The sequence below is a fragment of the Spermophilus citellus genome (genome assembly GCF_964194105.1).
Source record: "Spermophilus citellus genome assembly, chromosome: 18".
In the NCBI taxonomy this organism is placed as follows: domain Eukaryota; kingdom Metazoa; phylum Chordata; class Mammalia; order Rodentia; family Sciuridae; genus Spermophilus; species Spermophilus citellus.
Window position 1 is genome coordinate 67474790 of NC_138200.1, and position 60948 is coordinate 67535737.

The following is a 60948-nucleotide window of genomic DNA, read 5'->3' on the forward strand; positions in this document are numbered from 1 at the left end:
GGGTCGCCCAGCGCACCACCCACCTCCCGCCGACTGCTGGAGAGGCTGAGACTTCGTAGGGAGGTCAGCCCTGCTCTGGGCCTGGCTGGACTCCACCCCGCCTTGCTCAGGTGTCTCATGGGGTTTTAGGAAACACCGTCTGGACCCAGTTTTGAGGTGCGGGCTAGAGGCCACTGGTTCCCCTTCCCAGGCCTCTGGCCTCGCTTCCCTCTCAGGATTCCATGCCCTGCGCCCTGTGCATCTGCCCCCGTCTCCCCAGGGCCAGGTACCAGACCACCAGGGGCAGCCCTGGGCCCTGGAGCTAGGTAGTCCGTCCAGTTAGCCTACCCACGGGGCTGGTAAGCCCACCCCTCGCCACACCTGCTGCCCTACATCTCCAGCTACGGCCATCCTGTCCCCAGTGCAGCCCCTATGTGGCCCGCTGGAAACCTGTGTCACCGGCAGCCTCTGTCCTGCTCCCTCTCAGTGCACGCTGCATCTCTGGCAGCACCCAGGAGCCCAAGGGATGGACGCAGGACCCCCACTGATCCATCGCTTACACTGTCCAGTGAAATTCACTGCTACCTCCGGACACAGACAAGCAGAGGCAGACGGGCAAGCGAGGACCTGAGGGACAGGGACAGGGTGGCCGTAGCTGGAGATGTAGGGGGACGCTGTGTTCAGTGGGAGGAAAGCCAGGTCCTGGCGCCTTGTGCCCGGGCCGTGAGCTCCTCAGTGCTGCGCCCGTTTCGGTTCCCCAGGGATCCACAGCTCCGGCACCACACCTGGCACATGCACCTCTACGCAGGTGTTGCGATGTTGGCTGAGCCAAGAATGCGTGTGCGCGGCGACTCCATAGCCGGGCTGCCACGGGGGCCGCCTGGCTCTCCACACCCGAGCGAGAGGGCCATTGCCTGCAGAGGGAGGGCACCTGGGGGCCGAGTGGTCTCTGCGAGGTTTGCATGAACTATAGGAATCTGCAAGGTAACAAAGATGGCTCCCCAAGAAGGAGACTCTGCCTCAACCCTTCTGCCGAATCTCAGGAGCTCAGGACGCATTAGAAGAACCACTGGTGACCCGTGATTGCAAAGCAGAATTTTAAATCCTAAGGACAAGGTGGCCCATGCCGCCCTCTCACCTACCAAGAGCAGGGGACCCATGAAACAGAAGAAAGTGGATTATTGTGGCTTCTAGTAACACACCCATGGCTGACGGGGAAGGGGCTGGTGAGGAGGGCCGAAGCCCCCAGACAGAGCCCCGCCAGCGCCTCTGGGTGGTCACTCGCTGAGATCGTTTTGGGTTAATGATTAAAAGCCCACGTGTACAGTTAAGGACAGTCTGGTATGGAGCCCCTCAAGGACAAGGTCAGGTGGCCCGTTCTCTTCTCCTTCTTTGGAAGCCTGCGGGGACAGGCCGGCTGCCTCTCTTCCGGGGCTGGCCGCAGGTCTGTAAGCAGCTGACTATGCTCTCCTCTCTCCCCCCACGTGCACCTCACACCAAGGAACTCCGAAAACAAGTTGATGCCGACTCCAGGCCGGGAAGGAAATCCCCGAACGCCAGCCGCGTTTGAAGCCGGTCCCTGTTTGTTTGTTTTCATGCTCTGACGGCTCTTCCCTGAGCAGGGGTGAGCCCGTCTCTGGGGCTCTCCATGGGCCTTCGGTCCAGCTGAGCGGATGCCTCGGCACTGGCACCCAGTGAGCCAGGCTGGAGACCCGCCCCCGCCCCGTCACCTCCATCTCAGAAGGTGGCACCTTCGAGCCCACGCAGCCCGGGACTCCTGTTAAGGGCCCACTTCTCCCTGGAGGCCCTCTGGGTGCAGGGATTCCTCCTGTGAGGACCTGCTCCGTGGTCTTGCCCCGGCAGGAACAGGAGCTGGAAAAGCACCCGCTGTCATCTTAGAAGCATCTCCATCACCCCATCCCACACTCGGCCACCCAGGACACCTGTCCCAGGTGTACCTGATCCTGATCCACCTCCCTCTCCAACGCATCCCCTTGCTGGGGTTCTGTCTTGGCCGAATCTGCTCCCAGCTTTGGAGAGACCCGGAAGGCTGTCGGAGGCGGGGACCCCAAGGAGACGCGGAATTCCACGGACGGCTGTGGCCGCCACATGCTCTGGGAACCACGCTGCACCCTGCGGCCTCGGCCCTGAGGGCTGCGGTCGCCTTTCCATCAGCCAGAGGAAGCTGCTGGGGGCAGGAAGGGGCGCTGCCCGGCAGACCTGGCACTGGCTGCCCCACCCGCCTTCACTCCAGCCACGAGCCGACCTTCTGCCACGGTCCTGTTTCTGCCACTCACCCTCAAAGAGTCCCGTGAAATCGGTGACCGTTTTGTTATTATTATTGTGGTGAAGTACAACATTTGCCATTTTAACTACTTTCAAAGTTTGCCCTTGGGTGGCATTTAGCACATCCCAAGTGGCACAAGCACCATCCGTTCTAGGATTTTCATCCCCACGAAGGGAACCCCAGCTACTCGTCCTCGTCCCCGCCCTCGTCCCCGTCCCCATCCCCATCCTTGGGGATGAAGCACACACCCTCGGTGGCCTCCCAGAGTGGGGCATGGCTGGGGTCCACCACCCTGCACCTGTCCCTCCCACAGAGCCCCGACCCACACAGCTGTCGGGTGGTAGCAGGTGCCCACCCTGCTCAGGGGTCAGTGCCACTCGGGGCTGATGTGCCAGGAAGTCATCAGAGGCACCAGAGGAGCTGGGCACCCCCCTCTCGCCCGGGGGGCCACACCGTGGCACGTCACCTGCTCACCCTATCGTGGAAAGTTACTCGGGAGACCCTCGGATGCAAAGGTAAAGGGTGATTGACGTGTGTGACAGTAGATGTCCTCAGAAGATCCAGCGTGACAGTCTCGGTTCCTTGGTACTTGACTGGACAGATACCTGGGAAGGTCAGGAGCTCACTTCTGCTGAAGGCTGGGAGAGGGGTGGGCTGTGGGGCGTGGGTGCCTCAGGCTCTGCCCCGGGGGCAGCTGGGGAAGGCGGTTGGGATTAAATATCGTCATTAGGGTGGCCACTGTTCAAGGCCAGGCAGTTCTGTGAGCAGACAACCTGCCACCCCAGTTTTACATTCTGGCCCCTTTACAAAAGCCCCCTGTGAGGCCCTCGGAGACCCCTGGCCTGGGGGCCGTGGGCAGGACTGCAGGTTTCCTTCCACTTTCCCGACTTTCCAGGGTCCACTGTGGAAACTAAGGGGTTGGCCAGGCCTGCCCCTCCCAGCCCTGGTGGAGGGGTCACCATCAGAGACAGTCAGATTGTGCCCTTGCCCAAGGTGGTTCCATCTCAGGACCCTTCCTGTCCCCAGATGGGAACAGGCAGCCAACAACCCGGTGCCATCACCTGACTATCCCAGGTGCTGCCCCTCCACAGGAAATCACCCCGGCCATGCTGACACTGGCCTCTGGACAGAAAGCCAAATGCCAGGGGCCAGAGACCCAGCTCCAGAGGGGTCTGTGTTCCTGTGCTCTTGGGGCCAGTGAAGGCGCCGGAGGCACAGGGCCCCGAGCAGCAGCCCTGCTCACTGACCCCCAGTGGAGCCCCCTGCACCTGCGGGTGCAGCAGCATCACTGGGTGAGGCGGACCTCCAGGCAGAGCCCCACTTGAGGCTCAGCAGAGAGGAGGGGCAGGAAGGGCCTGGCCCAGACCTCCTGCAAGGAAGGAGCGCCCGAGGCCCCCGCCCAGGGGACCCACAGCACACAAGCCTGCGGCAGAGGGGACCCAGGCAGGAACGGAGGCAGAGAGGAGCGATCGGCCCAGCCTCCGGGACTGGATGGCTCCGTTCTTCTGGACGTGGGACCCGGGCCGTGGGGGTAGACGAGGTGGCACTCTGCCTGGACCCCCAGCCCTTCCTGTTATTTTATTTTGAGGTGGAATCTCATGAAGTTGCCCAGGCTGGCCTTGAACTTCTAACCTCCTGCCTCAGCCTCTGGAGCAGCTCCCCACAGGCGTGGCCCACACCAGGCTCCCTTTTCCACCATCTAAGTCTGAGGCTCGGGGGGTGCCCTGCCTGCGCCACCATGTTTGGGGGAAGATGAAGGCCCCGAGGGTGGGACTCCATCCTTTCTGGGGGGCTTGCTTCAGCCTGGTTTGATGTCCTCCAGAGGCCCAGCCCAGGGCCACCACCCCACCTCAGTAAGACCCTCTCACATGGGCCCCTCCACACCACGCCTTGGGCCCAGCCATGGGGCCCGTCTCACCTTGCCTGGCCACTCCCCCTGCTCACAGGCCCTTCCCGTGAGTCCCCTGGAGAGGCCTGGCCTACAGTCCTCTGATGCCCAGCTCGAGGCACCTGCTCCAACGCTGACACCACAGTCCACTCAGCATGTCCCAGGGGACCCCCAGAAAGACTGTGGCTCCGTTTCCCTCAGGTCTGTGAGGCAGGCTGGGTCCTGTGGACGCACCACCAGTGCCCCCCCCCCCGCATGACAGAGGGCACCCGCCGTTCTGCAACCCCCAGGCCACCCAGCCACGGAGCAGGCATCGGCTGAGCCCCTGGACAGCGGTGGCTCTGGACTCCCATCTCTGCCTCTCAGGTGAGGAAACTGAGGCTCAGAGTGGTCTATAACTTGCCTGGACACAGGGCACAGGGCACAGGGCACAGGGCACAGGGCAGGGCCTTGCGGGCAGGGCCAGTGCCCACCGTCCAGCCCACCCGCCTTCCTGCAGGTTTCCTGGGGTATCTAAATGAAATTCTCTTCTGGCCTCAAAACTCAGTGCAAAACCTGAGTGGAGACCAGGATGATTCCCCCCCACCCCCGGCCCCAGGGGACTGATCAGGGACACCGTAGCCCCTGGATCTTGAAGCAGCCATCAGAGACAAACCCAGCTTCCCAGCACCGGCACCTCAGGGCCATAAAGTGTGGGACGGTGCCACCTGCTGGCCAGAAGGTGAGACAGGGTGTCCAGCAAGGCCAGCAGACCCACCTCGTGGCCTCCTGGGCTGCTGGGCCTCTAGGTTCCCATGAAGGCTGGCGCAAACAGAGGACACGAGACGTGGGGAAAGGGGGTGGGCTGGCCTCCTGGGCCTGCTTAGCTGCCATGGGCATCCAGCTGATCAGGGCTCTGAGGTTTCCAAGGGGAGACAGCCAACTGGCCCACAGAACAGAGGCTGCGGGGCCGCCCAGCAGCTGGGGGGACGGCACTGCGGAGAAGACCCTGGCAGGGGGCTCCCAGGAGGGGACCCCTGGCTGAGGGACCCTACCATGAGGAGGTTGGGGGCCCCCGGGAAAAAATGGGAGGCTCAGGAGGGGCGGACGTTCAGAACCTGTGCAGGACCAGGCATGGACCAGGGAGCTTGTCACCGAGCAAAAGGAGCAGGGCCCATCCCTGTCCACAGCAGGCCCGCGGGCGCTGGAACGTGAGCCGTGTGCACGTGGGGATACGGGCTGACAGCAGGCAGGGGCCTGCCCAGCGCCCGCCCCAGGACACCGAGGAAAGGTGCAGATGAACATGACAAGGTGACACATGGCTGGCTAAGTCAGGTTGACATTTCCTGGTAATCCCCCCCAGAGCTTCTAACAGACGCTGCGGCCCCCGAGACAGGCCACTTGAAACTTTCATTCTTCCCTGGCTTTTCATTCGGTAAGTCTGGATCCAGCCCCTGGGCCGTGCCAGGCCCTGCAACAGCCCTCCGCTCTGTCTGACGGTGCTTCACTCTCACGCCCGCGAGGCAGGAGTCAGAGTCTGCATGTGGAGGTATGGGAGTTTGTCCCAGAGAAGTTAACCCACTTACCGCAGGTCACACAGCTTCTCGGTAGCAGAGCCACAATTCAGGCAAAGGTTCGACCCCAAAGCCCGGGAAGTAAGTGCTAGCTTCCCTGATGGCCCTTCACCTGAAAGGTGCTCACAGGCCCTGTCACAGGCAGGCCTCGGGCAGGTTCAGGGGATCCCCCGTGGGTAGGCAGGGCGAGCAGGGTGAAGGAGCTCACAGGAGGGCACCAACGCCTGCCCCCCGCTGGGCTCCGCTGCCTGTTTCCCCGCCCTGCCTGGCCGAGGTGGGGAACATGCTTCCCCTGCACTCGTCACCAAGCTGGTCCTGAGGATGAATGGCTCTTCCCAGCCACCACAGCGCCCTGGAAGTCAGGCCTCGGCTGGGATTCCTGTGGCTTCCTGATCTGAGACCTCCCTGGGATTTCACCAACTGCCACAAAAAGCCCTTTAGACCAAAAGTCCCGATCCACACGTTGCCTGCAGCTGTCACCCTGTGGCTCTTTGTGGGAAGGTCTGTCTGTCTTCCGGGCCTTTCTCAGGCAGTTACTTTAACGCCCTCGGCTTGGGCGCGCCAGCAATCGCCTGGTGACAAGACTCAGCCTGCCTGACGGGGCAGGACCTCCAGGGGAGGGCTGTGTCCTCTGGGCAAGGCGTCAGGAGGCCTGCAGGTGCGTGTCCACTACCGGGGTGCTCTGGCCCCCCCCGGAACACTGCCCTTTCCCTATCTGACACCTTGTGTGCATGTCCTGTGACTCATGACGTTCCACCCGCTGGCTTCGGGACCCGCGGGTGCCCCTGCCTAGAGCAGTCTCTGCTGCGGAGGCTGCCAAGCGCTGGGTCTGTCAGGCTCTTGAACGTCACCTCCTGGTGCTCAGGAACCCTTCCTGGGGACAGATGGCCACACAGGACGGGAAGCTGATCCCCTGCTTCCTCCCTGCCCTGCGGTCTGTCCTCCACACGGATGTCACAGCAAGCCTTGATACAAGGACGTCACAACGGCTCGGAGCAGGAGTGCAGCCAGGTCCCTACCTCACACCACCACAAAACGCGCAGGAGACCAGCCCACAAGGCGGGACTGGAACCTCCATGGCCTGCTGCTTAGCGATGAGTCTCCACCACCCTGAGATGTCAGCGGGCTCTCAGGAGGCACCAAAAGCAGCAGAGATGTCAGACTTGGGCAAACTTCAGAAGCTTCGAAGACACGACCCAAAGTGAACAGAGACGGGGACATTCACAAGTCAGGAGTCGAGGATCCACGGGGCTGTGGCTCTGTGGGACAGCGCTTGCCCAGCATGTCCGAGACCCCGGCTTCTGTCCCTAGCCCCACAAAAAAGAAAACCAGAACCAGTGCCCAAAATAAACGCTGGAGGAGGACATGAAAAGGACTTCTGCCAAGAGCCGACGGACACGTCAAGACTTCACAAGACCGACCTCAGGAGCGGGGCCCAGTGAGCTCCACCTGGTGTCCCACAGTGCAGGGCTGGGGGGACGCGGCGCCCTGGAGCCCCTCACGCTGCCGCGGGAGGGAAGGTGCTGTTCCCTGGGAAGGGCGGTCACCCAGCCGTCCACTACCCTCACCCTGGGCAGATAGTACTCACGAGGACCCCAAAGTGCAGACAACCCAGGTTCCCATCCACCCAGCGCACGAGATGAACTGTGTCTGTCCTCACGAGGGTGACACACGCCACCACACGGGTGAGCCGGGAACACGAGATGTGAGTGACTGCAGCAAGACACGATGCAGTGCTGCAGGTGCGTCCAGGCAGCGTCCAGAGGCGGCAGGGAGGCCGGGCGCGGCTGCAGGAGGTGCTGGCCAGGCAGCGGGAGGCGGCTCCTCTGGGGCTGTGCTGCGGGTCAGTGGACTAGAGCCTGCTGAACTGCCCACTGCGACAGGCGACATGCGTGACATCAGGCCTGGAGGAGCGCACAGTCACGAGCGGGCCTGGCAGATGGGGCGCCCGGGGTGGCGCAGAGGGCGGGCGGTGGCTCTTCCAGTAGGGCCCAGGGGCCATCTCTGAGGACTAGACAGGCCAGGAGGGCTGCTCTTGCCTCCAGGGACAAGGCCCCGGGGCTCCGGGGACGAGGGACGGGCATTTCCGGACATGCCCTGCACAGCAGGAAGACCGTTTCTTCTTTTTTCCTTTTCTTTTGAATATTTTCTCTTAGCTGTTGATCTTTATTTTACTTATTTACATGCAGTGCTGAGAGTCGAACCCAGTGCCTCACAAACACACCAGGCAAGTGCACTACCGCTGAGCCCCAGCCACAGCCCCCCAAAAAGACCTTTTGTCCCTGCCAAGGGTGGCTTTTCTCTCGCTCTGTGATTTGGGGAGCAACTGGAGGTGGGCACAGTCTTGGGGACACAGCTTCCTCTCCAGGCTCCCAGGCCCTGCGGGTGCTGGTGAGAACACCAGACTGCGCCCAGGCTCTCCCCGTACCTGTGCCCGGCTGTGCTCGCCCCCTTCGTCCCTGCCAGTGGTGCAGATCCCACGCGGGGTCTGCGTGAGGCTGCTCGTCTGGGCTTCCAGAAGCCTCAGGGTGTCCCCCTGAGGAACAAGGTAACAAAACCTGCGGCCACAGCAAGGAGTGGGACCTGGACTCTTCTTTGCGAGCCCAGCACAGGGCCAAGCCCCTGCCCCCTGTCAGCGCAGGGCTCTGCCTCCTTGCGCCCACTAGACTATCGGAGGGGAGGAGCTGGAGGCAGGCCGGGCACTGCTGGCCAGTCCTTCCCTGCCCTGAGTTTGCTCTCTAAAGTGGCCATCTGGAGAGGCGGCCTCTGGAATCTCGCGTACAGCAGAGCTGGACTCCTACCCTCTGTCCAGGAGAGCCAGAGCAAAGACAGGAAGTGATGAGAAGCGAGTTTAGCCGAGTAGGAAAGGAGGAGGTCAGAGTGACGGTCAGCACCAAGTGAGGTCCACAGCGTGGCAACTCCTCGTCCCTCCCATCTCCAGTGTCCACGTCAAGGATCCCAGGGGCCGCAGCACCACCCATGTCTAACGAGGTCGCAGGAGAGAGGGGGTGGGGTGACACGTGAGAAGGAAGGAGGAGAAGCGGCCGCTCTGGCCTCACGGTCACCTGGGCCCCACCCATGTTATGGTCACTGTTCGCTTCACAGACAGAGACCATGGCTCAGGAGGGGTTAAAGGAGCCATCCGTGGGCACGTGGCCAGCAAGCGGGCAAGTGACGTCTCTTTCCTGACCCGAAGTCAGCTCCTCCTGTTGGGTCCCAGGGAGCAAGTGGCCCGCCGTACAATGACAGCTGTAGGAACCACACGCTCCAGCTGACCCCAGGCAGCATGGAGCCCAAGGTCAGGGCCCAGAGCATCCCAGATAACAGATCTCAAGGTCAGCACAGCACAGCAGGGACCAGCTGGCTGTCAAGGTGTCTCTGAGACTGGTTCCCAAGGACACCACACCATCTGAGGCCTCTGTCACCTTGGGTGCACCTTCATGTGGCTGCCCCCAGCGCTGACCAGGAGGCTTCTTGCTCACCGTAGGACAACAGGCGAGGGTGGTCACGCCAGCACATGCGCGGGCTGGGCCCATCGGCCTTCCAGGCAGCCTGGGCGGTCACCTCAGATGGCCTCATTGGTGATTTAAGGAGGAAGAAGGTGGGTCTGCCCACAGGGCTCTCTGCGCCCAGGGGAGTGCAGAACAAGGGAGAAGCTGGGCCCCGTGGAACACACTCCGGGTGTCCCGGAGAGAGTGGGGGAAAGAACCCGCGCTGAGGAAAGCCGTCCGCGACGAGGGACCTCCATCTGGTCTTTTCACTCCTTCCAGAGACAGGAAGTCCCAGGCTCGGCTTCCTCCCAAGAGAGCCCTTGAAACCTGTGTCCAGAAAGACCCCCAGAGACCCAGAGGGGTCACAGGGACTCAGGTACCAAGGGGCAGGTCCAGGGGCCTGGGCCGCCCAGGTCACACATCACTCCTGCATCGTGCCCCAGAGACACCACACCGAGTGACAGGGCAACGTGGAATCCAAACAGGTGAGCCACAGGTAGGACTTGGCACCCGGGAGGCTTGCCTTGGTGCTACACGAAGCACACGGACCTGACGGTTGGTGGGCTAGGGGTGGGTGGGGTGTCAGTGGTGGATGATGGACCAGTGGATAGGTGGTCGCTGATGGGTGGATGGATAGGTAGATAATAGGTGCATGGATGGACAGATGATGGGTAGGTGGACGGATAGATGAGGGGTGGATGGATACATAGATGATGGGTAGGTGGATAGATAGATGACGGGTAGGTGGATGGATAGATGACGGGTAGGTGGATGGTAGATGATGGGTAGGTGGATGGTAGATGATGGATAGGTGGATGGACAGATAGATAATAGGTGCATGGATGGACAGATGATGGGTAGGTGGATGGATAGATGATGGGTAGGTGGACGGAAAGATGATGGGTAGGTGGATGGACAGATGATGGGTGCATAGATGGATAGATGATGGGTGGATGGATAAATAGATGATGGGTGGATGGATACATAGATGATGGGTAGGTGGATGGTAGATGATGGGTAGGTGGACGGATAGATGATGGGTGGATGGATACATAGATGATGGGTAGGTGGATGGTAGATGATGGGTAGGTGGACGGATAGATGATGGGTGGATGGATACATAGATGATGGGTAGGTGGATGGTAGATGATGGGTAGGTGGACGGATAGATGATGGGTGGATGGATACATAGATGATGGGTAGGTGGATGGTAGATGATGGGTAGGTGGATGGATACATAGATGATGGGTAGGTGGATGGTAGATGATGGGTAGGTGGATGGATACATAGATGATGGGTAGGTGGATGGTAGATGATGGGTAGGTGGATGGATACATAGATGATGGGTAGGTGGATGGTAGATGATGGGTAGGTGGATGGATACATAGATGATGGGTAGGTGGATGGTAGATGATGGGTAGGTGGATAAATAGATGATGGGTAGATGGATGGATGAGTGGATGGATGGATATATGATGGATGGCTGAATAGGTGATGGGTAGATGGATGGATAGATGATGGGTAGGTGGATAAATAGATGATGGGTGGATGGATACATAGATGATGGGTAGGTGGATGGTAGATGATGGGTAGGTGGACGGATAGATGATGGGTAGGTGGATGGTAGATGATGGGTAGGTGGATGGATACATAGATGATAGGTAGGTGGATGGTAGATGATGGGTAGGTGGATGGATACATAGATGATGGGTAGGTGGATGGTAGATGATGGGTAGGTGGATAAATAGATGATGGGTAGATGGATGGATGAGTGGATGGATGGATATATGATGGATGGCTGAATAGGTGATGGGTAGATGGATGGATAGATGATGGGTAGGTGGATACATAGATGATGGGTGGATAGATAGATGATGGGTGGATGGATACATAGATGATGGGTAGGTGGATGGTAGATGATGGGTAGATAGATGGGTAGGTGATGGGTAGATGGATGGATAGATGATGGGTAAATGGATGGATAGACGATGGGTAGGGTGATGGACAGGTAGATGATAGGTGCATGGCTGGATAGATGATGAATAGTCCCCCATACACACGCGTCATGAGAGTTCTCTGAAATCAACGTCACCCCGTGTCACGCCCATGAAGAAGGCAGTAAACGACATGGAGGTGGAACAGCTCGTCACCCAGGTGTTAAATGGCAGGAGCCCACAGCTTCACTGGCAGTCAGGAGGCCTCCCACTGGCAGTCAGCAGCACAGGAGGGACAGGCCTGGCCCCGAGCACAGCAGAGCACCCCACAAAGCCCAGCAACAGGTCAGCTTGAAGGCTCTGTGAGGGCCACTTACCACCCCAGGCCACATGCCACGTGCCATCGATGACTTAGATGGAGGATGATCGTGACAAAGAACAAATGGTCTCACCAGGGAGAAGCTTGACCGCCAGGCTCTCTGGTCTGGCAGACGCTTGGCTCGAGCCAGGCAGCACTGCTAAGTGCCTGGTGTGAGCAGCTGACCAGCAGGGCAGCCTCGGAGGCGAGGACTACTGACCTCCACCTCACGGAGGAAATTGCGTCCCGGCCGTGGGTCACATGGGGCCACCATTGTGTGCCTACTGTTTACAAGCTCCTGCTGAGCGGTCAGTGAACTCAGTCCAGAGGAAGAGCTGGATGGTCTCAGCAGACGGAGGTCACTGTGGCACAACCAAGTCCAGGAGGGAGACACAGAGGTCCCCAGACCAGGACCAGGAACAAGATCCCTTTGCTTGGGATGGGTGAAGTGGGGTCTTCTGCCATCAGGGTCTTGACGGGGCTCCTGGGAGTGGGATCGTATGTGGGCACGGCAGGGACCTTAGGACCAGAAGGGCTGTTCTGAATCCAGCTTCGCCACTTGGCTGCGTAACCAAACTCCTCTCTCAGGCTGCTTCCCCATCCTTAAAGCAAGATCCACACACAGACGGATAACCCTCTGCCCGGGGCCCACGTGGGACCTCCGCCATTCTGTCCTCTGCGGAGACAGCCCAGCGAACACCCGTGGGCATCACTTTCTGCACGGCAGGACGTGGCCTGGTCACCGTGAGGGGAGGAATGTGGAGAGGGTCCTGGGAGAGGGAGGTGGGGAGGCCCAGGTAGCTCCTGACCTCTCAGAAGCACCACGGAGCCTGGATACCAAGAGGTCAGTCCAGGAGGATGCAGGGCTTCCCCCACTGGCCACTGGGTGTCCTCCACGCACCGCTGGCCCTGCCTGAGGCCTGGGGAGAGGGTATAGTAGGTGGAGCTGGGCTCTGGGCCACACTCCTGCTTCATGACCTCTGTGACCTTGGGCAGGTTCCTGAACCCAGCAAACCCTCATTCCCTCCACTTCCAGGCCCCCAGTCCTCCCCCACACTGCCCAGGGGGCTTGGCCACCCCTGGCTGGTCCAGTACAGCCAGGTCAGCATACCCGAATCTCAGCTCTGCCAGTTCACAATGTCGGGGAGACCACTGCCTTCACCCCAAAGCAGGGACGAGGTTAGGAAGGACAGCATCCAGACCGGCACGTCCGAGGCACCCGCCAGGCTCATGGAGCATTCTAGAAAGCACAAAGGCTTGGCGCAGGGCCTGGGTCCATCTGCTGGGGAGGGCAGCCCTGACCACAGAGCCTCGTCTGCACCATCACACACGCTGGCCTCCGGGCTCCTGGGGCTGTTTACACATAGACCTAAGAGGACAAATGCCCATTAAAATCCAGATCTCCAGTGGCCGCGTTTCAAGTGTCCAACAGGCACATGTGGCCGGTGGCTGTCTTGGGAAGCACAGGCGGATATTTCCACCATCAGAGTTAACTGGACAGGGCTGGGCTGCGCACCATTGCTCAGTAAATGGTGGGGGACAGGGAAAAAGAGGGAGGGGTAAGGGAGTGGACGGGTGGACGGGTGGGGAGGTAGACACATAGGTGGACCAGGAGCAGGAAGGTGGGTTGGTGTGTAGGTACGTGGGGGGACAGGTAAAGTTAGTGAGTAGGTAAGAGGCAGGGGGCAGGTAGCAGGTAGGCGGGCAGGCAGGTGGGTGGGTGGGCAGGTGGGCAGGTAGGTGGGCAAGTAAGTGAGCGGGTGGGCAGGTGAACAGGTGAGTGGGTAGACAGGTGGGCAGGCAGGTGCATGGGTGAGCAGATAGGCAGGTAAATGAGCAGGTAGACACCTGGGTGGGCAGGTGGGCAGGTGGGCAGGTCGGCGGGCAGGCAGGTGAGTGGGAGGGCAGGAGGGCAAGTACGTGCATGGGTAAGTGGGTAGGTGGGTGTTCTTTGGGCTCCCTGAGGCCCAGTTACTACAGAAACGTGTTTCCCCACCCCTGGACAGTCACACCACAGCCACTCCACAGACACTTTGAGACTGTGCCCTCTCTGGCACCGCAGGCCGCACCCAACAACGCCCGCAGGCAGAGGGTACAGAGACCAGGTGTGCTTCAGCGGGGACCATGGCGAGTTTGTCACTGCATTGGACAGGACAGTGGTGTGGCCCCAGCATCATGTCCCTGGAGCACAGGGGACAGACCTAGAACAATGGGGCCAAATGCTCCCAGAGTCCGGGAGCAGAGCCATGACCACAGGCCTGGACACCACCACGTCCCCCAGGTCTGCTGCTGATGACAGAGGGCAAGAGGGCCACACCCACAGCGTGCTGTCACTCAGCCGCCAAGAGGACTGGCATTGTGACCCACACTGCACCGTGGATGACCCTGGAATCAAGACACCGAGTGAAAGGGGCCAGACCCAGCCACGGAGGGCACGATGCCAGTCAGATGCAGGGTGCCCAGCAGGCAGGTCAGAGACAGAGAGCAGACTCCTGGTGCCCAGAGCATGAGTGCGCGGTCGGATGGTGACACAGTGAGACCACTTGGTCGCAGGCCTTGGGGGTGGAAGTTTCAACATGTGGATCGTGGCTTTCTAAAAACCCAAGGCTGAGACCCACCTGAAGCAGGCCCTCCCCCAGGGGTCGTGCTGTGCCTTGGCCGGGGGGACGCAGACACAGCTCTCCTCCCAGGACAGCGGTGGAGAAGGACCCCTCCTTACTAGAGGCCAGCCTAGAGTTTCTCAAATAACCTTTATTGGCTGTGTTCACACCGGAATCTCACCCAATTTCACACCAACTCACTACAAATAGAGTCACCTGACCAGTCCCGTGGACGGAATCTGGGTGTGAACTAGAGGAACGGGCAGACAGTGGGGTCACAGGCCGCTCCCGACTGCGGAGGCGGTGGAGGCCGAGGCTGGTCTTCTGTGGGTGTGTGACAGCAGTGGACAGTCCAACTTCAGATCCAAAAATAATGGCTGCAAAGAAAGGAGCCGCCCAGCCTGAGACGGCAGCCTTGGTGCCCTCGTCCAGGCTCTCCACTATGCTCAGGGACGCGGGAGGCGCAGCCGCAGAGGAGCAGTTCTGGCCTTCCGGCCGCCGGGCAGGGCCAGTGGCTCAGCCTGAGCAGCCCGCGCCCGGGAGGGCCGAGGACCAGCTCCAGGCTGCACAGGGAGCGGGGAATGCGGCTGCCACTCCCATCCTGCTCCCCACTCCCTGCTGGGAAGGCTCTGAGCCCTCACGCTGCCCAGTGTCCACCAGATGGGTAGCCCTGGCACCCCGAGCCTAGCTGGGTATGTGGCTTAAGGACCTCAGGCATGCCCCGCACCCAGCCAAACAAGGCCTGTTGCCAACGTCCAGCCGATACAGGCCCTTTGGCCTGAGAGCTGGGCCAGAAGCCAGCCAGCCCTGCCGGAGACAGGTCACCACCACGACGGAGGCCTTTCTGGACAGAATGAGATGCAGGGCTGGGAGGTGGGCGGGAGTGGGCAGGACTCTGGGTACCAGAGCTGGGCGGGCATTACTGTGCCTGACTTCCCAAGACAAAGCCCGCCACAGTGAACATGGGCCCAGGCCACCCCAGCCCCACTGCTCACCGCATGGACATGACGGCTCTCAGGAGGGCCTGCAGGAGGGTTGGGAATGGGGCGGGGGTGCCGACTGCCCTCCCCAGGGCCAGCAGCTCATCCTGCTCAATGGCCTGCAGCCGCTGCCACTTGGCCAGGGGGCGCCCGTTGCTGCAGATCCACCAGCGGTTGTTCCGGGAGTGCACATCCAGGGGGGTGTCTAGGGCAGGAGGGCTGGGCGTGAGCGGGCACCTGTCCCCGAGCCACCTGTCCCCCAGCCGCCACGGAGCAGGGTAGCCTCGCAGCGTGGCCTGCAGCCTCTGAGGTGCCCTGGGTCACCTCTGCCTGGGATCTGCTCCAAATCACTGTCCAGCAGGGAGGGGCCGGGAAGCCTCAGGACACCAGCAAATCAGAGCCCTGGGGACAGGCCTGCGGGGACCAGCAGGAGAGCTCAGGCTGCAGGATGCTTCCCCAGGGCCCCAGCGACGTCTTCCCAACAGTCCTCGCCCGTGACGAAGCCAAGAGCGGAGCTGCCAGGACCCCCGGCTGCATCCTCCCAGGGGCCCACTCGCGGCCACGTCAGGGCCGCCTTCCGCACAGCACAGGAGCCGTGCTGGGAGCACCAGGGACCTCTGCAGCGTCCCCTCCTCAGTGCTCTGTTCCCTCCTGCCCTTTCCCCCCCATGGCCAGGGGCGTGGACTGTCCACACAGACGCCCTGGCGTGTAGCCGCTACCTGTGCGTGTAGCCGCCACCTGTGTGTGCCCAGGCAGCCCCTGGCGGTACGCGACTCCCACCATCGTGGGGGGGTCCAGTGTTCACCCCACAGCAGCTCAAGCTTCCACCCTGACCCTTCAGGACCACGTGGCCATCGCGTGGCCCCGTGATGCTATGAACAGGAAGCCCGCCACGTGAACACGGGAGCACCCCAGCCTGAGACTGTAAAGGCACTCTCCTCGGGGAGGTTCTGCCACAAAGGCACAGACCCGAGAAGCACAGAAGCCCCGGTTACAAGAAAAATACAGACTTTCTCTCCAAAGTGGACAGCAGTTGACTTTGGGACCAAGGAGAGCACCCCCAACACTCAGACCTGTGCCAGACACTGGAGGGGACGACAGTCCTGTGGTCGCAGGAGTGAGGAGACGTGTGCTCCTGCCCCGCCTCAGGGCCGCCGGCCTCCTGGCTTGGCCAGTTTTGAGGCTAGAATCACGCTCCGCACAACTGCCCAAGCAGAAGACCACGCCTGCGGTGGAAACTGACACTGGCTTAACATGTCAGTCTGTGCACAAGGCTCCACAATTTGCTTCTTTTTTCTTGCTGTGCATTTCTGAGTTGCTGAGGCTGGCCGCCAACTTGTGCTCCTCCTGCCTCAGCCTCCTGAGTAGCTGGGATTACAGGTGTGTGCCACCGTGCCCACCTCGGTGGAGCCCTGTTTTGGGACTCTGCTGTGCGTATTTTCCTGGGAGCAATGCCTGGGGCTCTCCCCAAAGCATCCCCAGGCAGTTCACTGGGTCCCTTTCCCTGTTGCTCACAGCTCCCTCCCTGGGAGGCAGGTACCGTGTTTCAGGTGGACCCTTGTGGCCATTCTCCTCCTGAGCACTGCTGGTGAGTACTGCTCGTCACTCTGTATTACGCTTGGGGGTCCCTGCTGAGGATGGGAGCATGGGGAGAGTCTCCACGAGCCGTTTCTGAGCAGAGCTTGCTTGTAAGGAGGACAGATAGCCCCAACTGCCCCACACAGAGGCCGGACAAAGTCTGCTCCTGAACACTACTTTTGCCAGTGGGGCAGTACCAGTGGCCAGTACCTGTGTTCGCATCATGAAGACGGCCCTTCCCAGGCGCTCCCCCCCCCCGTGCCTCTGGGAGTCCCCAGAGAGCCCCTCACCGTCCCAGAGCACCAGCCCTCCTGTCGGGGGACTCACTGCTCTGAGCCCGCACAGTGTCCCAGGGAAGGACACCGCACCAGCCGAACTGGCCGGCCGCCCTCTGCAGGGAACGCCCTCAGGACAGGGCAGCCCCGCTCTGCAGATGCACACAGAGAGGACAGCTTCTCCCAGACACCAGGCCCTAGACCTGGACACCTGCAGACGCTCCGGACGCACGTGTGAACACACTCTGTGCAGAGCCCGCGACTGTGAGCGCACCTGCCTGTCTGGCTGGTCACAGGGACGCGGTGAGCATCAGCCTGAGAACCGCCCTGAGCATCCAGCACACCATGAAGGGAGAGTGAGCGCGTGGCGGGTCGTAGGTAGGAATGTGGTACACGCTCATGATCACACGCATGCACGCACACCACACCTCGAGCTGAGGAGCCTGCAGCTGAAACACTGCAGACCCTGCCCACCCAGCAAGGCCGAGAGACAGGCAGCTGCAGCCCCCTGGGACACTGGGAAAGGGCCGCAGGTGGTGCTGACCGCTGGTGGGCAGGGAGGCACAGCAATGTCCCCTGTTCCGCAGACGTCTGGGGGGGTGAACCCTCCCCTCCCACCACGACGCTCCTGGGACCCCCTTCCCAGGGAGGGGGAGGTGAGCCACCCGCTGGCCAAGTCACCTTGCAGGGCCTTGAGATTCCGCTGCTTTCTCACCACCTAAAAGACAAGAAGGGGCGAGCACGTCAGCCCAGGGACCACCAGAGGGGAGACCAGGGCCCCCATGCTAGGGCCTGCAGGTCCTCTCTGGGGACAGCCAGACGGTCCAGGCTGGACAACCAGCATGTGGAATGCAGGAGGAGGGAGGAGGAGACCTCTCACTACCCCAGGAGGAGCCAAGGCCCCTGGGGAGGAGGACCTGCATGGGGGTGTGGACAGTCAGGGCAAGAGGACAGGAAGCCAAGGGCTGCCCAGGGCCAGCCCTCCCGCGGCCTCTGCAGGATGCTGGGGGTGGGAGAGGAGAGACAGGAGGGGTGAGGAGAGTGGGAGAAGGTGGGAAGAGGAGGCAGCAAGCAGAGGGGGAGAGGGGGGAGGGGGAGGGGGAGGGGGAGAGGGAGGAGGAGAGGGAAGAGGAGGAGAGGGAGGAGGGGGAGAGGGAGGAGGGGGAGAGGGAGGAGGAGAGGGAAGAGGAGGAGAGGGAGGAGGGGGAGAGGGAGGAGGGGGAGAGGGAGGAGGGGGAGAGGGAGGAGGAGAGGGAAGAGGAGGAGAGGGAGGAGGGGGGGAGGGAGGAGGAGGAGAGGGAGAGGGAGGGGGAGGGGGAGAGGGGGGAGGGGGAGAGGGAGGAGGGGGGAGAGTGGGAGGAGGTGGGAAGAGGTGGGAAGAGGAGGCAGCAAGCAGAGGGGGAGAGGGAGGAGGGGGAAGGGGAGGAAGGAGAGAGGGGGAGAGGGAGGAGGGGAGAGGGAGGAGGGGGAGGGACCCACGGCAGGAGTGCCACACCTCTGCCCTGCTCACAGGGCCACCCAGCAGTCACCAGAACCCACGCAGGTCGCAGGTCGCAGGTCGCAGGTCGACCCTCCCTGGCTCTGTGGGGAGGCTCCCGCCTGCACCCATCACCTCGGTGCCCCCCCAGCCCCGCTGCCGTGCCAGTCTCTTCTCACCTTCCTCTGAGACCTCAGCCCCCGCGGCACCCAGTATGGCATCACAGCCTTGGTCCTAGGCAGCGGGAGGCAGCCCCCAAAGTGGTGGCACGGGCAGGCGCATGTCTTGGTGGCTTTGGGGATACAAAACCGGACCATCCTGGGGATCTACCAGAGGAAGGCGAGAGAACACTCTAGAAGGATACCCAGCAGGACAGGCCCCAGGAGGCCCCTCTTGCAGCCCCATCACAGGCACCCCAACCTCCCAGGCCAAGGAGCTCGGATGCCCCTCTCTGATGACCCACAGGACCTCTGAGGTCTGCCTGCCACCGTCCGCAGGACACACAGGCTACGGCTGGAGGAGCGGCTACATTCTGGGCCTTGGGTCCCCAGCACCGGCCACTCTGCATCTCCACACACTCAGCTAAAAAGAGGGCTCTGCTGGCATTCTGAGTGGACATTACTTGTGATCCAGATTTCCACTCCTAGGGACACTTCTTATCTGAACAGTTTGCACTGCAATTGGCACATGGGAATGTCCACTGCCTCCTGTCAGTAGTGACCACAGCCAGGCACCCTTCTCAGGGGACAGAAACCAACACCCCTCCATCTCTGTCCCTCTCCTCACCATGGCCCCAGATAGCTCCTGTCTGGGGTCCTTTCACCCTGGAGGACAAGGACCCCTGGCCCATCCTGACCACCTCTTCAGCATGGGGCCCAATATCCACAGCAGCTGCTGGACTAGAAACAAACCAGCCTCTGTCCTGCCCCTGAGCGCACTGCCCAGTACTGCCCAGACTGCCTAGCATGGCCCAGCACGGCCCAGCACTGCCAGCATGGCCCAGAACAGCCCAGCATGGCCCAGCACGGCCCAGCACGCCCCAGCACGGCCCAGAACAACCCAGCACGGCCCAGCACGACCCAGCACGGCCCAGCACTGCCCAGAACAGCCCAGCATGGCCCAGAACAACCCAGCATGGCCCAGCACGACCCAGCACGACCCAGCACGGCCCAGCACTGTCCAACAGGAGAGAACAAGAAAATGGACTGAGTTGGGAAAACATTCTGGCTAAGACGACGTCCCCAGAAAGTGTCAGTGAGTCCAGTCAGAGGTGCTGGGTAAGTGCAGGGGGACGGACTGTCCATGCCCACTGAGACCTGTGCACATGGACACCAGCGGACACCACTGTGGAAGGCTGTGGACTGCCACACAACCATCACATGCTTCCCCCTCCATCAGAGGAGCCTGGTCTCGCCACAGCACAAAGTGCCCTTTCTCAAGGGGCCAGGTGGGCACCAAGCTCCCGAGCTGGACTTCAGCACAACCTACAGCTCCTCACTTTGAAAGATACCAACAGGAGAATCAGAAGACAAGCCAAAGACATGGAGAGACAGTCACAAACAGCTGACAAGGGACTTGTAGCCACAATAAATAAAGAGCTCTGAAAACTAAGAAGGAAGCAAACAATCCCTTCGTTTAAACCAACAAAGTATCTGCACAGACACTGCCAAGTACAACATGCAGATGGTGAAGGCGTGTGGCCGGGGTGGGGACAGGCTCCCGGGAGAGCCTCTGCCTGGTGTGCGCCAGGCCCTGGTTCAATCCCCGGTGCCGCCAAAAGAGGGGGGAGATGGAGAGATCTTTGATAGGCTCAGTCCTCACAGAACACAAGTCTGAACTGCAGGCCACCCACACCTGGTAAAGGGATAGACTGGGCCTGGTGACACAGCACACTCCTCAAGGCTCCAGGCTCAACCTCCAGTACCACAAAAAGGGAAAAAATCATGAAAATTAAAAAGTGCTGGTGACTGAGAAGGCAAAGGACCTGGGGCCCTGTACCACCACCTAAAAAGGAAGTGGAGCGCAGAGCAGGGACAGCCCTGTGGAGAGGGCAGCACAGGCCAGGCCCTGGGCTCATCCCGGCACTGGAAATAAGTCATCGCACACCACCTTCCGATCCAGCCGCTCTACGACGAAGCCTTTACCCCAGAAGAGCGAAAGCATCGTCCTCCTAAAGACTCGAGCACAAAGGCCACAGCGGCTTTGCCTGTAGCAGAGCAAACGTGCAAACAGCTGGACATCCTTCCATAGGAGCGTGGTCACTCCACATGGAGGAGCGCCACTCGGCAGTGACTGTGCCACCCACGCACACACCACGAGGCGGAGCCCTACAATGACGACACCGGACTCTGCGAACGCAGCCAGGGCACACTTCAGTTACATAAAAGCCTCGGAAACACAGACCAGCCACCGGACAAGCACATCAGCAGCTGCCTGGGGCCTGGGGCTCCTGGACCCTCCGACAGACACACTCTGCTCTAGGCGGTCTCCCGGGGCTGCGCACGAGCTGCTGCCTCGACCTGCTGCAGTTCTGCTGGGGACGTACGTGTCAAGGCTGACACACTGCACACACAGGCAGCTTACCCATGTCACCCACACGCCCACAGATACAGTGCTTTAAAAATCTGTTTAAAACAGGCCGGGTGCAGTGGCCCACGCCTGTAATCTCAGTGACTCTAGAGACTGAGGCAGGAGGATCGTGAGTTCAAAGCCAGCCTCAGCAATTTAATGAGGCCCTAAGCAACTCAGTGAGATCCTGTCTCTAATTAAATAAAAATAGGGCTGGGGTGTGACTCAGGAGTCTAGTGCCCCTGAGTTCAATCCCCGGTACCAAAGAAAGAAAAATCTGTTTAGGACACACGACTCAGCCAGGCACCATGACACCCATCTGTAACCCAGCAACTCAAGAAGCTGAGGCAGGAGGATCACACGTTCAAAGGCAGATTCAGCAACTTAGCGAGTTAAGTGCTCAGCGGTTAAGTGCACCTGGGTTCAATCCCTCGTACCAAAAAAAAGAAAAAAGAAAAAAGAACCACACACAAAAGTGTCATTCATACAATGCTTATAATCCTGAGGAGGTGAGACCCCTGACAGTCACCCGGGCCCAGGTGACGACCCTGACCAGCCACCTACCTGCTTTTGAGGTCTCAGGGACAGAGGGACCCAGTACGGCAGTGCTGCCTCAGCCCTGGGCACAGGCCAGTGGCCCTGGAACTTGACCTGGCACTCACAGCAGACGGGCCCCTGGAGGAGACTACAGTGGCCCAGGCACATCTGAGCAAGAGGCAGGCAAGGAGGGATGAGGGACACGGCCACATGAGCCGGGGCCCTGCCTGGACTAGTGGTCAGGGCCAGCAGAGTGTGTGGGGGACAGGGCAGGCGCCCCCTACAACTCCTCTGACAGAGGCAGGCTGCATGCTCGGGGAGCCCCCCAATGACAGCAGAGTCCACCCCCAGAGGACGAGGGTGGCTGGCTGCTCCTGGGGTTCCTCTGTGTCACTCCACCCAGGGCTCTTCCTTCTCTAGGGGAAGGAAAGGGTAGGTAAGAAGTCAGGGCCTGGAGCAGGCCACTGGGGGCCTCTGGTGCTCCTGGGCTTCTGGACACAGCGAGGAGCGTGAGGGCCTGGGGAGGGACGGTGGGAGGGTCACGGATGCCCCACAACCACACCCTGCCCTGTCACAATGCAGCCCTGGACTCCCGCCCTCACTCTCCCACCCACAGGGTCGGGCAAAGCAGCACAGGGCTTGTTCCCTCACCGAACCACCTGGGGAGTGCACTTCTCGCCTCAAGGTTTGAAATGTGCTCTTCCTAGAAAAGAAGAGCAGGGAGGCTCTGTGTAAACTGGGGCCAGGTGCTGGGAGAGGGTGTGGGTCCGACGAGCCCCGTCCTCGGAGCTGAGGAAGTGTGGGGCGACGCTGGGGGAACCAGCACCCCCAGCCAACCTGCTTCAAGGCTCTCAGCCAACTTTGCGCCCAGCTGGGCAGGAAAGACCAGTGTTTAGACTCTGGAGAACTTTCCAAAACGGGGCTGCCACTCACCCGCCTGCCCCACCTAGGGCCCTCCTTATCAGACACCCCAGGCTTGCTGGGCGCTGAGGGACACTGAGGTGCCCTCCACAGTGAGCACACTCCAGTGCAAAAGCTGGTCAGATGGGGTCTCCAGCAGGTGTGAACCCAGCACAAAGCAAAGCCCAATGTCCCTCACAGCCGGGAGGTGGAAACCATGTTTCCATGTTTGGTCACTGATGGAAGGATCCTATAATTGCTGTTTCATTTACAGCTAACAGCTTCAGGTCACTGAGCTCGACTGCCCCAGCTAATGCTCCAAGACAGTGGAGGGCTGCCCTGCGCCACCCACGCCCTTCTGTGAGGCCAGCTCTGCTCTTAAGAAGGGCCATCCAGCACGTTCAGAGTAAATGTCCTCTGTCACCTGGGTGACCTGGGCAACCACTATCACAGTGGCTCCAAAGCTGAGCCCCAGGCAGGTGGGACCTGAGGCAGCACCCATCCTCCCCCCACACCCCAGCCAGCTGCAGCTGCCCCCCCAGCTCCATGCCTCCAGCCTCAACTTGGCAGCCAAGCCACTCCTGAGCCTGGGGACCCTCCTGGGGCTTCCCTGGGGCTCCTGGCTGCAGGGCGCTGGCACCGAACACACCCACAGTCCAGGCTTGGCCTCTCCTGCCACAGCTCCCGCTCTGGCCTCACCTGGTCTTTCCTTGCACTGCTGTTCCCTGCCTGCTCACCCTGTGTCTCTGGCTGCCCCACTGGCCCTCGACCTTCCCCTCAAGGAGGCCTGGGTGAGTCCACAGACCAGGAGTCGCCAGTGCAGACCTGGGCCGCTCCCAGGCAGGAGGGTGCTGGGGATGAGCATGGAGTGGCACCTGGCCCTGGCTGTCCTCAGCCTTCTGCGGTAGCCCCTCCCTCCTCACCGCAGCCCCAGGGTCCTCACTGGGCTCGCTTCTCAGTGCCCCCAGAGCTCTGCGGAGCCCTCAGAGGCGAGCAGAACGCACCGGGCAGCTGAGACCTGGAGAGGGCAGATGGCTCACCGCAGCCCCAGCACACCAAGGGCTGGACCCGGCTCCAGCACGCCCCCGGTTCCACCCTGATGCCTGTATCCTCCTGCCCCTCTCTCCTCCCCAATATTGTTCTTTTTCTGACACCGGGGGTCGAACCCAGGGTTGCCTCACTACTGAGCCAAAAATCCCCAGCCATTGATTTTTGAGACAGAATCTCTAAATTCCTTAGGGCCTTGCAAAGTTGACCAGGCTGGCCTCACACTTACAATTCTCCTGCCTCAGCCTCCCAAGCACTGGTGTGACAGGCATGGCCGCTGTGCCCAGCTTTCCCCTGATATTCTTTACCAGGGAACGTGCCAGGCTCTGAGGAGACACACAGTTGTACGTGGATGGACAGCGAGCTCATGCAGAGGTCCAGCTTTGTCGGCCGTCAGGGACGCGCACAGGAACCCCTCACACTACAAGTCTCCACTACACGCTTGTTAGAACGGCAGAAATAAAGACTCCCAAGGCAGCGGGACTTGCTGGCTGGGATGCAGAGCACCAGCGACTCTACAGCTGGCAGGAGGCTCAAGTGCCGCAGACGCCCCAGGAAACGTGCAGTGGCCCGTGCGAATGGACGCACGGCCTGGCCTCCCTGTTGAAGTAGTGAAAACCCACTGCACAGACCTTCATAGTGCCTATTCCTAACACATCCTGCTACCACCTGGTGTGGGGGGCAGGCCTGTAATCCCAGCAAAAGTGGAGGCTGAGGCGGGAGGATCACAAGTTTGAGACCATGCTCAGCAACTCAGAAAGGCCCTTAGCAACTTAACAAGACCCTGTCTCAAAATAAAAAAAAAAAAATTAAGAAGGGCTGGGGTGTGGCTCAGTGGCTAAGCACCCCTGGGTTCAACCCTGGTACTGAGGGAAAATCCAACTGGAAAACACAGCACCATTAACAGATGAGGGAGGGGCCGGCAGATGCGCCCCACAGCCCATCGTCACCAGCAGGGAGGGGCTGCCCAGCAAACAGGACTCACCGACAGATGCCCCACACTCGAGGGTGCTCTGTCCCCACAGTGGCGAAGGGTGACTCCTGGGGATGACACAACCCTGCTCTTCTGAAGTATAAAGCACAGGGGCCCGGACAGGACAGAAAGGGTCCCTCTGTGGAACTCAGACTTCACAGAGGGCAGGGATGACACCCAGCAGTGCTCCTAGGAGGGGCTCCGGCACCCGGTGGAGGAAAGGCCACCAATGGGAGGGGCAGAGTGAGGAATGGAGGCCAAGGAGGAGGGGAGACTCCACAGGGGTCTGAGGGACGGTGGGACTGCCTCCTCGTGGTGCTTGCTCCCAACCACAGGTGTCGGCCAAGACACTGTTTTGACTCTCCTGTGAGCTGAGACCTGCAGAACACCACACCTCCAAGGAGGGGAGGGACAGCGGCGAGAAGCTCCCCAGCCATGTGGCGCCTAGCCAACCTGCGCACACCTGCACCCCCGATCCCCCAGGCCCCACGACTGGCAGTGGTACTGCTCTGGCTGTGTCAGACTGGCGGGGACAGGAGGACTCTCGCCAAGGCCACTGCCAGCACTCTGATTCCTGGGTGACAGCGTTGGTACAGTTGGGCCTTTGGACCTAGGTCAAGGTGCAGTGGGGTCACCCCTTCAAGGAGAGGGAGACAAAGAGCAAGGTCGGGGACACAGCTTCCCAAGAAGACTCAGGTGGCTGCCTGTCTGCCATGCGGACTTTCCAGCCACCCAGGAGAAAAGTTCTTTCTTTTGGTACCAGAGATTGAACCCAGGGCCACTTAAACACTGAACCACATTCCCAGTTCCTTTTTAAGTTGTTGTTGTTATTTGATACAAGGTCTCATTAAGTTGCTTAGGCCCTCACTGAGTTACAGAGGCTGGCCTTGAATTTGGGATCCTCCTACTCAGCCTCCTGAGTCACTGGGATTACAGGTGTGTACCACCACACCTGGCTCAAGGTCAAGGTTTGAAAACCATCCAACGGCTTCTTGGTTCATTTAATACTGAGGGCTGGGATCACGCTGTATGCAGTGACCTTGAGTGCCCACCAGAGGTCACACTATAGACTTTCCTGTGGAGCCGAGACCTGGGAGAGTCTGTTCTCCAATCACACTTGGCAGAACACCACACCTCCAAGGAGGGGAGGAGACAGCAGTGAGCCCTCCCTGGGCTGCCTTCTGGTGGAGCTGAGCCTGGTGGGTTAGCCCCCTTCCCCTGGCTGCCTTTGCCTGCCATCCCCACCAGAGGCAAGCCACAGACAGGAAGCCCTGGTCCAGACTGGAGGGAGGGGGCTGTCCTTGGACAGACCCTGGGAAGCAAGACTCAGCAGGAGGTGAACAGCAGCAGGTATCCTGGTGTGACACAAAAGGCCCCCATACCCACAGGGGGCTGTGTTGCTGCTCTGGGGCCTCCAGTGGATGTAGTCCAGTGCTGTGCATCTGAGAGCTGCCTGGGTTCAAAAGGATCAGCCCAGGGTAAGGCCAGGTCTCACAAGGTCCCAGACCTGCAGCAAACCTGAAAGCAGAGAAGCAAGCAGCAAGCCGAGCCGCAGTGTCCCCAGGTTCCAGCAGAGGGCGGTGGAAGGGCGGCCAGCTCCTGCCCCAGCACTGGGTGGTTTCTTCATCCTAGAGGGCTCTTGTGGGGAGTGGCCAGGAACCAGAAGAAAACCTCCGGCACTGTGCCGTGAGCTCCTGTCGTCTCCTGCCACTGGACCTCCAACTTTCAAAGAAAAACACGCCCCCAGATGTGGCCACCTCATGGCAGCTACCATCTTGCAAGTTTTTACCTTTTACGTGAATATCCACAGGCAACGCTGTCGGCTCCTCCAGGCCTGCACCAGGACGGGACGCCTGAACCAGGACGGGGCACCTGAACCAGGACGGGGCGCCTACACCAGGATGGGGCACCTGCATGTGGCTCTCCAGGGCAGATAACCGGGCTGGGCCGCAGCCTCTGCATCCCACAGTTAGCACCAAGTGTCGCAGCTCCTCTTCCCAGAAGCCCAGGCTAACAGCATTAACTGCCATGACGACTCCTGGGAGGTGAGTGGAGCCAAGAGGCTTCCACTGCCGGGTGCAATGTCTGAATCTTTCACTTTTACTTTGGTAGCCATGAAGAAAATAAAAAAGAAAACTGAGGTCCTCAGTTCATGTGCTGGTAGCGAGCACCCTGCCCATGAGCTTACCCTCAGAAGAGGACTCATTGCTCTCACCCAAGAAGCCCCTCTCCCCCCACTGCCTGGGGGCACTGGGTGGGGACAGGGACACAGCAGACACCTCAACTCCTTTCTCCTCCTGGGGAGAACTGAAGCCCCGATGGTCACGAGGCAGTGGAAACACAGCCGCCCACCCAGGGTCCACAGCCACGCGTGTCCCACGCCAAAGGCTCAGCGCACACACGGCTTCAGAAATAGTTTATTACTTAACCACACACACCCAGGCGTGGCGACCAGGGAACGACGCTGCCCTAAGGGCAGCCCTGACTCCTCCTCAGTCAGGAGCTGGGGGGAGGCAGCACGCTGGATGTGTTCTGCTCCAAGCAGGCCCTGCGACCCCAAGCATTCTTGGCCCTCGATGTGTTCTGACTGGTGTCCCTGAGGACATGGGAAGGATCCTGGGCATGAACACCCTCTCACCAGCAGTGTCTGGCCATCTGCGACCCCCGAAAGGCTGGCCAGAGGCTTATGATAGCATATGTGGCACAACCTCATCCCCAAAGCGTGAAAACGAGATCTCCTGCTGCTTTCTTCTAGTTCCAAGGAAGTGTGCCCACACTGCACCCCAATCCCGAGAGGACGAGGACAGAAGATGGAGGACAGCCCGTGCTAAGCCACCACTGGTGCCCAGGACACAGGGAGCTTCACTCCAGCCAGGCCAGCACTCCATGGACAGAACAGTGAGCAGCCTCAAGTATCCGGGAAGTCCAGGGGCTCCTCTCAGGCCTCGCCAGAGAGCAGGATGCTTGATATCCATGCCCATGGATGCCACGGTCAAAGAGGACAGCACAAAGCCAGGAAATCTGAGTGGCCTGCAATTCATGAGAACAGGACTGAGCAGGGTTTCTTCCTCTCCATGGCTGCTCATGAGCACTAAGAAGTGACCACAGTGAACAGGATGGGAAGACCTAGGCAACCATGGAAAAGCCCCAGAAGGGTCAGGTGGAGCACTGCTGGCCAAGAGAAGGGGTCCCCCCCCCCGTCCAGGTCACAGCAGCCTATACCTCCCATTTTTCAGTGAAGGGAGAAGTGCACTGTACCGACACCACCCCTCGGCTCACTTTGCACAAAGTAGGAAAAGGAGTGTCCCCCAGGGTACCTGCCAGTGGAAGGCCACTGCTGGACACCCACCTGCCAGGCTCAGTCCCAGTAAGGTGGCCCCAGGAGGAGAGCAGAGGGGAGCTGACAGCCTGGGGTGATGGATACAGGGCCGCAAGCCACTGACATGTCCGGCACAGGACCATGTCAGGTACCAGGGCAAAGCAGGAAGGGCCCAGGGAGAAAGACCTCCAAAGCCACTCTCACCCGACAACGGATGCCGGTGGCTGAACCCGGGAGGACCCACATGTCCGGATACTGCCAGGCCACGCAAGGACTCTCAGGCGTGTGCCTAAAATCCCCCTCACATGGCTCCACATGACGCACAGCACGTCCAAGTGAGCAGAGGCCCGGGAAGTTCCTCACCCCACACTAGTCAGTCACCAGCTCAGGGCCCTGGAGGACCAAGGCCGTCCTGGGCCCAGTGCACCCTCCCACGCCTCCAGGGTGCCTCCTGGAGCCGCTCATCAATCTCTGACAGTGCTCAGCCTTCAGGACCCTCTCCTGCAGCCAGTGAGCGCAGGGGCCTCCCACGTGGAACCTGTTCCTGTGGAAGCGCATAAGGACGGAGGGTGCAGAACACTCCACCCCCTCACAGCCAGGAGAGACCAGCTGTGCTGCCTGCGGGCCTTACCTTCCAGCTGCTGGCCCTGCCCAGGCCAAGACCAGTGGGGTGGACCTTCGGCCCACACCCCACACACACAGCAGCCAGGATAACTGTCAGGACAAATCACTTACATGCCCAGACACTGGAAGCAGACTACGTGACTGGGTTTGAGGGTTTTTTAATTACACGCACTCGTCTTCCACCAATGTGCTCTTTACAAGGCTGAGGGGAACCTCCGAGGGAGGGTCCCTCAAAGCAAGCCCCAGGCCCCTGGTAAGAAATGCACTCTTGATTTGCCAGTGGTGACACAGAGCACCCAGCACAGGCCCAAGCAGCCTTGGTGTCCTAACAGCCTGCCAGAGACTTCCTCACTTGGTAGAGTCACAACTAACAAAGGAAGTCACGGAGGCTCGAGGCTCAACCCTGCAAAAGGTACTGGGAATGGGACCTCGCCTGGGCAACACTGCAGGCCGCCACAAGTCCTGGGGTGGGGTGTCTCGAGAAGGGCACAGGCAGCACGTGGACCCTGCTGCTGCCTGGGAGAGAGCCCAGCTCCTCCATCTGCCTCTTCCCAAAGAACAGGACCTCTTGGGGAGCTCAGCTGCCAAGGGGCCTTGCCACAGAGCTGGTTCACCGGCTGCTGGAAGCAGAAGAGCTGCCCAGCATCAGAGCTGGGTACCAGGACGGTTGAAAGGCCAGGCAGGCGTTGGTCTCCATGCTTGAATGCCACCACCCTGAGCCCTCTCGTCAGGAGGACAAGTTTGTTCTGAGTGCCCAGCATAAGGGCTCAGAGGGGCCAAGGAGGACAAACAGCTGAGAAGAGGTACCCTGGCATCAGTGACCCTGAGGCGGAGGGGTGGACACCAGATCCTGAGGCCTTGGCATGTCGTGCTGTCCTCCAGGAGACACAACGTCACCAGCTCTCAGGCAGGAGTCTCCAGGCTGGAGGGTCCCCAGGGGTCAGGTGGCTCTGCACAGTGGGGAACAGGAAGGCGCCTGCCTGGTAGTGGTGACCTTGGTTCTCACGTGGAGCGCAGTGGGCAGTGCAGAGACCTGCGCGCAGTGACGATCCCGCTTTCCACACCCTGGTCCCGTTTCACTGACTGGAAAACTGATCAGGGAGAAAAGCCTTTCTGTCCAAACTCCAAGCAAGTCAGCAGAGAAAGGAAACTCAACGCAGAGTCCCAAACAGGACCCTGATGCTCCATCAACTCCCCGAGCTCCTCTCTGCACTTACTGTCCCTGTTCACCGTCCCCACGGAGTCCTGCACCTCCTCCTGCCCACCCCCAGGCCCTCCAGTCATGACCAGTCTGCTCCTGGTCCAGTGGGGAGGGGAGGGTGGAGCAGAACATCTCAGAAAAGATGGGTGTGCACGTGCAGGGGAAGTGACTGTGGCCCACCCTCCCTAAAGAGGAAGACCTCCGGCCAGCTCCCCCTGGTGGAGAAGATCTCATCTGGTTCATCTGCTCCTGTTTTTTGTTTTGTTTTTTTGGTGTACGTGAGGGGGGGGGGGGGAGACATGCTGAGCATCTCCTTGGGCTGCCGACACCTTACAGGAACACGTTAGGCGCTCTGCATACAGTGTCTGGGGTGGGGCGGGCCCCTGGCGAGAAGGTGCGCATTCTATAAAAAGGCCGCATTTCAAAGTGCATGCTGCTTCCGCTCCTGGTAGCAGGGCCAGGCTGGCCCACAGCAGGCGTGGTGGTCAGGAGGTAAGGGACTGGATATTCTTGAGCATCTCCTCGAAGGCCTGTGGGGACGGTGCATCTGCATTCCGGAAGGTGGCCTGCACCCGGCTGTACAGGCTGAAGGACTTGAGCTCCAGCCACACAAAGCCAAAGCGGTCCTCGTCGAACAGCACGAAGACGCCAGGGGTGCGCTCGGGGCTGGTGAAGCCGTGGCCGGCAATGAGGCCCGTGCCATAGAAACTGCGGAGACAGGGAGAGGTCAGGGAGAGGCCGCTCCCAGAGCACAGCACACCTACCCTGAGCACCCACCCTCAAGGCACGCAGCCCCGAGCCAGGAATGGCTGCCAGCAGCACTGGAAGAGGGCACAGGGGCCAAGCGCTCTGGGAACTGGGGAGCACATGGGCAGAAGCCCAGGATCCGATCTTGGGCCCTCGCTGACTGCCGCGTCCACCCACACCCCGCCGAGACACGTGCTGGGCAGGGCCCCCTGAGAATTCTGATGCAAAGGACGCATCCACATGAAGCCAGCCAGAAAAGCAGGGTCCTCCATCCTGGAGTGATGAGGCCGCCACACCATCAACAAGAGGTGCCGCCTGGGACTGACCACCAGACCTGAGGGTTGGAAACACAGCTCTGAGGGCCCTGGCTCAGAGGCAGAGCGCTCGCCTGGCACGCACGAGGCACTGGGCTTGATCCTCAGCACCACATGAAAATAAAGATACTGTGTCCACCTACAACTAAAAAATATTAAAAAAAAAAAAAAAGGAAAACAGGGCCGCGGTGAAGCTGGGTGGTGGGATGCTTGCGTTTGATCCCTGGCACCACAAAAAGAAAGAAATAAAATACGTTATATCTCTGTCCTTCCTTCAAGTACTAATGCTGGACAGGTGAGGGGCTGGCCTGCAATCTCCCAGGGCATGGATGGTGCCAGGGCCTCCACCTCACCCTGGCCATACTGAGGCTCCATGGGCCGGGAGAGGAGACACAGAGCCTGTGTCCAGAGGCTTTTTCAGGAAAGAGAAGTGCCCCCACATCTCCCAGGCCAAGGCACTGTGCTCAGAAAGCAGGTGCTGTGGCTACACCTCAGACACAAGCCAGCAGGAAGGCACAAGGCCATGCCCCCTGGTGCCCAGGCAGCCCAAGGTTCACACAGACTGGAGGACCACCCTGAATGTCAGCCCGGGACGGGCTAACAGAGGTTCCTGGCCAGCCAGGCAGGGCTCCAGGCTGGCCATGAGGGCTGGTGAGCCATGACATTTTACAGCAAAGCCTTCCCTCTTGTGGGGCACGGAGGCCACCCTGGAACACTCTGCCTCCCACCACAGGACTAGATTCAGCCGCAGGCACACCGGCACCAGGTGAAGCCCGCAGAACGTGCGTCCAGGTGCCAAACCCTCCGGGTGCTTGGCACTAGAAGACACCCAGCACCGTCACCGGCGTGGACTCAGCCAAAAGAGGCAAAATAAAGTGCCACGTGAGAGGCCGAGGTGAGGGGGCCGAGGTGAGGGGACCATGCCCCCAGGACGCGGAAGCTTCTCCTTCTGCGACCAGAGAACACTCCAGCTCTGCAGTGGGCCCATAGCAGTCGCCTGGCACAGCTGGCCGTGGGTGCTTAGAGCACGCCCACCGTGGTGCAAGACCTGGGCCTCCCGTAAAAAGGGAGAGGGGACTTGGGCAGGGACCTTGTCCACCCCCCTGGAAGGCCCTCCAGGCAAGGCCCTCACGTGGGCCCTTCCCAAGCCAGCCACCATCCCTCACTGGAGACGCAGGCTGGCGTCCGTTCACTCTGGTGGCCGCCCACGTCTGGCAGAAACATGATAGTGGGCATGGAGGAGGGGAGACTGCGGGGCGACCGTGGGCACGTCTGACTGTGCTCACTAGGCAGTGGCAGGAGGTGCCCACGGTGAGCACACAGCAAGCCACGGGATGGGTTCCTTGGGGGAGGTGGGGGGGCCAGCTGCCACCATCTCCTTTCACCTGGCTCTCTGGAGTCCCCACATCACTGCAGAGGCGCTGGTGGGGCCCCTCTGCTCCTCTCATGTCCAGGAAGCTCGGATGAGGCCCGGGTCCTCCCAGGAGAGGACAGCACACAGAAGCTTCCCGCTAGCCAAGCTGGAGGCACCCCTGCCACCCGCCTGCAGAGGCCCAGACCGCCTCCCAGCCCCGGCCTTACCACATCCTGCAGGTCCGCGGGTAGTCCTCATTCCTCGAGCTCACACCCACGGGCAACACGAACGGCTGCCCCTGCCCGGACTGGGCTGGCTGCTCGGCCGCAGCTGCTCCACCTCTGGGGTCCCCACCCTCTTCGGCAGGTGCCCCAGGTGGCCCCCGTGCTGACAGCGGCTCCTGGGGTGGGGCAGGGCCCTCGCCGTCCTGCTGCTGCTGCTGCTCCTGCCGCACCTGCTCACGCACCTCCAGCACGAGGCGCGAGAGCTCGTTGAAGTTGCGGAGGTTCTCGACATTGGGCAGCTGAATGCGGTGCCTCAGGTCAATCTCCACCGTCTGCTGCCCGGCAGGGATGTTGGGGTCGCCCTGCAGGCAAGTGGGCATCAGTCAGCAGGGCTCAGTGGCCCAGGGAAACACCGCACACCTCCAGGCCGAGTCGGCTGCGGCCACAGGAGCAGGCACCAGCACTACCCCTTACTTAGCAGCAACCCCAACAGTGGGGCTTCACCAGGGAGGAGACAGGGAGCAGGAGGGACATGAGGACATGTGGACAGGGACCACAGGCACCAACACACGTGCTCAGCTGCACTCAGAGACCCTCAGGTGGGAACCAGTCCCCTTCGCAGAGAAGCCCTAGGCCTTCCTGGGGCCTGGCTGCTGGTGGCAGGCCTAAGCACAGGTCCTGAGCCTAACCGAGACCCTGCGGTCCTGCGGCTCCAAACAAAGACCGCAGGGAAGGGTCACTGCACCCGCAGACGCCTGCCTCGTTTCAGGCCCTGCTCTAGAAGGAGCTTCCTGGGAGCAGAAGGCCACTGCACCTCCTTCCTGGGGTTCAGTAAAGAGGCTGTGTTTCTTCTATGTCAGGGTCATCTGCCAGAAACCAACCAACAAGTGTCGAGTGACCGGTGGGGACAGCATGCACGTGGCCCTGACAACATGCAGCCTGCTGGCAGCCCACTCAGGGCGTGGGCGGCTCCACCTCTTGACCGTAGGCCAGGCAAGCTACAGGCGCTGTGTTCCTGCAGAGGGTCCCCACCAGAGGTCCCACAGGCTGCACACCTGCTCCTAGGCAGCTGGGGAGCCCCCTACCCAGTTAAATCAGACACCAGCAAGTCTTCAGCCTGCCCAGGGTCTACGCACCAGTGGAGGCAAGGCCATCTTGGGACACCCACACACCCCAGGGACCTCATGAAAAGGCAGGTTCTGGGTCAGCGGGCCTGTGAGGGGACCTGGGAATCAGCACTTCCGTGTTCCCAGGAGGCTCAGGCTGCAGCAGTGTGGCCGCGCTCACCGTGATCTTGGTGCCCCTCGCACAACGGCCGTGGAAGCTGAGCATGACGATCTCCAGGCCGTGGCTGCCATAGGTGCCCTTGAAGAGGCCGGGCTTGATGAGGTCGTCGGGGTGGCTTGGCGGCAGGTAGATCCGGCGGTAGGTCAGGCAGTTGCTGCAGGGGAGCAGGAAGGGCGTGGGGGTCAGCTAGCTCCCGGCAGGCGTTCAGACCTGGGGGACACCGCCTGGCTGACCAGTCGCCCTCCAGCAGGTCAGCTCCCCAGGGCACCAGCACGCCTCCCCAGCAGCACTGCACAGCTTCTGCAGGAGGAAGGGAAATGCCACTCCTGCTCTGTCACCCGAGGAAAGGAGCCCACGTCACTGGGCAGGGGACAGCACCCAGGCACTGTGACCACAGGCAAATGAAAGGACAAGTGCCCAGCCTCGAAGCCTGCTGGCCACTGGAGTGCCTGGGGCGGCGGGGGGTGCCTGGGGCGGCGGGGGGTGCTGACAGTGGCAAATCAAGACACTAGACACCAAGGTGGGAGTTGGCCAGGACCTCAGGGGCCTCAAGGTGGCACAGGCAAGATATGAGAGCATAAGACAGGAAGCTGAGTCATCATGTCCCTGTTTACCACGGCCACTTGCCCCACTGAGGGCTGATCGCCATGGCAACTCTCAGTCACAGGTTCCACATTCCAATCAGGCGAAAATCAAGTAACCAAAGGGGAAAAACAGGGCAAGGTGTCCGAGTAGATCCAAGGGCAGAGGATCCAGGCAGGCTCAGCACTTAAGGGCAAGACTCTGAGGTCTCTGCCGGGAGCCCCCCTGGCTGCCCTCCATTCTGGAGGCCCACTGAGTGCTGCTGTCACTTCCACTAGATGAACGCACTGCCCTTTCTTCTGCAGGTGTTGCTCAATTCTTTGTCTGAGACTCCAGGAACCGGGACCCAACTGTACCCCCATCCGCCAGCCCCCCACCAGGAGGCCTCACGCACTCGTACTGGCTGGTGTAGATGAACTTCATCAGGATCAGCTCCTGCATGTGCTCGTGGAAGATGTCCTCCAGCGTGCGGCCCCACTCCTCCCTCAGCCACGTCCGGAACTCCTTCCAAGAGAACACAGGCATGACCCCGTGTGGGCAGGTGTGGCTGAGGGCAGTGACCGGGAAGAGCAGGGGCAGCTGTGGGCCTGGGACTCGCCAGCAAGCCCAGCAGTACCCAGGGAGCCTGGTCCTCGGGCTCCTGGGACAGTGGTACAGCAGGACACTGGGCCCTAGCCCCCACCACACAAGTCAGCCTGGCCATTACTGAGTGACACAGGATAGCACAGCGCAGGGGCCGGGACATCTTCCATCCACGCCTGCAGGTGCCCCGGACCAGGCAGAGCGCATGTCTGTAAGTCCACCACTGCGGCCCGAGTCCCCTGGCGCAGCTCTGGCCCTGCAGCCTCCGCCACTCAGGACACCATGTCCTTCACTCTGATTCTACACAATTAGCCCAATTTATCCAAATCTCCAAGTTCCTGACTTGGTGTTTCCAACAACTACCTAGAATTAGCCCCAAATGGAGGCAAAAACAGTTCACAGGAAAAAAAAAAAAAAGAAAAACAAAAAGAAAAGGAGCCAGGTGTGGTGGCAGGTGGCTGCTACCCACTCTCAGGAAGCTGAGGAAGGAGAGGGTGGCAGCTCCAAGGCCAGCCTGGGACACTTAGCGAGACCCTGTCTCCAATGTGAAAAAGGAAAAGAAACAAGACCAGGGAGAGTGCTCAGTGGTAGAGCACCCTTGGCTTCAGGTCCTAGGGTCACACCCCAAAAATCAACCAAAAAAAAAAAGAGAAAACAAGCTACAGTTCATAGATGGCTTTACTGTGTTACTGTCCAGCAATTCTCCGCAGGGCAGCAGGAAGCCAGGGCTACTAAGTCGGCCAGCAATTAGCCCATCTTACCTACTAGCAGCAGAGGGCAGGAAGTTACATTTTTAAAAATTCTATTTACAGTCGGGCATGGTAGAGCTCGCCTGTAATCCCACAGCTCGGGAGGCTGAGGCAGGAGACGGCAAGCTCAAAACCAGCCTCAGCAGCCAGGCGCAGCGGCGCACGCCTGTAATCCCAGCAGCTTAGGAGGCTGAGACAGGAGGATCGAAAAGTTCAAAGCCAGCCTCTATAAAGGCAAGGCACTAACCCTGTCTCTAAATAAAATAAAAATTAGGGCTGGGATGTGGCTCAGTGGTTAAGTGCCCCTGAGGTCAATATCTGGTGCCCTCCCCAAATTCTATTCACAACATTCTAAACACACAGACTTTAGATCCACATCACAGAACAGGCGTAGGACCTCCATCCTGATGCCACAGAACCCAAGGGAAAGAAGCAGAGATGAGGGGTCACACACCCATCCACGGCCGGGGTTGGGGACGTGGGCCAGAAACACCCTGCATGTCGCCTTGCTGAGAGCCACAGCCGAGTCGGAATGGCCCCTGGCATTTTGCCAATAGTATTGGTTGAGAGGTGACGCCAGCGAGCCATTAAGATGATGACTTTTGAGTTCTCGCGAAGTTCCCATTGAGTTCCAGTTGAGCTCTCGCGGGGATTCCTGAAGAGTTCGTGTAGGTTGGTGAAGTTCCCGTGGGGGGAGTTCCAGTGTGGGTGTGTGGTGTGTTCCTAGAGGAACCGCGTGGGTGGCGTTCGGGAGAGTTCCCAGGGAGCGTGTGTGGAGTGTGCTGGTGGAGTTCAGAAATAAAGTTTGTTCCTGCTTTGTGCCCAGCCAGACTGCGGCGTGGCCTGGGGACTCACACACACCCCTGCACATGGGAGAGGGACAGAAACACCCATCCATGGCAGAGACTAGTCCTGCAAGGACTGTGGCTCTCCCCGCTGACCTCCAGGTCCAATGCCCCTCAGATGGCGGCCCATCAGGCACCAAGCAGAAACCCCCAGGACCCACACACAGCCTCCTGAGCAAGGCGAGGACGGGAGGCTGAGACACTGGTCACTGCAGAGCCCCAGCCTTGGCTCACAGCACCATGGAACCACACCGCCAGCACAGCCAGGCCAGTCCTCACTTCTCACGGGAGGAGCCCAAGCCCTCCTGGGAGAAGGAAAGTCTGCGGCCAGTGGTGCTCAGCCAACCAGACCACCCCCATGCTGATTCCTGCCTGGGACCACACACAAGGAGCCAACTCAGGGTGGACCACACCTGACTGCAGCAAGACCTGACAAGGGCTACCGCGGTTGTTTTTAATACAGGGGGCTCTATCACTGAGCTACATCCTGCCCTCTTGGTTCTTTCAGACAGGGTCTCACTCAGTTGCTGAGGCTGGCCTCAAGCGGCAATCCCCTCTTCAGCCTCCCAAGTAGCTGAATCATAGGCATGGCCACCACACCCAGCTCAAGCCTTTTTTTTTTTTTTCTTTTTTAAACAAACTATCTGGTCCAAAGGTTTTTAGAACATAGAAAGCAGCCCCAAAAGAAAACCTTTGCAAATTAGACTTCATCAAAATTAAACCTTCTGGGCTGGGCTTGATGGCCCATCTGTAATCCCAGCAGCTCAGGCGGCTGAGACAGGAGGATCTCAGGTTCAAATCCAGTGTCAGCAGGTTAGTGAAGCCCTAAGCAACTTATCAAGACTCTGTCTCAAAATCTCAAAGTGAAACATAAAAAGGGCTGGGTGTGAGTAAGCTCCCCTGGGTTCAATCCTCAGAACCAAAAAAAGAAAAAAAAAATTAAACTTTCTGTTAAAATGGCAGCTCAACTTACAGGGAAAGACTAACAACTGAACAGATAAAATGAAGTAATCCAGTGGGAGAAACAAAGATGCAACACACTGTGCCCAGGGAGCTGGAGCCAAGTCCCACCCAGAGGACCAGATGACGCCCGGTTAGCAGTGGAGAGGCCGCTGCGGGAACACCAACCAGAGCTGACCAGCACACAGGGTCTCTGAAGGAGGCTCACTGTAAACTAGCTCCACGCTCAGGAGAACGCAGGAGCCTGCAGTGACGTCCAGTCCCCCCAGAGGAAGTGTGCCCCTCCTTCCTCCCCTTGTCCCCAGAGGCCTCAGCCTGTGGGAGGGGGCAGAGAGGTGGGGCGACATGCAGACAAGCCAGCAGTATCTGCACCTGGGGGGATGCCTGGCCGCCCTTCTCACAGACACCTGAACTCGGGGCACTGCTCTCCACTCCCTGGTGACAAGGGATGCAGCAGCAGCCTCGACCAGCCCAGCAGCACCAGCAGGGCATGCAGGCCCAGCCCAGCTCTCGGGAGCTACCCTGTCCCCAAGCTGGATGGACACTGGTCCACTTCCAGGCAGAGCCTGCAGAGCAGCTCACAGGAAGGTTCCCAGAGATGCAGTGCATGGCCTTCTGGTGTAAGGTCCCAACCCCTGAGAAGTCTCTTGGAAAATGTCACTTTTCACCTGTGTGACAAATCACACGAAGTCAAATCTAAAATGACAGCGCTGTAAATGAAGCAGGCACCTCTGCCATGTTCCACCTTCACCTGCCGTCCACCCAGGAAGAGAAGGACCACACCCACCACCACCACCACGGCAGAGGTGCAGGTGCCACTCACCCCAACTCCCCGTGGTTCCCTGGCCAGTGGGGAACCGCCAGGCATTCGGAAATGCTAAGAGATGTTCACCCAACAAAGAACACAAGCTGCAGTGAGCTGCTGCGTGGGACAAGCTCAAGTTGTATAAAAATGTCTCCACAGCACTGTGTCTCAGAGTCTCCAACTGAAACCCCAAGGCAACGCAGGAAACCACGCGCGCTTCCTGCACCGCCACAACCGCAAGGGAGACCAGGGGCCTGGGCACTGCACACCCACAGCAGCCCCTGAGCAAAAGGGGCTCAGCCTCCGGCAGGGGAGAGTCTACAAAAGATATGAGGGCGTGGGCACTCACCCGTGGGAGGCTCAAGGGCCCCCCAGGCACTTGCCCGCAGCTGCTCTGAAGGAGGATCAGATATGGCCTTGGGCCCGTCACTCGCCTCAAACCTGCAGCCGCCCACATCTGCTCTGCCCGTTGGGGCAAGGCCAGGCAAGATCCTCAAAAACCAGCGCCAGGCACACGGTCTTCACACACCCTCCCCTGGCGCAGCTCACCTCCTGCCTCCCACCGGACATCCTGTGGTGGTCCGTCTGGTTGCACTTGGTGGAGAACTCGTCCTTCTTCACGATCTTCAGTGCCACAGCGGGGAGCACACACAAGGAACAGTGAGCCGGTCAGCGCCATGCCCACCTACTGTGGGGCAACGAGGAAAGGGCTCCCCCCACGGGACTCCCAGCAGGGCCCCAGCAAGCACAGGGGAGCCCTCCCCCCCCCTCATCCCCCTCCTCCTCTGTCGGAACAGGAGCGGGTCCACAGCTGTGGTGCGTGGCACACTTGGGGACACCTACCACCCAGGATGGCCCTGGGGATGGTGATGGCCAAAAGAAACCTGTCCCCACGCCACACATGCCTACAGGAGACGGGGGTTCTCACCTACCTGAATGTGGCCATTGTGGGGTCCTTTGTGGCCATACATGCACTCCACCGTGGCGGACTTCCTCTCCATCAGGTGGACTCTGAACAGAGGCTTGAACCGCATGGGGTCATCCACATGAGGGTCGTGTGGGGGCAGGTACATCCAGCCAATGATGAACAGGCCATCCACCTGCACAAGGAGAGTGTGGTCGCCCTGCGCACCCCGCCCTCCTCTAACCTGCCGCCCCTGATCGGGAGCCAACGGCACGGGCAAAACCAGCATCGCAGCGGGTGAGCAGGAAGCCTGGCCTGGCAGGTCCAGGGCCTGAGGACCTCACAGCTACCCAGTCAGGGCATCAGAGAGCCCAAGGGCGTAGTGAGAGGCTAAAAGGCTGCTGAAATCTGTTTCTTCTTCTCAGGCCAGACCCCAGCCAGGGCTGGCAGATGCCACCGCCTCACAGAAGAGAGAGCGCCACGTGGGCAGGTGCCCTCACAGGCCTGCAGACTCACCACCACGTTCAGCAGTCCTCCATATGGCCCGATGTCTGGCTGCCACAATCCCAAAATGTGCCGGTACCGGTGGAGCACTGGAGGGAGAAGAGGCGAGGGCACACTCAGGCCCGGCAACTGCGGGAGGGTGAGCAGCCAGGGCCCCAGCCAGGCACAGACCCCGAGGGAAGGCCTGGGCTCTGGGGCCAGGCCTGCAGGTGCAGCTCTAGAGCGGGGCCATGGGTGGTTTCCCAGCACTGATCCCCTCCCCGAGCGCAGGAAGGGAAGTCAACCAGACTGGCCAGGAGAGCAGGACAACAGTGAGGAGGCACCACCATGGCCCGGAGTGCGGGGACCCAGGCAGCCTCGGGTGGGGCCAGACAACTGGAGGGAGAAGGACCAGGGCCAACCTGAGGCCATCAGGACACTGCTGAACCGGAGGACAAGACCTGTGTGCCTACGCGGGACTCCCTGCAGGGGACTCCCCTTCAGAACAAGCCCGAGTCTGCTCAGCACACACAGTGAAGCCGGTCACTCCTGGAGGGGTTAGGTATGAACAGGCAGGAACAAGCAGGACAAAGAGCCATGAGTACACACCAACCTCCATGAGATGAACGCCCAGGAGCAGGCTCAGTGCACACTGAGGTCTGCAGCCTACGGCGAAACCCACCCAGACCTCGGTCAAACCAGGCGTGGAGGCCACACCTGTGATCCCAGCACTCAGGAGGCTGAGGCAGGAGGATCCAAGTTCAAGACCAGCCTCAGCAACTTAACAAGGCCCTCAGCAACTTAGCCAGACCCTGTATGAAAATAAAAAACAAAAGAGCTGAGTATGTGGCTCAGTGGCAGAGTGCCCTGGGTTTGTCCCCATTTCCACACACAGAGTCAACAGAGGGATGACAGGGTGGGAAAGACAAGAGGGGGCGGCCAGTGACAGGGAAGCGGGACAGAGAGCCTGCTGCAGAACCAGCTAGAGATGGGTATTTGCTGTGCAGTCCTTTCAACTGTTCTGCATGCTTCCAAAATTTCATAAAATACTAGGAAAAAAAAAAAAAAACACTACCCAGCAAGACCCTGTCTGTCTCTCCTCCCCCTCACCCCCACTTCACTGCCATCAGTGTCTAGTTCTAAGAACTCAGCGGCTTCCCCCTCAAAGCCCCTGGGCCTCTGATTAAGGGACCTGCCACACACCCTGGCACCTCCAACAGGGAGCAGGAGGTGGCCTGTTCTGCTGAGAAGCAGCATCACAGAGCACAGCATCCCAGACGGCTGGTCAGCTTCACATCCTCGCTGGACTCCTGAGCTCTGCTGGCACGAGGGCAGCTGCTTCAGCTTGAACAACCCCCTCCGTGACCCCTGGAGAACCACCAGTCCCAAGAGAAAAAGGCTAGAAACGGCCTTTCAAAGGAACCTGAGCTGCGATCAAGCTCTCCTCGATGGCCACAGTGACCGGACAGACCTGCCCTTTCTTCACCTCTCCTCCTGGACACCTGTCCCTCAGGTCTAGGGCCAGAGGACAGTGCTGGGGCTTGCCCACCCGCCCAGGACCCCCTAGAGTAGCCCACGCTCATCCACCTGAGGAACACCAAGGGTTAACGGGACGAGGGCGCCAAGCTTAGGAAAGAGTCACACACTGCGTCACCTGGGGTCAAAAGGTGGAGGAGGTGGACTTCAGAAAAGGCTGCCCTCACATCACTCGTGCCCACCACCCCCAGGGCCTCCAGGCAAGCTGGCTCCCTCCCACAGCTTAGGTGACAGCTCCTCCTGCAGACCCCAGGGCTGGCCTTCCCAGTGGCAGCCACAGAGGTTCTGCAACAGCCTCTTCCACAAAACACCACCTCATCCTGGGGCCCATGTTCCCCGGGGCAGCCCTGAGGGGCTGTGTTCAGAACACCGTCCCCGCCTTCACCTGGAGCAGCACTCTGAAAGGCCAAGGGACTCCCGGCCAAGGGCCAACAGGAAACCCCGGCACCCGTGCTCTGGCCCCTCTCACCAGCCCAACAGGAAGGGCTGACCAGCATGAAACCGCATCTGGGCATGAGGGACAGAAGGATGGGCTGCTGGGAGAAGGTGCCCACAGCAGTCCCCACCCAGGTGCAGCAGGAGACCCGCAATTATGTCCTCGGGTCTGTTTGCAGACTTGAGGTGCCTGGGATGGATGCCTAGAGCTTCTCTCCCGTCCCAAAGGAAAGCACAAATACAGCTAATGGGGTCTCCCACCCACTGCTTCTGCTCTAACAGGACAAAGACGGGAGGAAAATCCCAACAGCCAAGGGGCGCACCCTGTCCCCAGCGCCCTTCCCCCTGAGAAGTATGTTCCTCCTTCCTTGCTCACTCCCCAGCCAGTGCTGGGGGTCCACGTGGTGGGCCAGAGCTCTGCAAGGGCCTCCCACCAGATACCACTGGAAAGTGCCCCGGGGTCTGGAGTGTCCCCCCAGCTCCTTCCCACATGGTCACAGTGCTAAGCCCGCAGTCCTGTGCCTGCATACTGCCACTGAGACCCTGCAGTCAAAAACACTTTGCTGAAACCAGACAAAGTGGCCCGGGCTTATGATCCCAGGGAGGCTGGGGCAGGAGGAGCACAAGTTCAAAGTCAACCTCTGCAACTCAGCAAGACCCTATCTCAAAAAATAAAAAGGACTGGGGATGTGGCTCAGTGGTTTGGCACCCTGGGTTCAATCTCTGATGATAACCAAAAACAAAAGCCTGAATCGACAGGCGGTGCAAGGGGGTTCCGGGACTGCGGCTGCCTGTGTGTCTGTCAGCCCAGGAACCCAGTGGAGTGCAAGGAGGCCACTTGCTATTTAAATATGTCCAGAGAAATGCAACCAATGCTCACAACAAGGGATTCCCCTTGCTTTTTTCTGGATTTCCAAGTTTCTACAATGTGGTTCTATAACCACACTCGAAGCTCAGGGGCACAGTGGTTCTCCAATCCCACCAGCCGGTGGTCAAGCTCTCAGCTACAGGCAGCACAGGTGCCCAGAGTGACCTCCCAGAAGCAGGGGTCTGCACTTAAGCTCTTCTTAATCCCCGGTGGAAGGCTTCAGAACACCCAACTGAAGGACGAGAGCCCAGCCCAGACACATCAGGCAACTCCTGAGTCCCGGCTGCCCAGGCTCCCCGGGGGGTGGGCTGGAGCTCCACTCTAGCACCACTTGGGCTCCAGACAGACTCCTGTCCCAGAGAGCCAACCAGAGGGGAGCAGAGGACTCCTGGTGCCCATCCTCTACAGCTCAACACTCACACCAGGCCAGCTGCCAGCAGCAGGGGACCTCTGCTCCCCAGGGCTGGAAGGAATCTGCAGCATGCAGCTGGGCAGAGCGCTGCTCAGTCTCTGACCACCTTCCACAGGTGAGGGGAGGTCAGCATCCCCACCCTGCCTGCTGCTCCTCACACACAGTCTCCCACGTCCCCTCTGTGCCGTCTGTCGCACCAGGGCCTGAGGCAGGCTGGGCCCTAGGACAGCCCCAGGGATCCCGGCCATGCACTGCAGGCCCGTCCAGAGCTCGAGGGGGTGTTCAGAACAACTCTTTAGACACACTATTCCTTCTGCTCCCAGTAGGTGCTGTCAGCCACGTCTACTCCAGACAGCCAAAGCTGAGACCCGCCTCCCACAGCTCGAGTACCTCTGAGCACTTCTAGAAACTTTCAAATGGCTTTTAGTGCAAGTGATATTTTTAATCTCTTTCTTGATGACTGAAATTCACTCTCCATCTCCACTCAACCACTCTGAGCTAATAAAAAGTGAAAGGGGCACAAAATTCCTGTAACTACATCTTAAAAAAATTTCCAGAGCTCTGCAGGAGAGCTTTGCCCTGTGTTTGTCTAGTAAAAGTGCACCCTTTTTTTTTTTAAATTCACATTTGCTATTCAAACATACTGAATGATAAAGCTTAGAAGTCAACTCACACTTCATTTTGGAAGGGAAAAGTGTTAAGGCTTTTACACTACCCTCCGGTCTGCCTCTGTGTGAACTTTTGCAGTAGCTCATCCATAAAGGACAGGCACTAAAACGTGCATCTCCAGAGCGTCCTAATTGATACTGCCCAAACCCCACCCTCGGCACTGGGTGGCCATCTCATTAGGGTCTGCGCTGTCAGGCTGCGAGCTGGAGGACCTCCGTGCAGCTGCACTCTCCCTGCAAAGCCAAGCCAGCAGGAGGTACGTACGGCAGGTGTACACGTCTCTGTATCCCATGTGCTCGTAATCGGGGAGGATTCTCATGAAGCGTCCCGACTTCACCCGAGGGTTTATACCTGAACAGACACGGCAGGGAAGGGCTCAGCATGGTCTCGCTTCTCCCTCTTCCTCACCACAGTGACCCTCGTGGGCACACAGCCACCCAGCAGGCCGGATAGCGCTAGCTGGAGAGGACATCCATTGATGTCCCTTTTCATGGGAGCAGAAGACCTCACCAGGCTGCTCACTGCCCCCCGGCCAGAAGTGCATGAAGGGTCCCAGGCCACAGCTCAGTGGGGCCCCGAGTTGGGAGAGGCTGTCTAAGATCCTTATATACCCAGCTAAGGTATCTGACCAGGGCAGGTCTGGCCTCCCTTCGTCCCTGTGGTGTGTGTGTCTCTTGACTGAGGACACTTCCCAGCCCCCAGACTCAGATCTGGCACAGCGAGTCAAGGCTGCCAACTCGCTACCTGTTCAGGAACTAAGCCTGATTTTCCTTCAATCCTCTGCTCCCAGAACCTAACAGTTATCTCCCAGATAAAGCTTCCAAGGAAAATTTGCAAAACACATTTCCTGCATAGGAATATGAAAACCAAAATTTGCTTTGGCCAATGCAGCACAGACACCTTGGTGTACTAAACAACAGGCAGGAAGAACTATTCTCTGCATTTGGCAAACATCTTCAAGAAGCCTGTTGCCCCAACAGCTCGGAATCAGGCAGGAGGATCAAGTTCAAGACCAGCCTCAGCAGCTTAGTGAGACCCCGTCTTAAAACTCTTAAAAAAAAAAAAGGTGGAGTGGTGGTCCTGGGGGTACAGCTCAGTGGTAGAGGACTCCTGGATTCAATTCTCAGCTCAAAAAAAAAAAAACAACTCAGCAAGAAAAAGAAATCCCACGTCCTCTCTGGACCCACCCAGTCCCTCCACTCCCAGCGCCCTCTCTCGTGCGCCCTCCCTGAGTGCAACAGGACACCTAGCGCCTGGACAGGTGCCAACACCTGTGTCCCTGCTGGGACGTGGCTGCTGGCACTTATTGTTCTTCAAGAGAAACCTAATGGCCTAGCAGACCTGCAGGAGTCGGAAGGTGGAGGCCTGTCCTGTGAGCCACTGGGGCCAGCCGCCCACCCACAGTAAGAAGGGGACACGCTGGCACCATCAGGGAGGTCACGGGGAGGTGGTGGGCAAGGGCACTGAGCGCTCATCCAGTGCTGCAGTGACCCTGGAAGGCAGAGGACTAGAGCAGAACAGTGGGGTCAGGGGCTCGCCTGTCTGGGCACCTGTGGAAGGTGACATGTTCACCCCCCATGGGGCAGAGGCCCCGAACCTTGGGGAACAGTTCGGGAAGCACCAGAATTGCTTCCTGTGCAGCCCACACTGCTCAGACCTCAGGGTTCTCAAAATGGGCACAGCGTGACCGGACAGGAGGAGCAGCTTCTACTGCCCTGCAGTACAGCAGAGCTAACTGGCGGGCGACAATTCCAGAAGAGGACTTAAGCATCAGCCTCACAGGGTGCCAGACACGCCAGTTGTCCTGATCTGATCCATACATATCACATACACGTACTGAAATGTCACACTGTATCCGATACATACACACAATTATGTGTCCGTTAAAACCTACACAACGTATGGCTGGTCACCATGGTGCACACGTGGAATACCAGAGACAGAGACTGAGGCAGGAGGAGGGCCAGGTCTGAGCCAGCCTCAGCAACCCAGTGAGGCCCTGCCTCAAAATAAAAATTAAAAAGGGCTGGAGCTGTGGCTCAACTATAGCTCACTCGCCTGGCATGTGTGAGGCACTGGGTTCAATTCTCAGCACCGCATATAAATAAATAAAATAAAAGGTCTATCAACAACTAAAAGAGATATCAAAAAAAAATTTTTTTTAAAAGGGCTGGCGATGTGGCTCCATGGTAGAGTACCCCAGGGTTCCCCAGTACTGCAAAAATTAAAACATTACAAAATACACATACACACATGAGCAAAGGTGCAGCTCTGTGGTAAAGAGCTTGCCCAGCACGGGTACCCAGCAACACTAGATCAATAAGCACAAAAACTGTTATAGAAATAAAAACACAGGTTCTTGAAGGCTTCAGCCAGCAAACTAAAAGTGAGGTTAATGGCACACTCAAAACGGGGGACCCAGCACCTTGAGCTCAGCAGCGCCAGGCCACCAATGCTGTATCTGAGGATATCGGGCTGCAGATTGGTTCCTGTCCACACGCGTGAGGCCTGGGTTCCAACCCAGCATCACAAACAAGAAGCGCAACATCCAGTGTGACTGAGAGTGGCACCCGAGAAAACGGAAACAGGCCCAAGCTGTCCCCTCCTCCCTCTCAAGCTCACCGCTTCTCAGTTACGAGGTGACAACAAAGATCGACTCACGTTTTGCATAGACGTCTCGACAAGACACGCCTGTAATCTCCAGCTTCCGCAAGTTTTCACAAACACCATATTCTGCAACAAGAAATGTTAGCCAAAGTTTAAAATCAGGAAATCACAAAGCAACAGAGACAGCTGCGGGGCAGCGAAGGGAGCCGCAGGCGCGCCTGCAGCCTCGGCCCGTGGGGTGGTGCTGCACGCTGAGCCACTACCTGGTCCCCAGGGAGCCATTGTCATCTTAGCATCACCCCAACAGACGATGACATGCAGCGTCCGTGACAGTGCGGCCAGCAGCCTGCTGCACCCGGGCTAAACACTCAGGCTCTGTGAATGCGCTGGAAGAAATGGTGCCTTGTTCCCATGGAAATGAGGCCACCTCTGGTTAGGGCTCGCGCCAGGGGCCAACATAACCCCACTGTGGCTTGCATGTCATGCCACAAACTGTCCAATACAGCCACGAGGCTGTCCTCAACTCTGATGAGACGCTGCAAAGGGGCATTGACACCCTACTTCCCTTTGCACCAGGCTGTCCAGGTCCCTGGTCAGTGAAGGGGCCCCTGACACCTTCTGCCCTCCCCCATCCTCGCACCCTGACTCTGCTGGCAGCACTACCTTCCGCCCTCCAGCTCTACCACCCAGGGCGTCCCAACCAAAATCCAGGCCTCTGGCTCAGCAAGGCTCAAGAGCATGGTGCCCTGAGTGCATCCACGCCCACAGAGAGCCACCTGCAGCCACTGCCACTCCTGTGTGGGTACCACGCCAAGCACTACAGGCATCAGGAACTTAATCCTGCCTGCAGGCCCAGAGTGATGCAACGTCACCTCCATCTTAGTCTTAACCCTGAGAACAGGTGCAGAGAGGGGTGGTGACTTCCACAAAGGTCACGAGGCCTTCCTCCTGTGAGCTCCTGGCACAGGAAGGGGCCAGGAAAGTCCACGGGCTTCACACTGGCCACAGCTCACGCTTGGGATGATAGGTGTGCAGTGTCGAGCCGATGCCCCACAGTATGACCTCTCCAATCCTGACAATGACCTCCAAAGGCAGGACTCTGCCCCCCAGGCAGAAAGGGAAGCTGGCAACTCAGAATGTGGGCATGACGCAGTCCGGGAGCACCCACTGCTGCCCCTCGCCATGTCACTTCTGCCGGTCCTTCCCAGAGGACTGGCCTTTTCTTCTCAGTGGAACAGATGTTATCAGCCCAACACTAGGGCACCAGGTAAACCCCTGAGGCTGGCCCAAGTAAAGCCCCATGCACAGACAGGGCAAGCGGCTCTTTGGATAGAGGGGTTGCTACCTGGCAAAGCTCTCTTTACATACTCATATTTTTTTCTGAAGTTATACCTTTGTTTAATAATAATACCTTTATTTATTTTATGTGGTGCTGAGGATAGAACCTAGGGCCTCACACGTGCTAGGCCAGTGCTCTACCACTGAGCCACAGCCCAACCCACTGGCAAAGCTCTTTGGCAGGGTCCTCAGGCCTCCTGCTGCCCATAGCATGTCCCTGCCTGCACACTAGACCCCAGGCCCAAGAGCCGGCAGCTCCATGTGGTCCCTTTGGGGGGAAACCCAGGCAAGGCACACCCTTGATCCAGGTTGCTGAGGTACGGTGGCCACCTCCCTCCCAGAGAGGCCACTCACCACCACACCCAGCAAAATGCCACCGCTGTCCTTTGGAGAAAGAGACTAGGACCGAGAGAATGCTACTGAAAACTTCCAGGCAGGTCAAGCAACTCCTGACTCCAGTCTAGACCCTACCCCACGCAGAAATAAAGTGCAAGCCACAGAGGCAACTTAATCTTCCAGTACCACATTTTACAAATTAAAAGCAAGCAGGTTGGGTGGGGGGCGTGTAGCTCGGTGGCAGAGAACTCACCCAGCACACGCAAGGCCCTCTGCCCCCAGCACCACAAAACAGAACAACAGTAAAACTGTGTTCATGACACTTTTTATTTTACAAAACAGCTCTATCACTTCAACATGCAGTGGATGCCGAGCGCCTTTCTTCTTAATCCCAAGCCTGGGAAGCTGGGGTGTGGAAGCACAGCACGCCGGGACCAGCCACGTCACTCGAGTGTGGAGAGGCGCGCGTGGCTGTGCTGGGTCCCAGGCAGCACAGAGCTCCACCATCACGCCTGAGGCCGGCGTTTCCCCTGGCTGCTGAGCTCAGGCCCGTTCGCGTTTCCCTGAGAGCACTAAGGACTCCTGATGCTCCTCCTTCACCTTCTACAAGGCAGGCTGGGGACTTGGCTCAGTGGCAGGGTGCTTGTCAAGCATACACCAGCCCTGGTGCCACCCCAGCAGTACCAAAAACCACCTCTAGTCGTTCTCTGCACTTGTGAAAGGAACTGAGGCAAAGCAAGCAGTTCCCTGAAGAGCCTGCTCCAGGGTTTGAGGATAGTTCACACGTGTGTCCTACCAGAGTCCAGGGCTCTTGAGAAACTTTCATCAGTGAAACCTGAGCAGGACTCCAGGCGTGGAGGCTGCTCCAGGTGAGGCTGAGGTAAGGTGGCAACCTCCCTCCCAGGAGCCACGGCGCTGGGCTCCCCCGTAGCCCCCAGAAGTCGTACAGCCAGGCTACGGGAGCTGGTCCAGAAGGACCCTGAAACTGTGAGGCTCCAACCACCAGCAGGAACATGACTTGAACTCAGACACTTCCAAACCAGGAAGAACGGTCCTTTGAAATAAGAACTAGCACTCAGATTTCAGCTTTACTGAATACAGGGAGGGAAGAGCAGTATCTCCTGGCAGGCTGGTCTACTAACCACAAAGGAGACATTGAATTTTAAAACCGTGCACTATATGTTTATGTGGAAGGCTGCAAATAGAATCCACTCATAAACTTTAGCAATGACTTCACCATTACCACGGGGATGAAGTCCAGGGCCTCCTCCAGCAGCTGGCCACCAACTACTGAATGCTTTACAGGGATGAGCTAAAGACAGCACTGTCAGCTGCAGCCTGCTTTGCCGTCTGTGGCTTCCTGGGGATGAGGCACCTGACACATGCCCACTGCCCAGGATCAAGAACCTGGAAGGCTCTCCTCAATGCTGGAATAGCTGCCAAGGCCCCCCGAGAGGAGCAGGGACCAGGTTCAAGGGAGTGAGATTCTGCACTCTAGTGCAGCAGAAGGGAAAGAATGGCCGAAGAGACGGCAGGAGGGACAGTCCCTGGCTGCAGGAGCTGCAGAGGGCAGGCAATCCTGCCAAAATGTGGGGCTGCACCCCAGGTACAGGGAGAGACAGTGAGTCTCACCTTCCATCTGCAAGGGGATCAGCTTGGGGCCTCTGTAAGCCCCTGCAACCCTACATCTGGCAATCCTAACTGGGCACCAGGAACACTCACCCACAAATCCTCACGGGAGGAGGAGGGGCAGCCAGCAGGCCTGGGGCCACCGACTCCGAGCCCTACTGGAATCATGTTTCAGATATGCTGATGCAACAAAGACACAATCTGTTCTTTCAATTGATCACTGGAGTCAAGATGTTCCCGTAAAGTCAGCCAAGGAAGGACAGAGGCAGCAATGTGACAGGACCCGGCTCCCGGGACCCAGCCTCCACTGGCATCTCCAAGGGGACCTTCCTCTAGTGCGCAGGTGACTTGCCCAAGGGATTAGAGTGCACCACCCAGGTCTGAGAAAGCCCCTGAAAATACAGCTGTGCCATGCGCATGGTCAGGGAGGCACAGGAGGCCTGGACAGGTCGGGCTGACTCCACGTAGGTCCAGGGGTCCCGGAGGGTCTGTCTGTGAGACTACCCTGGACATCTGGAACTCACAATGCCCAGAGCCCAAGGCCACCACTATGAAGGGTGCCCAGCAGCTGGGGACATCGAGACGCCTGCCTGCTGGACCAAGGGACAGGCCACACAAGGCAGCAGCCCTTTACCCAGAGCTGACAACCAGACATGGCACATGAACCACAGCCAGCCTCTGAGAGACCTGACCACTGGCATGGTCCAGTTAGCTCTGTGAACCAAAGAGAACTTTCTCACCACAGGATGGGGTGCGGCTCGCAGCAGGGTGCTCTCAGCACACCCCATGCTGTGCTCCCCAGCACAGCAGCCACCCCTCCCACCAGCAGATGACCCAATGATCACACCACTGCAATGCCACTTCAGGCCAGACTGACCACATCTAGAATGGTGACAGCCACAGCCCCAATGTCCACCACGGCCCATGAAGGCACCAACGGACCTCACACAGTGGCAGGGCCATCATCAGCTGCCTCGTAACCTTTCCACGCAATGCAGAGATCTTCATGGCACTTACACCACCGCCTGCTCCGGCCCTAAGACCGACGTCTGGAAGCGTCGGGCTGGAGCCTGGGACACCCGAGCCAGAGCTCTGGTTGACTAAGTCACCTTCATTGCTCTCAGAGACCAGGTAGCCAGTGAGAGCTGACCTGAGTAAAAGTACTCGCTCCTTTCCCCCCATCCCCCATCCCAGGAAAACTCTAAGAAAAGAGAAAAACAGCTACCTGAGAGGTGCCATTCAAACGGGGCAGCAGGTAGCCAAAGCAAAGAGGCAGGTGGGGCGTCCGGGGCAGCCAAGCCCAGGTCAGTCCCGAGTGTGGAGCAGAGGGGAGCCAAAGAAGGTTCTTGAGCCAGGCAACAACCTGCTCCAGGAACTGCACAGACGCAACTTCCCAGACCAACTCCCACTGCTTAAAGCCCCTCTAACACCCCACACAGTCCCAAACCGAGAGTCAGGAAACCACTCCGTACACTAGTACCCAGCAACTCCCAATGCCCACCTGGGATGTGACATGGGGCAGAGAGGGTCACAAGCTGGTGTCTAGTGTGCAAATGTCTGGGTGCCTGCATGAGAACCTTCCAGCCTCCCCAGGCGTGGCGGGCGCCCACCAGACAGCTGAATCAGAGTCTGCACTGTAACAGGACACACACGACAGGCAGAGGGGCTCTGCCCGGGCAGCACTGGCACACACAGGAGGCTTGGACGGGAGGCTCACACCACCGACCTCTGCTTCCACTGCCCCCCACAGCGCCCTGCTGCAGCAATGAGTCTCCTAACAGCTTCTGAAGTCGTGAGCAAAGTCCATTTCTTCCCCGTGGTCAAGTGTGCTAAAACTACCAGGGTGAAGCCGGGGTCCAGGCGGAGATGGCCACAGGTAGCCCTTCCACCCCCGTGAGCGACGCTGGGGAACACAGGACGCATGGCCAGGCAGCCCCTCCTGTCCGCTGCAGAGCATCTGGTGGTCCTGGCTCCCTGGGGTCTTCCTCCCAGTGCCCGCCTCCGGTCCAGCCATGGGAAGGTCCTGCAGAGCACCTGAGCAGCCCTCTAGGCACAGCCGCAGTCAGAGACACGGGAGTCAGAAGTCGTCACCCCCGAGGGGCCCAGGGGACAAGACTTCCATCACCAAGGTCCCAGGTGGGCCCTGGCACAGAAAGGACATGAGGGGACACTGTGGTTGAATCCGGCTTGTCCTCTGACGTCATGTTGAAGTGCGACCCCAATAAGGATGTGTGGAGCTGGAGCCTGAAGAGGCAGCCTCACAATGGAGTATAATTTTTTCCCTTTGATTTTTCCCCCAGTGCTGGGGAGCAAACTCATGGTCTTGTGCATGTTAGGCAAGTCCTGTACCACTGTGCTACAACCCCAGCCCTCTTCACGCGGGGCCAGAGCCAGTGAGGCCAGTGCCCACCTGCTCTGTGATGCCCGGGCGCCTCCCTGGCTGCCCAGGCCTCCTGCTCAGCCAAGCCAGGCCCTCTTTGCTGCCCTCCCTGCTTGGGGTGTTGTAGAGGGAGGAGTCTTGCTTTTAGTCTTTAGTTTCCGCCCCCTAAATTATATTTTTTCAGAGAGTGGGAGAAAAACTACAAAGCGGGGCAGAGGTCTCCATGTGCGGCGGCCCCAGGCCTCTGGGGCCCAGGCTGCGTGTGTTTGAATCACAGCCGGTGTGGACCCTCCTCATGGACTTAGTTCCAGGCTTGTCCAGCTGTCCTGGTCCTCAGCTTGTCCTGGCCTGTCTTCTGCTGCTGGTGACAGAAGAGCACAGAGTGGGTCAGGTCATGTGCTGGTCCAGGGCCATGCATGGGCCACGGCTGGCAGGGGTCCTCTGAGGTGCACAGGGTGCCACCTGGCACCCTTCCAAATCTTCCAAAAGTCTACTTTGAAGCTGGGTGTGGGGGGGCATACCTATAATCCCAGTGGCTGAGGAGGCTGAGACAGGAGGATCCCGAGTTCAAAGCCAGCCACACTCGGCAACTTAGCAAGGCCCTAAGCAATTTAGCAAGACCCTGTCTCTAAATATAATACAAAAAGGGCTGAGGATGTGGCTCAGTGGTTAGGCGCCCCTGAGTTCAATCCCCAGTTCCAAACAAATAAAATAAAACACTCCTACAAAAGAATGACAAAGCCAGGGTCTGGGCTGGGGCTCAGTGGTAGAGCACTTGCCTTGCATATGTGGGGCACTGGATTCAATCCTCAGTACCACATAAATAAGTAAAATAAAGGTTCTGTGTCCTACAATTAAAAAAAAAAGAATGCAAAAACCAAATTCTAAGAGGCCCCCATGTCCCCATCACAGGCCTAGAACGTGTGGGACGCGAGCAAGAACGCTGAAGCTGCTCAGTGCTCACGGCACCTGGCCTCACAACCCAGTCCCCACAAAGGGGTCCTTCCCTGGGTGGGAGGAAGCTCCTCCAGGGGAGCAGACCCCTCCTGCGCTAAAGGAGCCACTGGCAGAGGAGGAGCCCTCGGCCGAGGCCTTGTGGGCCCAAAGACACCCCTCCCTCCTGAACCTGGGAAGCCCTCTGCCATCTGCAACTCCCCGACTCTGGAATCATCTCACCTGCACCATTCTCCAGTGTGGGACACCACACCATCAGGAGACCAGCTGAATTCCCAGCTCCCCCTCCTCCATCACTGGAGGCCAGCATCCCTCAGTGGAGGCTGACCCACAAGCCCAACCCAAGCAGCCTCTAAAATGGGAGGAAGGTCAGGACAGACATGGGTCTGGAGAGGACACCTGCACTTCTCCATGGCCCCATGATGCCCTTTCCAGCCAGAAAGACACCCAGTCCTCAATACAATACGTAACCCCCTTCCCAAGAGCAGGAGCAGGAGGAACAGCTGTGCCCAGGCCTTGGCCAGCTGGTCCGCTTACATGAGGTAAGGAACAACCTCCACCTAAGGCCTGCCAGGCAGGTACTTTCTAACTGGTGGTGGGAATGGAACCTGGGGCCTCCGCAAGGTAGGAGGCGCTCGACCACGGACACACTCCCAGCTCTGATCTCTTGATTCTGAGACAGCACCTTGATGGGTTGCCCAGGCTGGCCTTGAACTCGGATTCCACCAGCCTTGGCCTCGCCAGCCACTAGGACAGTTCACTTTCTTCATTTTTTTTTTTTATTTTTAGTACCAGGAACTTAACTCAGGATGCTTCATCAATAAGCCACATCCCCAACCCTTTTTATGTTTTATTTTGAGTTGCTCAGGGACTCATTAAGTTGCTGAGACTAGCCTTGAACTTTGCATCCTCCTGCATCAGCCTCCTGAATTGCTGGGGTTACAGGCGTACACCACCTACCTGGGATAGTTCACCTTCTTAAAGTTAAAAATAAAATAAAAACAGTGAGTCTTACGAAGGTTCCCCTCAGCAGCAGCACTCCCTTTGCCCTCCCTCTCTGCCACGTGAAGGGTGACATTTCTCAGCAAAGCCTCACACAAGAATCAACTGGTGCCAGCTAGAACGGCCCTCCTTCTAAGCAGCAGTGTTTGGGAAAAGGGTCACTGGAGTCCTAGGACTCTCCTGTCCCCCAGTGGCCTGGCCTTTCTCTGCCGTGTCCTGGGTAGGCTGTTGCACAGCTGATGATCCTTCTGCCAGAACCTTGGCTCAACAAGTACCCACTCAACAGAACCATAAGGTCCCTACACCTGGTTCCAAAACCTCCTCCTGGGATGAGCCTCCAATATCAGCCACGGGTAACAAGCCCTGCTCCTCACAATTCACATAAGCCAATCACAAAGAACCAAAACAGCATTTTCTTCCGCCTGCAAAACAAAATTAAGTATTGAGTTTTTGTTTTGTTTCTGGTTCTGAGGACTAAATATAGGGGTGCTCTACCCCTGAGCTACATTCCACCCCCAACTTTTTTTTTTTAAATTGCATCAGGGTCTTGTTTTGCTGAGTTGCCCAGGCTGGCCTCAACTTGGAATCCTCTTCCCTCAGCCTCTGCAGTCACTGGGCTCCAGGTGTGTACCCCTGTGCCTGACGAAGTATTGGTTTTCCAATTTCCATTTTTGCAAAAAGATCAAGACATTAGAAGAAAAGACTATTTCTCACTGTGATGAAATTCACCAGCTTCAGAGCTAACGGCAACATTCTACACACAGCATTCCAGGTGGCATGGAGAGGTAACCATCTGGGAAGAAACAGGCAAGTGAGACACTGGGCCTGACACAGCAGGCACGAAGCTGAGAGGAAACCCTCGGGTGCCACCCTCTGAGTGGAGGTCAGTGCAGAGGGGGAAATGAATGCGGGAATGTTTCCTCTTTTTAAAATCTTTTGCAGTTCTTTCAATATTTTGATGTAGAGAGGGCCTGAATTTTCAAAACTCACTAGCCTTGGGCAGACTTCATAAATATCTCCTAATTGTCACAATTAGCTCCTTTTAAAATTCCCAGCCAAAGAGTGAAGTATCAGCCACAAAGGGCCGGTCAGGGCGAGGTCAGAGCACACACAGCTGGCCTCCGCCCTGGCTCCCTGACAAACAACCACTTATTTATGGCACTGCACACAGCACAGGAGTGACGCATCAAAAAGCTGTTTACAGTCAGGTGCGCGCTCATGCCGGCGATCCCAAGGAGGGAGGCTGAGGCAGGAGGATTGCAGGTTCCAGGCCAGGTGGAGCTGCTCAGTGAGACCCTGTATCAGGATTTTTAAAAAAGAGGGCTGGGGGCTGGGGATGTGGCTCAGGCGGTAGCGCACTCGCCTGGCATGCGTGCGGCCCGGGTTCGATCCTCAGCACCACATACCAACAAAGATGTTGTGTCCGCTGAGAACTAAGAAATAAATATTAAAAATTCTCTCTCTCTCTCCTCTCTCACTCTCTCTTTAAAAAAAAAAAAAAAAAAAAAAGAGGGCTGGGGATGTGGCTTAGTTGTAAAAAGCCTCTGGGTTCAATTCCCAGTACAAAAAAAAAAAAAAGAAAGTTTACACCCTGAACACAGGGCTGGGCTTGGTTCCTTTCACAGGGAGCAGTCCCTACCTGTTCTGTGCTGGCCCTGACTTAACGGCAGGACTCTCACCTGTGCAGAGAAAGACCACCACCCCCAGTTGTCCAGACACCAGTTTTAGCCTGAGTCAGCAACGTCAAGGTCCTATGGAAACGACCCATTTCCTATCACTTATGGGGCACTGGGGAGCCTGAACTTCTCCAGGAATGATAACTGTTTCATCTTAAGTACCAGGTGTATTCCCCAGCCCCAATCATCCTATCCTTTTAGAAAGAGCTCTTAAATGTGTCTTGTACACACCTGAAAGGCAATCATGGCCCCCAACCCTCAGAAGCCATGAAACCCAGGAAAACACACAAATCAGTCTCACTCATTCTCAGGAGAATAAAAAGGGAAAGGACCCTACATTCTGCCAGGACACGGGGCTGGGACAAGCCTGGCCACCTGCCCTAGGAAGGGAGAAGCCCTGCTGTCCACCTAACTCGCCTCAGTGCACCTACCACCACCACATGTCAGTCCAGGGGAGGTGAAGTCTCAGGACTCAGACTAGGCCTGTCGCACACACAATTCCTGTGCACATTTACACACAACTGGCCTGTCTCAGAGAGACACACACAATTCCTGTGCACATTTACACACAACTGGCCTGTCTCAGAGAGACACACACAATACCAGGTGGGACTGCCAGCCAGCCAGTTCCTGACCTCGTGGGATGGAAAAGAGCTGCCAAAACAATAGCGCGGAACTCTGAAGACTTGGCTGTCCACTACACTCCCAATCATAAGGTGCAAATCATATACAAAATTTAGAATCTATAAGTTTTGTTTACAGTTTGAAATTTTGCAGGCTGGGGATGTGGCTCAGTGGTAGTGCTTGCCTGGAAATGGATTCAATCCCCAGCACCGCCCCCCCCCCAAAAAAAAGGAAGTCAAAGTTTGAAATTTTGCAAAAGTCATTACAAATGAAGGCAAAAAATGAATGTCTACAAACAACTACAGAAATATTTTGAAAATTATTAAACCTATCCAAATTACCTGAATAAAACCTTTAAGTCAATTTTTAAAAAAAGAAAAAAGACTGGTGTGGCCAATTGTGTGTAAATGTGTTCAGGAAGGTACTTGGGCTGAGGCAGGAGGATACCAAGTTCCAGGCCAGCCTCAGCAACTTAGCCAGACCCGGAAAAATATTTTCCAAGGGAATTATTTCCTCATTTAATCCAGTATCTGCTTTTTTTTTTTTTTTTTTTTTTTTTAATGGTACTAAGGACTGAACCCAGGGCTTTACCACTGAGCCACATCCCCAGCCCTTTTGCATGCAGGGTGTCATTACGTTGTTCGGGCTGGACTTGAACCTGCATCCTTCCTGCCTTAGCCTCCCGAGCTGCTGGGATTACAGATAAGTGCCAATACACCCAGCTTGTTTTTCTTTTCTTTTTTTAATTTCTCAAAATGAATCTTCTAGTGTTATCATCTTCTAGTGTCACCTGAGTGAATGAGATGTTCTGATGGCCTGAGCCTCTGGAGCCCCCAGAAAGCTGCCTGAGAGCCCCCACAGTGGGAAGTGGAGTCCTGAACATAGGCCCTCAGCTTCCTCCTGCGACTTCATCAGAACCTTGCACATTTCCACTAACCATTCTAACAACCCGTCCTGGGCGGCAACTCAGTTACTCTGTGGCACGTCTCTGAATTTTCTGATTACACGAGGTAGGGCTCACCGGGAAAGGGAGAGTAAAACTTTCTTTGCCTCAATTTTATAATGCAGCAACAAACTGCACTTTCCCATAGCTGACATATATTGAGAGCTGGTGTTGTGGCTCAGTGGCAGAGCACTTGCCTTGCACATATGAGGCCCTGGGTTTGATCCTCAGCACCACATAAAAATAAGTAAAATAAAGGTATTGTGTCCATATACAACTAAAATTTTTTTAAAAAACTATTATTAACAGTTCTTACAAATTTGCAAGGCAAAAACAAGCTAAGAGAAAAGCAAAACAAGAAAAAAATACAGTAAAAATACAAGAAAAAGATACAATAAAGATGCACTGCTAGCAAACAGCTACCATTTAGGGATGAGGGTTTTGGGTGCTTCATCATACTCAACTCTCAAGAAGATACTTCCCACCAAATACATCACTCATTCTTGGGAAGGTGCAGCAACCTGTCCAGGACCTGGCAGCAGATAAATGGAGCCTGGCACAACCCAAGTTGGCTAACTCCAAACCCAGGGCCTTGGCCATTATGTTATACAACAAAGATAGAACCATCAGCCCACTGCCAGGAGGTTTTGGGAGAAGAGGCCTTCTCCTGCAGACCTGTGGTGCAAACTCAAATAGGTGGGTAAGGTAGCAAAGGTTTCATCAATGCTACCCAACGGTTACATTTTAGCAAATGCACTCCAAGAAGATAACCTCACAAGTTCTAAAATATACATATACATAAATCTCCCAAATTTCTATAAAATGCACAAAGCAATTGTCAAACCACAATTTAGGACAAGGAAAAAATGGAAAACTTCAAAGTGTGCCAGTTAAGATACAGCTTATAGCTATTATGGATGGAGTGGACACCACAGAGTCCTACTGCAAACTGCTTCTAAGTAAAATGTGCATGACATGACTACATCCATGTATGGAATGACAACTTTCCAAAATTTTAAGTCTTTAACAGTACAGGTCTCTGATGACGCTTGCTTTCTTCCTTTTGCTGTTCCGCAGCGTCTGGAAGTGTTTTGTTTTGTTTTGTTTTGAACAAAATATGAGAGGTGATTGCACATCAGACGTCTTTCAAGGTTGAAGTTCAGCGAGCCTTGAATTCTAGACTGTCACCTAAAGTAGCTGCTGCTCCCTGCCCTCACTCCTGCCCCCAGCACCCTGATAAAACGCACCCAACCAACCTGAGGACAAGGTGGCGGCCTTACGCACACACTTGGCCCGTCACCAGCAAGAGCCCCAGATCTCGGGTGTCTCTGGCTCTGCGCCCTGGGGGGAACGGAGGCAGCCAAGCCCTCGGAACCTCCTGGGCCCTGCTGACCGGGACACCGGCCCCAGCTCTCACTGGCCACTGGGGCTCAGCGGCCTGCACCCACAGCCGGGGGAACCACAACCCTCCCTGAGCCCCCAGTGTGGGCAGCGCCACGGCCGCACCCCACCACACCTCGAATCTGCGACAGATCCCGCCCCGACCCTCCCAGCGCGGCCCGGGCCCCGGCCTCGCCCGGCGCTCACCCTCCCGGCAGCGCCGTCTCCAGATGGTGTCGGTGTGCAGGATACGGCGGAACTTGGTGCAGACCTGGGCCAGGCTGGGCAGGTCGGTGCCGGGCAGCGAGGCGAAGATCTCCACCAGCAGCTCGGGCGGCAGCTCCAGCAGCGAGCAGCGCGGGGGCGAAGGCGAGGGGCCCGCGCACGGGCCGCCCCCCGTCCCGGACGGCGGTGCGGAGCCCGCCTCGATGCGCTCCTCCTCGGGGTCCGTGTCGGGTTCGCTGTCTGCCGCCGCCGTCTCCGCCGGGCCCCGACGCTGCTGGCGACGCCGGCATCCGCGCGCCGGGCCCACGCCGCAGAGCCGAGCGCACACCGCCATGCCCGCCCGCAGGACGGACGGCAGCACGCACGCTCAGCGCTCCGCGCACGCGCCGCCGGAGCCGCCGCACGCCGCACCCGGGCCTGGCCACGCCCCCCGCTGCTCACCGCGCCCCGGGCCTGGCCACGCCCTCGCCGCACGACGCCCTGGGCCGGCCACGCCCCCTCCGCACTCCACACCTCTGAGTGGCGCGGGCCCCGCCTCCGAGAAATCCCGCTGTGTGGGCGACCTGGACACCCGCCGGCAGACCGGCACCTGAGACCCGGGAACGCAGGACCCCAGGACCCGGAGGCCTGCAGCCCCGAGGCTCGCGAAAAGAGTCACCGCTGTCGGAAACAAAAGAGTGCGGATGCCCCGTGTGAGGATCGAACTCACGACCTTCAGATTATGAGACTGACGCGCTACCTACTGCGCTAACGAGGCTCCGTGGAGGCGGCCCCGCGCCGCGGCCCTTGCAGCAGAGCGGGCCGACCGCGCGGCCTCCGGCCGCTGGCCAGGGCTCGGCCCCCCGGCGGGGGCGGCGTTGGCGGCGTTGGCGGCCGAGTCTGTCCGACGCCGGACTGACCCAGCAGAGGCTCTGCCGCCGCTGTGCGGAGAGGGGCGGCGCGGCCCTGCGGCTGTGGGCTCACCTGCCCGCGGGGCTCACCTGCCCGCGGGGCTCACCTGCCCGGGGGGCTCACCTACCCGGGGCTCGGCTTTGCTACGGCGGGTGGAGGCGCCCGCCCGGCCGGGTCTGCGGCTGCCGTCTGCAGTGGTCGTAGATGGACCGCGCGCCTTACTTTGCTTTTTTTTTTTTTAATGCTGTGCTGAGGATCGAACCCAGCGCCTCACCCGTGCCCGGCGAGCGCTCTGCCCCTGAGCACAGCCCAGCCCGCTCCGTCGTGTGTGTGTGTGTGTTTGAGCTCGGGGCACTCGGCCACTGAGCCACACCCCAGCCCTGTTCTGTACTGTATTTAGAGACAGGGTCTCACGGAGTTGCTGAGCACCTCGCAGTTGCTGAGGCTGGCTGTGAACTCGCCATCCTCCTGCCTCGGCCTCCTGAGCCGCTGAGAATACAGGCGTGCGGCTCGCACCGCGCCGGCTTGTTGTCCGTTTTCAATTTGATGTCATTTTTACCTGGTGCGGTGGGCATCTGCTGTCCCAGCGTTTGGGAGTCCTGAGGCAGAAGAGGATTGCTCAGAGCCCAGGAGTCTGGAGGCAGCCTGGGCAAAATAGCAAGACCCCCTCGCAAACAGGTAATAATAATTTTAAAATGAAAAAATTTAAATTAGTAAAACTTAAAACGTGAGTATAGCTGCATGGACTGTCACCCCCTCTGGGGTGTAGGAGCAGCCTGGCCGTCAGATCACAAACAGTAAGGCAGCTTTCCCGCTAAAAGCCGCGTACAGGTCCAGTCCAACCTGCCATCTCCGCCCACATGACTGAAAACAGTGTCTAAAGTGCTCCTGCACTTAGACTCATGTGTCCACCCTGCACACTGTTGACTAGATGTTTTTCCTTCACAGAATAAGTTAAAGCAAGGGGCTGGGGGTGTGGCTCAGCACCACATAAATATAAAATACAGATATTGTGTCCACTTACAACTAAAAAAATGTTAAAAGCAAAAGCATCATGTTGCTCACTTACTGAAAAGCATATGAGGGTCCCACGGACAGAACCCAGCCCCAGTTCCTGGTCAGGCCTCTTTCGTGGCCCCACACACACCCCTGAGCATTTCCCTAAGTTTCCCCTCCACTGCAGAGCCCCCAGGTGGTCTGGTTGGAAACATTGGCTTTCTTTGCGGCAGCCTCAGTGGACATACCCATCACCGATGGCCACTCTTAGTGAGTGTTTACTGACTCAAATGTTGTTTAAATGAAAAAAAAAAAAAAAGGAGCAACCTGGCTAAAAAACTGGAATTGAGAAACATGAACCAAGCACGTGGAGCTCATCAGCCTTCTGACCGGTGGATCACCAAGCAGGAAGTCCCAGCTAGGGAGAGAGGGTAAGCAGACAAGCAAGACCCTGTCACGACTATTTACAGAGGCCTGGCCAGCTGTGTGCTGTGTCCTGTGTGTCCCAGTGAATTCCAAAGTACAGGCGTGACCAGTACTGTCAGTTCATCAAAACAACGTCAACATCCATCCACCTATGGCCTGCTCTAGGAGCTGGGTGTAAGAGGATTAATAAAACACACTTTTCCCCCTAGAGGACTT

The 60948-nt window shown here is 58.4% G+C and overlaps 2 protein-coding genes across 4 annotated transcripts; both read right to left on the minus strand.

Moving 5' to 3' along the window:
- Window positions 1-14221: 14221 nt before the first annotated feature.
- On the minus strand, window positions 14222-22323 carry LOC308637948 (uncharacterized protein C16orf95 homolog). The gene is made up of 6 exons (XM_081274833.1): window positions 22157-22323; window positions 21533-21673; window positions 18580-18726; window positions 17605-17641; window positions 15086-15275; window positions 14222-14467 (listed from the first exon to the last, which is right to left on the minus strand). The coding sequence occupies exons 2-6, from the start codon at window positions 21671-21673 to the stop codon at window positions 14449-14451; spliced, it is 534 nt and encodes a 177-aa protein (XP_081130959.1). The 5' UTR covers window positions 22157-22323; the 3' UTR covers window positions 14222-14448.
- A 6187-nt stretch (window positions 22324-28510) lies between these two features.
- Window positions 28511-58849, minus strand: FBXO31 (F-box protein 31). Of its 3 annotated transcripts, none has more exons than XM_081273906.1 (10): window positions 58402-58849; window positions 45987-46058; window positions 43590-43676; window positions 39439-39515; window positions 38951-39118; window positions 38568-38642; window positions 34478-34581; window positions 33496-33649; window positions 32212-32570; window positions 28511-30277 (listed from the first exon to the last, which is right to left on the minus strand). In XM_081273906.1, exons 1-10 carry the CDS (start codon window positions 58751-58753, stop codon window positions 30055-30057), a joined length of 1671 nt encoding a protein of 556 aa, XP_081130032.1. In that variant the 5' UTR covers window positions 58754-58849; the 3' UTR covers window positions 28511-30054. The 3 variants fall into 3 exon arrangements, with proteins under 3 accessions (XP_081130032.1, XP_081130031.1, XP_081130033.1); XM_081273905.1 differs by having other exon boundaries at window positions 34472-34581; window positions 58402-58846; XM_081273907.1 differs by lacking the exon at window positions 43590-43676 and having other exon boundaries at window positions 34472-34581; window positions 58402-58845.
- Between the last annotated feature and the right edge of the window lie 2099 nt (window positions 58850-60948).

Excerpts from the sequence above, each read along its gene's own strand:
- FBXO31 (XM_081273905.1), bottom strand. The coding sequence starts at position 58,753 with ATGGCGGTGTGCGCTCGGCTCTGCGGCGTGGGCCCGGCGCGCGGATGC. Across the intron at positions 43,677-45,986 it reads TCGAGACGTCTATGCAAAAC|GTATAAACCCTCGGGTGAAG; the intron begins GTGAGTCGATCT and ends GTGTCTGTTCAG. Across the intron at positions 34,582-38,567 it reads TGTCCGGTGGGAGGCAGGAG|GAGTTCCGGACGTGGCTGAG; the intron begins GTGAGCTGCGCC and ends TTCTCTTGGAAG.
- LOC308637948 (XM_081274833.1), bottom strand. The coding sequence starts at position 21,673 with ATGTGCCTGGGCCACTGTAGTCTCCTCCAGGGGCCCGTCTGCTGTGAG. Across the intron at positions 18,727-21,532 it reads CCCTGAGACCTCAAAAGCAG|ATCCCCAGGATGGTCCGGTT; the intron begins GTAGGTGGCTGG and ends TTCCTCTGGTAG. Across the intron at positions 15,276-17,604 it reads GAATCTCAAGGCCCTGCAAG|ACACCCCCCTGGATGTGCAC; the intron begins GTGACTTGGCCA and ends CTCCTGCCCTAG.